Source organism: Sorex fumeus, unplaced genomic scaffold (genome assembly GCF_029834395.1).
Source record: "Sorex fumeus unplaced genomic scaffold, SorFum_2.1 ptg000122l, whole genome shotgun sequence".
In the NCBI taxonomy this organism is placed as follows: Eukaryota; Metazoa; Chordata; class Mammalia; order Eulipotyphla; family Soricidae; genus Sorex; species Sorex fumeus.
Genome location: NW_026606179.1, coordinates 21,629,208 through 21,690,155, shown reverse-complemented (window position 1 = coordinate 21,690,155; position 60,948 = coordinate 21,629,208). Strand labels below are relative to the sequence as shown.

General features: G+C 50.9%; 3 protein-coding genes across 5 annotated transcripts; all 3 read left to right on the top strand.

The window, feature by feature from the left end:
* Positions 1 to 443: 443 nt before the first annotated feature.
* On the top strand, positions 444 to 21,568 carry MAG (myelin associated glycoprotein). Of its 3 annotated transcripts, XM_056136483.1 has the most exons (12): positions 444 to 515; positions 9,460 to 9,519; positions 10,503 to 10,571; positions 10,746 to 11,114; positions 13,005 to 13,301; positions 13,439 to 13,696; positions 14,662 to 14,922; positions 18,842 to 19,129; positions 19,421 to 19,517; positions 20,222 to 20,321; positions 20,549 to 20,587; positions 21,245 to 21,370. In XM_056136483.1, the coding sequence occupies exons 3-11, from the start codon at positions 10,526 to 10,528 to the stop codon at positions 20,573 to 20,575; spliced, it is 1,743 nt and encodes a 580-aa protein (XP_055992458.1). In that variant the 5' UTR covers positions 444 to 515; positions 9,460 to 9,519; positions 10,503 to 10,525; the 3' UTR covers positions 20,576 to 20,587; positions 21,245 to 21,370. The 3 variants fall into 3 exon arrangements, with proteins under 3 accessions (XP_055992458.1, XP_055992457.1, XP_055992459.1); XM_056136482.1 differs by lacking the exon at positions 20,549 to 20,587 and having other exon boundaries at positions 21,245 to 21,568; XM_056136484.1 differs by lacking the exons at positions 20,222 to 20,321; positions 20,549 to 20,587 and having other exon boundaries at positions 21,245 to 21,446.
* A 20,958-nt stretch (positions 21,569 to 42,526) lies between these two features.
* Positions 42,527 to 52,044, top strand: CD22 (CD22 molecule). Its single transcript, XM_056136465.1, has 12 exons — positions 42,527 to 42,566; positions 42,769 to 43,164; positions 44,689 to 44,982; positions 46,024 to 46,308; positions 47,646 to 47,897; positions 48,083 to 48,343; positions 48,427 to 48,690; positions 50,549 to 50,645; positions 50,751 to 50,826; positions 51,265 to 51,386; positions 51,636 to 51,744; positions 51,913 to 52,044. The coding sequence occupies exons 1-12, from the start codon at positions 42,527 to 42,529 to the stop codon at positions 52,042 to 52,044; spliced, it is 2,328 nt and encodes a 775-aa protein (XP_055992440.1).
* A 7,850-nt stretch (positions 52,045 to 59,894) lies between these two features.
* Positions 59,895 to 60,797, top strand: FFAR1 (free fatty acid receptor 1). The gene has a single exon (XM_056136537.1). The coding sequence runs from the start codon at positions 59,895 to 59,897 to the stop codon at positions 60,795 to 60,797; it is 903 nt and encodes a 300-aa protein (XP_055992512.1).
* Positions 60,798 to 60,948: the final 151 nt, after the last annotated feature.

Here is a 60,948-nt window from a genome sequence, read left to right as displayed (position 1 = left end):
GGGCAGGATGCGGGCACCAAGCATGGTGGGGCGTCTGGAGAGGCTGGAGGTGACACCGGAGGCAGGAGTGGGCAGGTGTGTCCCTCCCCCGTGGCCTCTCCTGGCCTCTGGGGGCTGAGGTTATATAGCGCATCATCGCTTCCAAGCGAACCGCCCGAGTAGCCAGGACAATGCCTCTGTTCTGGGCGTGAGAACATGCAGAGGCGTTAGGACCCCCTCAGCCGGAACCCAGAACCAGGGTGCGGGATGAGGAAGAAGGGGGTGCTCGTGTGGCAGCACCCCAGCCCCTCCAGGAAGGAGCTAGTAGAACCCGGGCGTCAGGCTGCCTAGTAGCTCCGTGATGACAAGGGCCCCTTTGTGCCCCCTCCCCCGGGGGCAGGGAGGAGCTGGGCCCTGGAGGCAGGCGGCCCCTGGCACCCAGGGGCAGGGGAGGGGCCGGCCAGTGGGGGCCTAGACCCTGGGCATCCAGGGGACTGTGCCGGGTGGAGCAGAGGGCACAGGACAGGAGCTCCCGAGTGAGTACCACAGCGCGAGGACCGGGGCAGAGGCGGGGGAGCAGGGGTGAGGGCTGGAGAGGACCAGGCAGGCCCCCACCCAGGCAGGTGTGAGGCAGGCGGGCTGGGTGATGGAGGGTCACTCAGGGTGAGCCGGCCCCCACTGGGACGTGGAGCAGAGCTGCTGAGGGGTGCCTTGGAAGCGGGCAGGACTATGAGGCAGGGAAGCAGGCTCCGCTGGGAGCAGGGACAGAAGGAAGGGCCCTTCTCAGCACCACTTTCTCTGCAGTTCCACAGGGACAGCTGCCCTGGGCTCCCTAGTTGTGCAGAGTGAGTGGAAGTGGTCTGGGGTTGAGGCACAAGCTCACCCATCCCAAGTAACCAGACACCCACATCTGGCCATCTGGGAGGGGACTCGACAGTGCTACGGGTGAGCAAAGCCCAGCATCTGGGCCACACACACACATGTGTGTGTGTGTGCATGCATGTGCCCGTGTGTGTGTGTGTGTGTGTGTGTGTATGCATATGAGCAAGTATGTGCATGAACCCATGGGCAAATGTGTGTGAGCACTTATGTGCCTGTGCCCACGTGCAAGTGTGTGCATGTGTGTGTGTGAGTGTGTACGTGTGTGTGCGTGTGCCTGTGAGTGACTGTGTGTGTCCTGTCTCCCCTGGGGGAGTCTTAACCCCAATCGTCATTTCTCACTCTTCTTTCATTACACTTCACCAGAAAAGTTTCTAGATATGTTTTATCCTAATCCCACCCTGACCCATGACATTCTCCTACCATGGCTCCCGGATGCCTCTATGAGCTGCTTGAGGCCTCTCAGAGTCCCAGGGACCCAGGGGCTGTCTCTGCCTTGGTGCCTCATGTCTGTCCTGGTCCTCCCTGTGTCTGTCCATCCTGTCCAGGGCGCAGGATTCTATCTGTGTTTGTGAGTGTGTGTGCACATGTGTGTGTGCATCATTTCTGTGAATGCATTCGTGAATGTGTGTGTGTGTGTGTGTGTGTGTGTGTGTATGTACAAGTATACTTACCTGTGTGTGTGCCATATGTTCCCGAAGGCCATGCCCAGGTCTGTCCAGGCATGGAGCAGACAGGGGGGGGGCTCAGGTGTGACTCTGTGGCAGCATGTCGGTGGTGCAGGGATTTGGACTCCGCCCAGGCCTGGAGGTGCGTGAGTCTCTGTTGCCACCCTGCTCACATTTCAGACCCGCACTGTGAGCGTCTGTGCCGTGCATGCGTCCCTGTGTGTTTGTAGTGGTCTGAGTGGTGCGGGCCGGGAAAGCAGCAGCTTGGGTGACTCGGCTCTGGCCTTGAGCTGACCCCGGAGCCACCGGTGCCCGGGGACTCACTCTCCCCATCCTTCTCCTCCCGGCCCCACTCAGCATCCAGCCAAAGGGCTGGACGCTCTGGTCACCCCACTTGGCCCGGAAGCCCCCCAGGAAGAGGCACCCTCTCGCTGCGGGAACAGGGCTCTTTTGTACCGACTCTGGCCTCTGTGCAGGGTGGGGACAGCGGGGCTGCCTGTGGGGTGGGAGAGGGCGGCAGGAATTCACACGGCATGTCGGGAATGCCGATGCTGTGAAGCTCGGTCATTGATGGGGCTGGGTCCCTGCCTGCCACCCCCAGGCCACTGTAGGGGGACATCTGCTCCACACCCCACTCACCCCTCCCCCCACCCCGTCTCCTCCACCCAGTGCTCTTCCACTCCCTGTTTCTCCCTCCGTCTCAGCTTGGGGGTGGGGAGGTGTAGTCACAGAGTCGCCTCCGGACTGTGTGGGACAGCCCCAAACATCCAAGAGACCACATGGGCAGCCTTACGCCAGGCCACAGCCCACGTGGCTGCCAAATCCAAAGTCCAGTTCTCGCCACATCAAACCGACCCAGGAGAGGCAAGAGTTGGTGTATGAAAAACAGGTTTTATTCAGGGACCTGCAACTCGAGAGTTGGGGGGGGTGGTCCTCAAGGCCTTGGGGACAAGGGTCAGGTTAGGACTTGGGGTTCATCAAGGGCTGGTGAGAGCAGGAGGCAAAAGCAAAAAAGGGCAGAGGCAGGGGGCATGGGAGTAGGGTGCATGAGGGCAGAGGTTTGAGATGTCTTTTGACATAACGGACCTGTCCTCTGTAAAACTGAAGACAGTTCTGCTGTGTGACGTCAGCCTTGGAGACGTGTGTGGGTCGTTGGGGCTGGAGCAGCTGTTGTTTGTTCTTTCCTCGCATCAGTGACTGACAGGTTATGGGAACAGCTCTTGGCATTAGGGAAAAGGCAGAGGGGAGGAGTGAGTGAGTGGCCTGTCTGTGGGGTCTCTAGGGCCTGCTCACTGTGGCCCCTCACTGTCTGTATCTCCTTCCCTTCCTGTGGAAGTTGGTCCACTCAAACAACCCACTTTCCTTATTCCTGGCTACTTCCTATTGAAAATAGGCAACATGAGAACTTGAAGTGGAAGTGGTGATAGAAATTACTCTGGGTTAGAAATAACATTTCGTCCCCTGGTGTAGGAAATCCAGCACAAGAGTGAGTTCTTTAGCTTGGGGTTTCCCAATTTTTCCAATTGTCTTTTTTCTGCACACAAATTGCAGACTAGAATTGTTCGGAACCCTTGATAAACCGGGGAGACTGTTTTGGGAGCCACATGTGGCACTACTCAAGGCTTACTCCTGGCCCTGTGCTCAGGGATCTCTCCTGGCAGGGCTTAGGAGTTCATATGTGGTGCTTGGGACTCTAACTTCAGTCGGCTGTGTACAAGGCAAGTACCCTACCTGCTGTATTATCTCTCTGGCCAGAGGGGAAAAACTATTAGGAACACAATTAGGAACACAACACCCAACTTGAATATTCCTTCCAATATGGCTGGTATCCAGGACAGTAGGTTTGTAAGCTAGTCCCAGACACTTGCAAACACTGCCAAGTTTGCTGCAGTTCGAAGCTGTGTTTATTTGACAGTCCATGCCAAAGGCGTTAATTTCATCTCGAAATGCCTTTTATGTAAGTTGGAATCCCTACAGCCAATGGTCTTGTGGACTTTTGTCCAGGCATGTTGTTATGAAGATCATTCTGAAGTTGACCTCAAGTTCTCCATTACCCAGTGTTGTATGGTTTTAGAAAGAGGTCAGTTTCGGTTCCTCAGTCCCATAAATCCAGAAAACAAACAACTGAGCATTAGTTCAGAAAGTCATTGCCAGATGTTGGAAAAATTTAGAATTTATCCTAACTCACAGGTAAAAGTAAAAGGCTTCAAAAATGTTTAGGGAGACTCGAATCTAATGTCCACCAAAAGATAATTTACTAAAACATTTTTCTCTCTCCGCTTCCCCCCAGTTCCACCAGATAATGCCCATCCAATTAATCTGTTTGAAAATTAAGTTTATGAACATAACTTCAACCCCTGTTCCACCAGATAATGCCAGTCCGATGAATCTGGCCAGCTGTTTTGCGTTAGCACATCAAGTGCAGGGATAACCATATTGATTCTTTTAAAACCTGTATAGCTGGAACTTTCAAAGGGAACAGCAAAAAAGAGACTCAGATCAAGCTCTTAAACGGCCTCTCAGGGTCACTCTCCTTTTTGAAGAGTCATCTGTAATATCTGTATTTAGAGTTAATTGCCCTTTTCTTGGTTCCCAAAATGTCCTGGGATTTCTGGACTTTCAAAGGAGCAACTTTTCTTTGCCTTGATTTTTGGTTTGTTTTTGTTCCACATCTGGAAGTGCTCAGGGCTTATTCCAGGCTCTGTGCTCAGGGGTCACTTCTGGTGGACTTGGGGTATTACAAGGGGTGGGAGGATTGAACCTTAGATGCCCTAGTGCAAGGCAAATATCTGCCTGATGTACTACTGTTTCAGCCTCATTCTTTGCCCTTTTGAGAGACTTCTGTTACAGGCTTGACGGAATACTCTGAGCAAGGTATTTGGTGTTTTCCTCTTCTTTGGCTTCGTGATTGGTCTTAATTCCTGTAGTAGTGTACATTCCAATCAGTGTTTGTAACACCCCCTATTTTCCAAGTTATTTATTACATGCGCAAACACACACACACACACACACACACACACACAAAGACAGAGAGAATAGATATTCCAGAATTTACGTAAACACATTGCTGGGAAAATAAGAATACGTGCTAAAAGGTTTTACATTCTGATGGTGTCATAAAAAGATGTGCTCTACCAAGTTGCTGGAAGTCATAGCTGTCTCAGAAAAGGAAAGTAGTTCTTGGGTCTGAAAAAACCAAAACATTGTTTCGAACGAAAAGTCTTTTAAAAAATTATATTCACCCTCAATTAATTCTCCTGTAAGAAATCTAAATCTACTGTTAGTAATTTTTATTTTGGTGGCAGTGGTGTTAAGCATCATTCAGAGGAAAAGGGGGATGCCCGCAGGAATTTGATGATCAGACGCCCACGAACCAGGAATCCATCTGGGGTCAGCTGCGTGCAAGGCATGACCTTCCATCCGTATACTATTTCTCTGGTTCCCTCTGAAGTTAGCAATTTTTCTTTACCATTTTAATTGAATTACAGTGGTTTGTTGTTGTTGTTGTTGGTTTTGGTTTTGTTTTGTTTGGGAGCTACACCTGGCATGCTAAGGGGTTACTCCTGGCTCTGCACTCAGTAATTACTCCAGGTGGGCTCAGGGAACCAGAGGGGTTGCTGGGAATTGAACTCAGGTCACCTGTGTGCAAGGTGAGTGCTTTGTGTGCTGTTTTCTCTCTCCAGCCTCAAATAACAGTGTTTATAGTATTGTTAATCATACTTTTCATGCATACATCGTTTCAACCACGCACCCACCAGCAGAGAGTCTGCTTTTTGCCACCATGTCCCAAGGACTCCTACCAGCCACTATCCCCACCCCTGAAGTGATCTCAGTTATGTTGACAAAAATCTCTAGTTCTGATGCCTTTGGCTGTGTTGTTCTCTTATGACAGTTCTTTATGTCCCACATATGAGAAAGATCTCTTTTCTGTTGTGGCTGTTTATTTGGTGTGGTGACACCTATGCACATATAAATATATAAAGCTAAACTCCAGAAATCCCTCAAAATTGTAAATCAGTGGTGACTTGCATAAAAATTTTTCAAAATCTAGGTATCAATTTTTACAGGTAGATAAATTAAAAAATTTAATAGTATAACAAACTTAATGTATGTTATAGGTAAATATAATGTATTTTAAGATTTACATGAAATAGATAACCCCTACAGATATACAATTTAATAAGAGTGAGGACTGGAGAGGTTAAAATATTAAAGGAATATCTAAGTCTATAAAAGTATAAACTATATTTTATTTTACAAAGTTAATGTTGGTTTTAATGTTAGAACATATAGCATAGATGATGCTTAGTATCTGGATTAATAAGTAAAAGAAGAAATCTTTATAGATGTAAGAATCACCTGAGTAGACTTAGAAAGGACATTAAAAAGAAATAAAACTTTAAGTCATTATTTTAAAAGTATGGAAATCTTAGCTAGCTAGGAATAAATGGACTTTTCTCAATCTAGTTGAGCTCAACCTTATGTACCATGAGTAAATGCCATATTCGTTGGAAAAGTACTAAGAAATTTTTCTTGTCCTTTAAAGAAGTTCCTTTGATTCTTCAACTGATTTCAAATTTATGGATTCCCAAAGGGATAGCATGCCCTGAAAACTTAAATTGAATGATAATTTAGCTGGAAAGAGTATTCTTGAGTAAGGGTTTATTTCACTGACTCCTCGCCCCCCCCCCCCCCCCCCCGACGTACTGTCTTCCCGTTGTTCATCGATTTGCTGGAGTGGGCATCAGTAATGTCTCCATTGTGAGACTTGTTGTTATTACTGTTTTTTGGCATATCGAATATGTCATGGATAGCTTGCCAGGCTTTGCCGTGAGGGCGGGATACTCTTGGTAGCTTGCCTCTGAGAGGGATGGAGGAATCGAACCTGGGTCGGCTGCGTGCAAGGCAAATGCTCTACCCACTGTGCTATCGCTCCAGCCCCTTATATAACCATCTATTCTCTTCTGGTTCATAGAGCCTCATTTGATAGATCTTCTGTGAATCTTACGAGTTTCCCTTTGTATTAGTTTCTTCTTTCATCTTGCTGTTTTAATATTCTACCTCTGACTTTGTTTTTTGTCATTTCAATTATAATATTTCTTTCTGTTTGTGCCTGATTCACTGGGACCCCTAAGGCCTCTTAGATTTGAGTGCCTGCACACTTCTCAGAACTCAGAAAAAAAATTTATTTTTCTTTCTGTTTTTGGAACACAATTGGCAGTGCTTAGTGATTACTCCTGCTTCTGCATTCAGGAATATACTTCTATGAGTGCTTAGGGTGCTAGGAATTGAACCTGGTTTGCTGCATGCAAGATAAGAGTCCTACCCACTATACTATCTCTCTGGCCCCAAGATCTAGGAAATTCTTATGTATGATTTTTTTTTTGGCTAGTGATTCTTCATCAAATATGTAAACTTCTTCGAAAGTCCTGATGATTCTCAACAAAATTTTCTGAGTAAGGATACTTAGTGTCTAAAAGTAGACCCTAGAATTAGACAGGCTTCATTAAACACCGTTAGCAGTGCAACACAGAGCATACTTACCTCACTTAACTCGCTTATCTTGCCTATAGAATGGGAATAATCTTACAAAATGGTTTTCTGAGTATGAGATGGGTGAGTTAAACAACACAAGCGAGGTACTAGCGTACAAGTTCTCTGAAAATACTAGATTTTGCCATTATCTTTTTTTATATGCTTCTGTATCCTTTAATCCCATTACATTGCCCCACTTTCGATTATTTGTTGTTAAGTTTAGCGAGTGTTTTACATACCTTGGTTAGCCCTTTGTCCAATGCATGATGTGTGAATAATTTCTTCCAATTGATAGTGTGTCTAGCCTCATTTCCTTAACAAAGCAAACACTTTTTCAGTTTAATGCAGTCCCACTTATTTATTTCTTAAATTTTTCTTTGGAATAAAAAATAGAAATAAATAGAATAATATAAAAAAAAAGTTCTGATGATTCTTAGATCGTTCCTCTTGAACTCATCCCTTAGTTCTCTGGTGTGCTGTTCATTTATTTTCAGATTTTTCCCCATATTCTCTTGTTTTCCAGAGATTTCCTCCATATCATATTGCAATTTACTGATCTTTTCCTCAACTGATGTTATCTTGCTGCTCAGGGCTTCTATTGAGGGTTTTTTTAAAATTTTATTTTATTTTTCTTTACTATACTCTTAATTTTTGTCAAGTAAGGATTTATTAAGAGTCTAGCTTTCCACTGGTTGGAAATTGTGTAATTCTTAATTTCATTTAGTTTCATGACACATCTATATTCTAGACTATCTAACTCCTTTCTTATGAATCTCTGTGAGCACAAAGTACTAGAGCTAATAATATTTGAAAACAGTAAAAAATTATAAAATGATCATAATCAAAGTTCCTGCTGACAAGTTTTTCTTTGGAACTCCAGAAAAAATGCCCTCAATTGATCAGAACATAGAGGACCTTACGGAATTTTACATATTTTTAGAAAAACTCATGTTAATATTAATGTATGTACTAAGGTTACATTTCCAGGGCCAGAGAGATAGTACAGAAGATAGGACATTTGCCTTGTAAGCAACTGCCCTGGGTTCGATCTTCAGCATTCCATATGGTCCCAGAACACTGCCAAGAGTGATTACTGAGTGTAGAGCCAGAAGTAAACCCTGAGTATCACCAAGTGTAGCTCCAAACATAAAATAAGTTTACATTTCCCAACTGATAATATTTCTCACAAAGTTTCATTATATTAAACTGGTCTAAAATATATGTTTTTCTGTCTCCATAAGCGGTAATAACAAAATTATTATTTGGGTAAGGTAAGGTAAGGTAAAGGCCCTCCTGTTGATCGTCGATTTGCTCGAGCGGGCCCAGTAACGTCTCCATTGGAGACTTTGTTGTTACTGTGTCTGGCATATCGAATACTCTCGGTAGCTTGCCGGGCTCTCCGAGAGGGGCGGAGGAATCGAACTCGGGTCAGCCATGTTGGCTGCGTGCAAGGCAAACGCCCTACCCGCTGTGCTATTGCTCCATAACAATTATTTGGTAATAACAAAAACGAACTCTTCTAAGACTGCAATATCTTATCTTAAAAGGTGTAAAGCCTTACCTGTATGTATGGTATAATACTTAATTACCCATTTAACCAGTGTCAAAATCAAGAGAAATATTAAAACTTCCATGGACGCAAATAAAACTTAACTTTTTAAAAATTATAATTAGGTTTCTTAATCTTAGTTATCAAAAAGTTTATCATGATAACACATAATGTCTTTTTTCCTAGACAAGCAACATAAACAATTTACAATGTTATTAAAAACTGACTATAGTTTTAACAATATCTTCCTTCCTTCCTTCCTTCCTTCCTTCCTTCCTTCCTTCCTTCCTCTTCCCCTTTCTTTCTTTTTTCTTTTTTTGTAAATGAGATAATCCAAAGTTAGTTTCACCTACATCTATTACAGATGTCAAAATTTATCTTAAAATGTTTGTTTATGGGGTCAGAGTGATAATAACAGCAGAAGGGCATTTGCCTTACAAGCAACTAGGTATGATTCCTGACATCCCTTATGGTTCCCCGAGCCTGCCAGGAATGATTCCTGAGTGCAGATCCAGGAGTAACTCACGAACACTGCCAAGTGTGGCTCCCAACACCAAAAAGTAAAATAAAATAAAGTTTTGCTTTTTTTGTTGAGGAACTATGTCTAGCAATGCTCAGGGGACCATGCGCGCAGGCCTCTTGAATGCAAAGCATGTGCTCCAACCCACTGAATGATGTCTCCAGCCCTAAGAACAACATTCATAACAATTCAGTAGACCCCAGCCAGCTTTCAATGGAGAACAAGATGGTGTCTGTAGTGTTCACCCACAGTAGTAGATACAGAAAGCGGGGAGCAGGGGTGCTCATGTCCCCACCTCCTTGTACCTAGCTATGTGACTTTTGTTCCAGGTTGACTGACTAACAGCTTTAGGTGGGACCACAAGATATTCCCAACTCAGGGATACTCAGGTAAGGGGCACTGTACCTACTTCTCCTTCCCCCTGGCTTCTCCTGCTTTCTGTTTCCAGTCTAGCCTTGGCACTGTCCTTTCTTTCTAGAGATCTATAGGTCCACTTTGGTGATGGGAACAATCAGCTTACAAGCTATGTGGTCTTGGGCAAATCACTTAATGTCTCTGGGTCGCAGTTATAGAACATTTTTCTTTTTCTTTTCTTTTTTAAATTTTTGTTTCTTTAGGATCACATCCAGTAGTGCTCAGGGCTCTGAGCTCAGTGCTCAGGAATAACTCCTGGTAGTGCTTAGGAGGACACTGGGGTGCCAGCCATAAGCAAAGCAAACACCCTCTCTTCAGCCCTAGACATTATTCACTTTAATGTTTTTTGGTTGATGGGCCACACCTGATGGTACTCAGGGGTTACTCCTGGCTCTGCACTCAGGAATCACTTCTGCTTGGGGGACCATATGGGGTGCCAGGGATTTAAGTCAGGTCAACTGCGTGCAAGGCAAGTGCCCTACCCACTGTACTATCTCTCCGACCCTTTAATGTATTTTCATAGGCCATATCTAGCAATGTTCTAGGGCTCGAGCTCACTCCTGGGGGTGCTCGGTGGGCAGGGGTGCTCAGTAGGCAGTGTAGACTGATGATTTGATGCTTGGGCATGGCAAGGTCCTGACATCATCAGGATCACCCTCAGTGGAGCATGCCATGCTGGAGGTGGAACTTGGGACCTCACTCAGGCTAAGCCTGAGTTCTCCTGCTTGAGTCACATCTCTAGACCTGGACCTCAGCTCTAAAAGGAGGAGAATTGTACTTTTTTTTTTTTCAGAAAGCACAAAGGAATTGATCAAGCAAAGGATGCAGAGTGAGCACATAGTCCCTTGATAGGCGTGTTTGTAGTGATCAAACTTAGCAGCAGAAACTAACACCTGATCTAACCCCTTTCTGGAGCCTTAATACAAACACCCCCTTTTCTCTGCCCCTCTCCTCTCAGCTGTCACTCACTCACTGTCCACAATGATATTCCTCACGACACTGCCTCTGTTTTGGATCATGATTTCAGGTAATGGATGAGGGTGTCAGGAACCCTGAGGTCTTGGCCCCTGAGCAGGTTCAGGCTGTTTCTACGGGTTCCTGGGACCACCCCCAAACCCAGATCAATGGGAAGTGATGGGAGTGCAGGGTGGTTTGGGGGAGGCGATGTCCCCTCAGCCTCTGTGGTCCTGCTCGCCCACAGCCTCTCGAGGGGGACACTGGGGTGCCTGGATGCCCTCGTCCATCTCAGCCTTCGAGGGGACGTGTGTGTCAATCCCCTGCCGCTTTGATTTCCCGGATGAGCTGCGGCCGGCCGTGGTGCACGGCGTCTGGTACTTCAACAGCCCCTACCCCAAGAACTACCCCCCGGTGGTCTTCAAGTCACGCACCCAAGTTGTCCACGAGAGTTTCCAGGGTCGCAGCCGCCTCCTGGGGGACCTGGGCCTGCGGAACTGCACCCTCCTGCTCAGCAACCTCAGCCCCGAGCTGGGCGGCAAGTACTACTTCCGCGGGGACCTGGGGGGTTACAACCAGTACACCTTCTCGGAGCACAGCGTCCTGGACATCATCAGTGAGTCTCTCCGAGCTGAGCGCGGGCCGGGCGGGGCAGGCAGGGCTGTAGGGAGCTCCCCCAGCTCCCTTCCAGGGACTGGTGGTGTCGTGGGCATGGGTGACAGTGCAGGGTGAACCCCAGTGCCCCCACAGATCAAGCAGATAGCTGACACGAGCAAAGCTGGGCCCCAAAGAGTCTTGCTGCTACCTTCAGAGGCAACCGTTACTCTTACTCTTCTAGAAATGTCGACAGAAAGGCAGTGGTGTCAGGGGGGAAGAGTAAGGTCCTCTGCATGCCTATTGACTGGTGACTCTGGGAAAAAGATTTAACTTCTCTGAGCATTGGTTCCTGCTCTGGAAAACAGGGATGAGCCCAGCGCTTCTGGTTCAGGGAGAGAATAGTTGGCAAGGGCTGAGTGGAGCCTGGCACCAGGCACCACCTCGGCTGGAGAGGAAGCAGGGTCTTTGTCTTGCAATATTCTGAACTCTTAAGAGAAATCAGGGTTCTGTATGTTGTTGTTGTATAATCACCTAGATCTTAAACATTGGTCATTTATTTCTTTATCGATTCTAAATTTAGGCCATATACAATACAGCTCTAGATTTGGCAATTAGGAAAGGTTGCTGCCTACTTCCAGGAACTCTCAGGCCTGGGACTCAGATCCCTCAGTGGCACTGAGTCTTTGTGAGGGGCTTGAGCAGGCCTTGATGCAGAAAGAGACCCATAAGTACAGTCAGACATGTACGCCCCACACGCACTCACGTCACACTCAGATCACCTGCACTCACACACATACATACACAGTCACATCACATACACACTTACATGCATGTACTTACACACACTCTAATATACATATTTAAGTCACATATACATTCACATGCATTTAGATCACATATATGCATTCACATACAAGCATACACTCAAATCATATACACCCATGTACTCACACATACACAGATACATACATGTACTCATATTTACATATGCAAATCATATACTCACACATATACAGTCAAATCACATGCACTCGCATACACACTTGTATTCACACAATCACATGTATTGAATCCATGTATTCATGCATACACAACCAATCGCATACACACTCATACACATATTCACACAAATCACATACACTCAGATCACATACATTCAAACTTCACATACTCACATATACCTATGTACTCACATACATACCTCTGTACTCACACACTTACATATACACATGTGCTCACATATACACATTCAAGTCATATATACACATATACGCATACATATGCACTCTCATTGCATGCATACGCTCACATGCACACATATATTCATGCATATAGTCTCAAACCACGTGCATGTATGTACTCACAAACATACACTCAAATTACATGTGTGCACTTACATAAATGTATGGACTCCACATACTTAAACCCATATATACACATGTAGTCACACACAGTAAATTTACACATTCACATACACACACATACATCAAATCACAAGCACACAGACTCTTATACACACACTCACACAGGTTGAGGGAAAACCATAGCAAAACCGGGTAGGAGAGAGATTACTTATGGAATCTTAATGTAATATCCAGAGCAAGGTGATGAGGTCAGAGGACCAGGGGTCGAATCTCATTTTTAGCCTGCGTTAACTGTGATTTCATGAGCAAAATGATATTGTCACCTAGCAGTGTGGTGGGAAGGACCAGCCTAGTTCCACACTGTGCTCATGGCTATTCTGACTATGGAGGGCTCTGGAAGAGATAAAAAAAAAAAAGGAGGAGAGAAGGGAACTTTAGAGTCAGGGGTGGGGAGAAATCTGGGTACCAGGAGTGGAATTAGACTAAGTGGGGTGCCCCAAAGTCCAGTGTCGCTTCCTCAGCCTCCTTCTCGCTGTTGCACATAGACACCCCCAACATCGTGGTGCCGGTCGAGGTGGTGGCAGGCACGGAAGTGGAGGTCAGCTGCATGGTCCCTGACAACTGCCCTGAGCTGCGGCCGGAACTGAGCTGGCTGGGCCACGACGGGCTGGGGGAGCCCACGGTGCTGGGAAGGCTGCGCGAGGACGAGGGCACCTGGGTGCAGGTGTCCCTTCTTCACTTCGTGCCCACCAGAGAGGCCAATGGCCACCGGCTGGGCTGCCAGGCCTCCTTCCTCAATGCCACCCTGCAATTCGAGGGCTACGCCAGCCTGGATGTCAAGTGTGAGCCTGGGGGATGGGCTAGGGGCGGAGTCAGGATGGGGCGTGGCCCGATGGGGGCGGGGCTCTGGGCGGGGCCCGAGGAGGGGCGGAGCCTGCAGCTCGTGGGTCTAACTTGGCCTTGATGCTCCCATCATCAGATCCCCCCATCATCGTGGAGATGAACTCCTCTGTGGAGGCCATCGAGGGCTCCCAGGTCAGCCTGCTGTGTGGGGCCGACAGCAACCCGCTGGCCCTGCTGACCTGGATGCGGGACGGCACCGTACTCCGGGAGGCCGTGACCGACAGCCTGATCCTGGTGCTGGACGAGGTGACCCCTGGGGAGGACGGTGTGTACGCCTGCCTGGCAGAGAACGCCTATGGCCAGGACAACCGCACCGTGGACCTAAACGTCATGTGTGAGTCCCGCCCTGGCAGGGGGTCTGAAGCCCGGAGATTGGGGTGGTGTGTGTGGGGGGCGGTCTATGTGTGTGTGGGGGGGGTCGGTTTCACTTGGGGGCGGAGCTTTGGTCCTGGTTGAGACCCGGAAGGGAGGGAGGGAGGGGGGGACTCCAGGGCCAGGCGCCCCTCTCACAGTGTCTGCTGAAAAGAAAACCACACACTCCCTCCTCCTCCTTCCCCCACCTGGTGACAGCACCCGACAACAAAGGGCCCTATTATAATTTTAGTGGGAGGGCGGAAGGCAGCCTGTGCCTCCCTCAGTCCCTGTCCACACTTTGTACATTGTCGCCAGGAAGCAGTGGCTGATGAGAACAGATTCTTAGCTAGAACCATGACGATGTCATTTATTCAGTCCTTCATTCAGAATCCCCATTCCTCACCCACTTAATTTTCCCCGAAAACACTTATCTCCAACTTGCCATTTAAAAAAAAAAAGTATATTTTAAAACCAACGGTGGTATCTACCATGTAGGCAAGAGTTCATCTACCTTATTGGAACTAGAATATTGTCCACCCCCACCCCCCTTAGTAGGTCCTCATGGATGATGACATTGGATTATTATTAAACCCATTTTCCAGATAAGAACGCGGAGGCCCAGCACAGTGGGTAGGGTGCTTGCCTTGCACACGGCCAACCCAGGTTCGATTCCCGGCACCCCATATGGTTCTAAGCACTTCCAGGAGTGATTCCTGAGTGCAAAGTCAGCAGTAACCCCTGAGCATCGCTGGGTGTGGCCCCAAAACAAACAGAAGAACATGGAGGCCCAGAGAGATTAAGACACAGCCTGGAATGGGCAGGGTTGGGATGCAAGCCCCAGGACTGCAGAACCCTTGTTCCGCAAACACACTGGGGGCCTGGGGTCTTCTGGCTGGCAGAAGAGACACCTCCTAGTCTGACCACGGCCCCTGTGCTGCTCCCCAGATGCCCCCTGGAAGCCCACAGTGAACGGGACAGTGGTGGCCGTGGAGGGGGAGACGGTCTCCATTCTGTGCTCCACGCAGAGCAACCCGGACCCTATTCTCACCATCTTCAAGGAGAAGCAGATCCTGGCCACGATCATCTACGAGAGCGAGCTGCAGCTGGAGCTGCCTGCCGTCACACCCGAGGATGATGGGGAGTACTGGTGTGTGGCCGAGAACCAGTACGGCCAGAGAGCCACCGCCTTCAACCTGTCAGTGGAGTGTGAGTACTCGTCCTTCCCACCCCCGTCCTCGCTAATGGCCAGCAGGACCTGACCCTCTGGCACCCCTACCCAGTGGAGGCATCAGTGGGTGATGGGCGAAAGCACTCTGTACCCCAGCCTAGGGTCAGCTTTGTATCAGCAGAGATAGGGAAGGAGGAGAGCTAAGTTCATAGCTTGGAAAGTCCTATTTGAGAACACTGGGTCCTTGTATCCTGGCATGTACTTTCACCCAAGGGGATTTCTGGATCTGGTGGCCACAGGCCCTTTGCATGAACTGAAGCAGTGACTATGCTATCTCTCCTCATGATGTCCTGCTAGGGACCTGGATATGTTGGAAGATCTGTATGGGTACCCACTCATATCACCCTGTAGGGGGACATCCCTGTGGGGGAAGTTCTGCTACACTTCTGGTTGCTAGACAGGGAGAACAGAGACCCAGAAAGGAGATGCCACACAGCTCGATGAGACGAATCCTGGTGGCTCGTTCCACATCTACGCTGCCTGGAGTGGGCCGTCTGCGAATTTCCTTCAGAATACACCATCAAGCAGATGAGGGGGACACAAAGGACACAGGATTCCTTTGGGAGTAGCTGTGGGCACACAGAGATCTGCCCCACAATAGAACTCATCAATCCCAGCCAGCTTCCAGCACACCACCCCCCACCCCTGCTCCCAATCTCCCCGCCCCCCCAACTGCCACTCAGAACTCAGTTCATTTGGAATCTTTGGAAACCCATTTAGAGAGTGACCTGCCTATCACCCCACTACCACCACTAGCTGCTGTGTTCCTCAGCTTCACCAAGTCACAGCTCTTGGTTTTGGGGGGTACAGCTTCGAACCTCTGGGCAGAACCCCTCAGGCACCCTTCCCTCCAAGTCTGTCCCCTTGGAGAAGGCTTTCCAGTCTTAACTGCCAGGCCTGGGGGTTCAGCGGAAGTACTCGCAGCACGTGTGTGTGTGCATGCGTGTGTGTGTGTGTGTGTGTGTGTGTGTGTGTGTGTGTGTAGGGCATGGGGGGAGAGCATAGCTTGCACTCTTTGCACGTGGAAACTTTGCTGATTGTGGGGTGCTCTTCACCCCAGCTTAAGAGGAGGAAAATGAATATTCAGTTCCTGCTGTCCAGCCTCAGGCTGAGTCAGTCTCGGGCACATCCGCCTTGCTGCTGTGCCTTAACTCCCATCTCGGAAAGATGGGCATGCTAACAGCACTGACCGCTAAAGACAGCTGAGAAGACAGGGAGGGTGTCTGGGGCTCCCATAGCTAATGGTTCTCCTAAGTCTGGCCCTCACCTTGACCTCCCTGCAGGCGGAGTCAGCTGTGTTCCTGCAGCTGACGCTTTGCTCGGGTGCGCCCTCTGCTGGAATAGTAATCCAGTTCTAACCTCTGCAGGAATGGTAGTTGACAGTTTTAACCATAAACCCAAGGGTGGGAGGGTCCATATCTGCACAATGAAGGCACCAGCCAGTCTCTGGAGCTTCTGACCAGTTAGGAGCCATCAATCCAGATGCATATTTCAAGTTCCAAGGTCCAGAGAAGGTGATTGGGGTCACCCATCAGGAAATGGCAAAGCTAGGATTCAAGCCAAAGTGATCCCACCCTAAATTCCCCATGCTGGTGGGACTTGGGTTTGTCTGATGTGAGTCAGGGTTCGGCCCTCCCACCTCCAGAGGATGTGAAGATGCAGAGCACAGGTGGACAGGATGTCCTTGCTCTCCTGAATGTAGGAGCAACCCTGTCATCATGGCCCCAGTGGGTGGTCTTGAACGAAAGGCCTTTATAAAGTTCAGGTTTGTCATGAGATATTGATAGCAGGTGCGTTTATGCACTGCAGCAGGTATGGCACAAGTCTGCAATGGGATGTCTAATATTTTTAAAAATTTTTATTTATTTTTAAATTTTTATTAGTGAAACACCATGAGGTACAGTTGTAGACTTACAAATTTTTGTGCTTGGGTTTCAGTTATACAACGATCAAGTACCCATCCCTCCATCAGTGCCCCATTTTCCACCACCACAGGTGCCAGTATCCCTCCCAACCCCCACCCCCCCACCCCACCCTGCCTCTGTGGCAGGGCATTCCCTTTTGTTCTCTCTCTCTTTTTGGGTGTTGTGGTTTGCAAAAGAGGCATTGAGTGGCAATCATGTTCTGTCTATATTCTACTTTCAGCATGCTTTTCCCATCCTGGAAGGATCCTCCCAACACCCTTTATTTGGTGCTCCCTTCTCTATCTGAGCTCCCTTTTCCCCTAGCATGGGTGGCTGGCCTCCAAGCCATGGAGCAAAATTCCTGATACTAATCTCAACCACTCTTGGGTGTTAGTCTCCCATTTTGTTGCTTTATGTTCCCCAGATGAATGCAATCTTTCTGTGTCTATCCCGCTCATTCTGACTCATTTCGCTTAACATGATACTTTCCATGTAGTACACTTGTATGTAAATTTCATGACTACATCTTTTCTAACAGCTACATAGTGGTTGTCTAATATTAAGATTTTTTTGGGGGGGTCGCACCCGGTCATACTCAGTGGCTGTTCCTGGTTCTGTGCTCAGGGGTCATTCCTGGTGGTCCTTGGTGCTTTACTCTCCATGCTATCTCTCCCATGGCTGTCCACTTTTCAACGTTACATACATGTCCATGTGAGGGGCCATTGGGAAGACTCTATCATAAGTTCTTCTGGCTATGGGGCTCTCTGGCCCATCCTGTCACCTGCACTTCTTTCTTGCAGGAAATTGAAAATGGGGATGGGGGTGGAGTGATAAGGTAGGGACAAAGAAAAAAAAAGATCTTTGCCCATGTTTAGGTGACTGGGTCAGAACTAAGGGAATGATAGTTCCATTTAAGTGAACAGAGGGGAGTGTAGGAATCTTTTAGAGAGAAAGACAATAGTTTAAACAAGCAATGTTCAGTGTTCTAGTTCATATTTTGGAAAATGAAGGGGAAAACCCCAACCTGCGGGGTTGGTAAAGCCTTCCCCATGCTGCTCAGGGTGCTCTGGGGCCACTTGCAGTTCTTGGACCAATTGGTTGGTGGGAAGGTCGGAGGGTGCAGCACTGCTCAGATCCTGTGGTGACCAGGGACCACCCCAGTGATGCTGGAGGGAGCATCAGGGCTACCCTTGACAGTGCTGGGGGTTAGCGCAGGTGATTTGAACCTGTGTGGAGCCCATGCAAAGCATTTTCCCCAACCCCAGGACTATGCCCACACATCAGGCTAATTTACAGAAGAAAGCAAAGCTCAACCAAGGCGCTCTGGGGTGGGGCTTGACCCCAGGGACTATAAGGAGGAGGGCAGGGATGGATGCAAAGGCGAGGAAGCAGGAGTATCTGCAGGATGGAGGGAAGGTGAACCTGGAGCAGCCCAGGGAGGAGCCGGGGGCACAGGGCAGATAGAGAAGTGGTCAGAGAACCCTGGTCTGAGTGAGCCCGTAGGTGGCTGCTGGGGGTGTTGGTGACCAGGCTGAGTGATGTCCCGCTGGGAGAAGAAGCAACCTGAACTGGGGGAACAGTGGAGGCCTGTGGGCTGAAGGGGGATTACCACGGAGAAAGGAGGCAGGAGGACAGAGTGTTAAGGCCCTGCAGGGCCTTGAAGACCCAGGCAAAGAATTCAGTTTTATTCCCAGTCACTCAGGGTGCAATTGGAAGGACATGAGGTCCCTGCTGGATGCTCCGTGGTGTGACTTTATGTGTGAAAGGATTCGTGGAATCCCAAAGGCCAGTGCCAAGGGCAAAACGCTCTTCTCTAAGATAGCTACTGTCACTCCCGGGGCCCCCATGGGACCCCAGAGAGCCAAGCCCTGCCCTCCCAGTCCAGGTCAATCCCCGCCCCCACACAAGCGCCTCCCCTTACAAGCCCCGCCCTACAGCCAGCCCTGTCCGTGGGCTCCCGCCCACCCACCGGGTCCTGCTCTCCTCCCCGCAGTTGCCCCCGTGATCCTCCTGGAGTCTCACTGCGCTTCGGCCCGGGACACAGTGCAGTGCCTGTGCGTGGTGAAAGCCAACCCCGAGCCGTCGGTGGCCTTCGAGCTGCCCTCGCGCAACGTGACGGTGAACGAGACGGAGCGCGAGTTCGTGTACTCGGAGCGCAGCGGCCTCCTGCTCACCAGTGTCCTCACGCTGCGGGGACAGGCGCAGGCCCCGCCCCGGGTCATCTGCACCTCCCGCAACCTCTACGGCAGCAAGAGCCTGGAGCTGCCCTTCCAGGGAGCCCGTGAGTGGGGAGGGGGCCGCTTCGGGGACCCCCCCCCAGATCCCTGCTGACCGCTGCCCAGCAGCCACTGAACGGGCCACTCAGCTGGCGAGTGAGGAGATGCCTCCCGTGGTCCCCAGTTCCCCCGTACAGAGGCGGGGGGTGGGGAGTGAGGGTGGGGGGGGTGAGGGGGAGAGGCTGCCCCAGCACCCCCCACCCCTCCCCTCCTTACCAGCCCTTCCTCTGGGTGACTCCAAGCAGCCCAGCCACTGTCCTCAGCCCTGAGGGGGCCTGGATCTTCTCTGTCCTCAGACCGCCTGATGTGGGCCAAGATCGGACCAGTGGGAGCTGTGGTCGCTTTTGCCATCATCATTGCCATTGTCTGCTACATCACCCAGACGCGCCGAAAGTGAGTGAGCCGTGGGTCCCCTGGCCAAGTGCGCCTCCATGGATGGGGATCAGTCAGTGGGGGTTGGGGGCGTGCTGAGGGCTGGGCAGGGGAGTGGGGAGGATAGATTCTGTTCTGGACCGGTCTCGGGGCGGGGAGAGGGGTTCCAAGCCACAGGAGCCCATGCCAGGACCTGGCACTGGGCACTTGCCGCCAGCCATGGCCTCTTGCCCACCCCTGTGGCTTTGGTGGCCTCCTGACGCCCAGGAACTCTCCTGCACACATGCCGGGAGATGGGGGAGCCCAGCCCTCCCTCAGATGCAGCTAAAGCATCAGTCTCAGTGGGTTCCAGAAGCTCCGCCATCAGCACAGACCTGCTCCCAGGCCAGGCCCGAAGCTGTGCCTCCCTTGTCCGTCTCTGGCACACACATCCATCTGCATCCTGCGAAGGACTCCACCAACTCCCCCGTGGCTGGCTGCAGGAGGGGCAAACGGACCCCAAGAAGCCAGGCTGGGGGTCTCCAGAGCTCTAAGCTGGCTCCCGCTTGGCCACGTGGCAGGGAGGGCCGGGGTGGGATGGGGGCTCCTGAGCAGCCTGGGCCCCACATAGGCCACCGTAGAGAGCCATGGAGAAGTGTCGGGGGTCCCCGAGGACTGGGGGTGCAGGAAGGAAGGGCGGAGGGGGCCTGGGAGTCCTGCAGGGGCTGACCTGTCCTGCCCTGCAGAAAGAACGTGACAGAGAGCCCCAGCTTCTCGGCGGGGGACAACCCCCCCGTCCTGTTCAGCACTGACTACCGCATCTCTGGGGCGCCGGAGAAGTATGAGGTGAGGGCCCGAGGCCTGTGGCTCCAGGCTGGCAGGAGAGTCCCCATGCGGGGCACAGAGGGCCTGGGAGGGGCCCGCGGGCCGGGTTGTCACAGAGGGGAGGGAGGAGGTGTGGAGGGCTGGGAGGGGTGCTGAGGCTGAGGCCGTGAAGGAGCATGGGGGTCCGGGGTCCCAGGAAGGCCCCGTCTCCCTGCCCGCGTCTGTGAGCGCATTTCCTTCTCTAATAGTCCAAAGCGGTCTCTACCCTGGATTGAGCGCCCCAGGAGGTAGGTTCTGGGGCCTCAGTGTACCTGCCCCCGGGCCCTCCCAGGGCCGGGGGGTGGGCATGCATGTGTGTGTCCTGTCACATGTCCAGCTGGGCCTGCAGAGTCTGAGCTGCCTTGTCTGCACCGTCCCCTGCTGTTCCCTGGCATCTGTCTGTGGCCTCTGTCCTGTGTGCATGTCCAAAGGCCCTTGTGGAGGGGGGGGCATGGAGTGAAAGCCTGGCCAGGCAGCCAAGCCACACTGCAGGACCTCCCCGCTTGAAGAGGGGGACCCCCAGACCACGCCCAGGGGAAGGATTTCCTGAGGACTGAGAAGCTGTGGAAAGGCGGGGTTCTGAGCAGGTGGCTGTAGTCTGGGAAGGAGTTAATGGGTGAACCGGGTACGTTCCCCCTGACCCCCACCCCAATCCTGTGTGGAGGAGGCCTCCCTGGAGACACTGAATTGGTAGGTGATGCTCAGGCTTAGCAACCAAGAGCTGTTGTGTCATGGGGGCAGGGGTGGGCCGGGTGAAGACCCCCAGAGAGGGAACAGTGGCCATGAGAAAGGAGGTTCCCACAGAAGGGGGACTCCCCTGGGAGTGGTGGGCGTGTCTGCCACTCCAGCCTTCCCCTCTGCCCAGGGGGACCCGGGCCTGTCTAAAGGGTTGGTTCCCTTCCTAGAGCGAGAGGCGCCTTGGATCTGAAAGGAGGCTGCTGGGCATTCGGGGGGAGCCCCCAGAGCTCGACCTGAGCTTCTCTCACTCGGACCTGGGGAAACGGCCCACCAAGGACAGCTGCACCCTGACGGAGGAGCTGGCGGAGTACGCGGAGATCCGCGTCAAGTGAGGGCACTGGGGCCGCCCGCACGGCCGCCCCCCTCAGGACCCTCACTGGCCCCCTCTGGCTGCAGGCTTCCCGCTTCCCAACAGTCGCAGGGCCGCCAAAGGACTGGGGTTGGGGTCTGGGGGCCTGGCCCCGCTCCCTCCAGGTGCCCCGCCCTGCACCCCACCCCACCCCACCCCACCCCACCCAGTGGCTCTCCTCTAAAGTCCTTTAACCTCATCCGTCGGGAGAGGAGCGCCGTTGTCTGTCCGTGTTATTTATTGCTATCCCCTGCCTGGTCTCCTGCCCCCATCCTTGGCCCCCGACCCTGGACAGAAGGGATGTGAAATAAATGCCCCCAAGCCAGAAACCCGTCTGGATCCTTATGATTTCTGCCGCCTCCTGTGGCGCCGACCTTCTCCTCCTCCCCACCCCTCCACTGGGCTCTGTGTGTTGGAATCTCGCCTGAGCCCAGGCCTCCCTGCATCGAGGGGCTGCCTGTCTGTGCAGTCAGCAGGGGGAGGCTGTGACGGAGTGCTAACCCTCCTCCTCACTTCAGCCACGTTCAGGATCATCCAGGGCATGGGGCTGGTGCTGCTCTGGTTATGACACCCCCAAGAGATGGCAGCTGTCCCCTCTAAGGCGCGAGGGCAACCTCTTTACTGCAGGCCCCACACTCCCTGTTGTCCCTCCACCTGGCTGGCTTCACTCACTGACATTTCCCTAGTCCCTGCTGTGGGGGTGGGGGCTCCTGGGGGTGGGAGTCAGTGTTCTGTGAGCCTTTGAGAGTTGGACTGCCTCCCCTGTCATTCATGCTGTACCATGCAGCTTCTGCCTCTCAAACTGCACTGCATTTGCTTCAGAAGACGTCAGTTAGGCATCGCTGGCATACTCAGTTGCTTCCTGCGAAGTGACCTCCAGGGCTGGCCTGTGAAGATGATGACACTGATGCCAGAAAAACATTCTAATTTTCCCAGGGTCCCAGAACTAGGAAACGGTGCATTCAGGCTCAGGGCTCAGTTCTCACTCTACATCTGTCTGAATTTAAAGAGGGCACGACATGGGCCGTGTGCATGGGCCGATGGTGAGATGCAGGTGTTTCCATCTGCTTGTCTCTGCTATCTCCCATAACAACATGGCAGGGGTCTCCAAGAGTGCGTATCCTCAAGCTGTCCCCGCACTATGGGGACACGAGACTCTGGGGTGAGGCCCAGGGTTCTGAGTTCCATCCATTCTCCAGGTGCTTGCAAGGTTTTTGCATTTGGAAGGCAGAAAGGCCAAGGCAAGGTAGCAACTCGTTTCCCATAGGGCTCCCAGTTATAGCTGTGGGGTCTGATCTGAGTTCCATGCGCGCCAACCCCTATGCCCCTCTCCAAGCCACTGTGTTGAGCCCCCGGGGCACACAGAGGCACTGAGGGGGCAGAAGAATGAAACTGCAGGCGATGGGGGATTCCCCAAGGGAGGGTGCCTTCCCCAGCGGCCCCAAGTCAAGGTCTCAAGGCCAGAATTTGCAAGTGGGGCCATCAGCGCTGAAACGGGAAGTCCACACGCAGGAAGAAACACGGGTGTTCTGTGTGCATGCATGTGCATATGTGCATGCATGTGTGTGAGTGTGTCCTGAGTCCTACCCTGACTGCCTACCTGGCCTCTCCCAGCTCACAGTCTGGCGGGAGAAGAAGGGCTTGGCAGAAACCGTTTTACGTGTTTCATGCTCCGGTCAGGCTGCGCCTCCTGCTTCCTGCTTCTCCAAAGAATCCCTGGGGACTGCTGTTTGAGCAGGGCGGGGAATGTGTGACTTAGGGTCTCTCGGGATGGAAGGGAAGCACATGGGGACATCCAAGGTCAAGGCCCCGAGAGGGAAGGTGCTGAAGCAAGGCTGAGTCGGGGAGTGGCCACCCAGGCAGTCAACAGCAGTGGCCTCTTGGCAGTGGCCTTAGAGGCTTCAGTCCCCTGTGCTGCTCCTGCACCCAGGGCCCCGCCCTGACACACCTGTTCCCTGACTACAGATGCTGGCTCCAGCTCGTCTGGCCGCTGGGAATGCTCCTAAGGACTTTGCCCTGATGAGCTGAACAATGTCAATAAGAAGGGGCTCGGCGTAACCCTGTGGTGCCCAGGAGCCACATTGATGGGGGTGGGGAGGGGGTCCTGGGAGGCCTAGGAGGCACCTCTGTGTCCACAGTTGGGAGGAGGCTGCTGGGGCCAAAGAGACAGTACAGAAGGGAGAACACTTGCCCTGCATGCAGCTGGGTTCGATTCCTGGCACCATATATGGTTCCCTAAGCCCACCAGAAGTAAGTCCCTGAGTACAGCAGGTGTAGCCTAGAAAACAAAACACAACAAAACAAAAACCCAGGAGGAATGCTGGATTATAGTTCCAAGCATCTTAGGCTTGACTTTGGGCTGTCCTTTCTCCTCCCGCACGCAGGGAGCTGTTTAAAAAGAAAACAACCCAAAAATCAAGTGAACTGCTCTTAATGTACAAAATGAGGGGCTAGAGAGATAGTACAGTGGTTAGGGCACTTGCCTCGAACACAGCCAACCTGGGTTCAATCCCTGATCCCCAGCATTCCAGGAGTAAGTCCTGAGCACAATCGGTTGTGACCCCAAAACAAAACAAAATAAAAAAAATAGGAGCTGAACAATGTCAATAAGAAGGGGCTCGGCGTAACCCTGTGGTGCCCAGGAGCCACATTGATGGGGTGGGGAGGGGGTACTAGGAGGCCGAGGAGGCACTATTTTTGGTGGTGACAGAGGAAAAAATTCCCAAAGGCCACAGGCAAATCTCTGGGAAGCAAAGATGGAGGAGGGGGTGTCTCTCTCCCCTTTTCAAAAAACTTTCAAGTTGAATCACTGTGCATTGCAAGTTATTCATGATTGAGTTTTAGACTACAACGTGCCAGCTCCCATCCCTTTTCCACGGTCTACATCCAACCACCAGTGTCCAGTTTCCCTCCTGCCCCCAAGTTCGCCCCTATGGCAAGCATTTTTTCTTTTCTTTTCCTTTTTCTTCCACCCCCTGCCTCCTGCCTCTTTTTAGGCACTATGGTTTACAATAGGGCATCATCATAGTGTCACTGACAGTGTTCCATGCAAGTCACCTAGTCCTCATCCAGAGTGACCACCTCCCACTATCATTGTCATAGCAGTCCCTTCCCTGTGCCGCTCCTTCCCCACTGTGTCAAGCTTTCTACTAAAGCTGGTTCTCCTGCCTTTTATCTCTATTGCCTTTGGACCTTAGGGATTCCCCACTATGGTTCCTTATACAGCACACATGCGTGTGATCATTCCATGTCTGTCCTCCTCTCTCTGACTCATTTCACTCAGCATCATCCTCTCCATATCCACCCACTCGAGATGGTCTCTTAGGAGGGACACCACTCAGGGCCTCAGGGGTCATATGGGAATCGGGTGCATGCTCTTCCCAGTGCCTGGCCTGCAACTGAATTCATCCTCTGCCTCAGCACAGGACTCTCCTGGGGTCAGTGGACCGCACAGGGATCGAGCAGGGTGTTGCCCTGGGTGATGGGTCAGACACACGGGTTGATCAGCCAGGGAGGGCACTGGGACGGAAATGGTAGCATAAGCTTGCGAGACCATGACTTCAGAAAGAGACATTTGAGTAATAACTAGAAGGGAGGCAGGAAGGAGGTGCTGTGGGGTTCTGGACGTGCATGTCCAAGGACAGCCAAGATCACATGCAGAGACCTCAGCGATGGTACGGGAGGTAAGACACTTGCCTTGCATGAGGCTGATCTGGGTTCAGATCCCCAGCACCTCATAGTCCTGCCTTAGCACAGAGTCAAGATAGCCCCTGAGTGCCTCTGGGTGTGGATTACCCCCCCCACCCCCCGCATCCTCCATATAACCCCAGAAAAATGTCTGTTCATGAAATGAAGTGGAAGTGGCCTGTAGGGGGCCGGGAGAAACACGGCAGTGGGACAGGGTCCCTGAATGAGGCGGGGCTGCCGCCCGGCATGGCAGATCATGGCTAGGGCTAGGCCTGGTCTTCCCCTCTGAGAGAATCATGGGGTTCAGTGATTCTCTGGAGGGGCTTGAGGGCTCAAAGGTGCCACGGGCAGCTGTATAGACAGAGCAATGGAGATGGGGAGGAGGACCCAGTGACCCAAATTCCCAGGTGGGGACCAGGACGAGGGAACAAGCTGGGTGCAAAACTCAGGCCGGCCCCCGTCTGTGGGAGCCCCAGATGGAGAGAGGCCCTAGACGGGGTCTGTCCATCAGGCTCTGAGGCAGGAGGGCCGGGAGACTGTGCAGGCGCCACCCCACCCAGACCTCCTATGGGCCTCCCCTCGAGCTTGCCACCCTGCTCCGGTTGGCCCATCTGCTGCTGCTTCTTTCCTGTGTGTGTTTTGGGGTAATCCCTGGCAGTGCTCAGTGCTTATTCCTGACTGTGCTCAGGGGTTACTCTCAGTGTGGTGCAGGTTCACTCCCACGAGGTTCGGGCACCAATCCGGAGTCAGCAAGACTTGTGCCTGACCTGCTGTGCTAACTCTCTGACCTACCCAGACTGATTCTTTTTCATCCTTTTTTGCTTTTAATTCTCACCTGTTCCCCAGAACCCGGGACAGTTCGGGACCAGGGGCTGAGCAGAAAACCCCTCCCACTCCCAGTGTTTGGTGTCCTGGCTGTGTACCCTGGGAAGCAGAGCTGGGATCGGGGTGAAGGGCATCAAAGGCCTCTCGGGCTAAGTCTCAGGAACAATGGCTCCAGGAGGTCCAGCAGCTGGAAGCAAAGACTGTAATAAGGCCAGTTCTCTGCTATAGGACGCTCATCCCAACAGCACCCTGCAGAGCCTGTTGTGTGTTTGAGGGTTCTTGGGAGAGCTGTTATAGCCTTAGGAAACTAGCCAGGTGTGGAAGCATCACAGGGGACCAATGGTCTAGGTTTTGAACCCAGGCCTGTGCTGCACGTGGGGTGACCTCACTCACCCGGAAGGGAAAACTTAGTATGGTTTACAATAGGGCATCATCGTAGTGTCACTGACAGTGTTCCATGCAAGTCACCTAGTCCTCATCCAGAGTGACCACCTCCCACTATCATTGTCATAGCAGTCCCTTCAGGGGCCTGACCTCCTCAGGCTACAGAACAGTGAGCCCTGACTGGAGCTGGCCACAGGTGCCGCAGACACTGGCTAGGTGGTGTAAATTCCTGAGAGTTCCCTTCCTGAGATCTTTGGGAATCTGTCCAACTTTCCTGGAACTCCCACAGAGACTACTGGGTTTACATTAAAAAAAATTTTTTTAAATAAGTATAGTTTCACAGGTGGACGTGGATATCAAAGAGATATGAGTCGTAGTCATAGATAATCTTCTTCATTGCCCTTCTGGAAGATGTTATAGATCCATCAGGAGGGCAGTCATCTTGGTCTTGTAGTTGGCGAAGAACAGGAGAGCGTTGCAAACGTTTTTCCCGGCTTCTGTCGAATTGGTCAGCACTGCTGCTCTTCTCTCTTTGAGGTCTTCCTTTATCGCTTCTCTACACTGCTTTGTGAGCTCGAACATTCGCTTGCAGTTTCCTGAGGCACGCGCCAAGGCACGTTGGCAAATGAGCTTAAGAGTTTTTGAAGACAGGCGTATTTTTGTGGCTTTCTCTCCCTCGGCGTTCCTCTCACAATCATGGAGGTGCTGAACTAGTTCATTGTATTCTTCGTCAATGTAGTCAATGAGAGCATTTTCCCAAGTTGCTGCAATAGTGCCAAAGAGTTGGTGATTGATCTGGGAGTTCTCTTCTTAAACTTTGCAGCCCTTTCTCCCCGCTCTGTGAAGTAGAATTTTGCACGAAGGAAATGGTGGTCCGGTCCCATTTGGAATTTTTGGGACAACAGCGACATCGGTCAGGCAAAACCATTGATTGAATATGATGTGGTCAATTTCGTTGTGGAACTGTCCACCAGGAAACTCCCATGTCCAACGTTTAGATTTGGCCTTCTGGAACTGTGAGTTATCATGGATGGTCTTGGTTGACATGATGAACTCAGACAGTCTCTCACCCTATTCGTTCCATTCTAGGCCATGGGTCCCGATGTGGAGTTCTTTGGCTTGCCCACATACCAAATTCCACAGGATGAATATGTCGTCCCCAATGTTCTCCCTTTCAAAATTTGACACGCCATTTCATAGATAAAGAAGCGAACAGCACCTGGCCCAGACAAGGTCAGACCCGAACACCTAAAGAATCTGCCATCAGTACTCATCAATACACTGGCTCGGCTCTTCACACACTACCTGTCTGAATGCAAGGTTCTGTCCCAATGGAAAACCAGCAGGACTGTTCCACTGTACTAGCAGGGAAACATCCATGACATTGGCAACTATCGCCCCATCTGCCTGTTGTCCATCATCTACAAGCTGTTCACTTGAATCATCCTGAATAGGATTGGCGGAATACTAGATGAAGGACAACCATGCGAGCAAGCTGGGTTCTGAAAAGGATTCAGCATGATCGATCATATCCACATGGTAACCAAGTTTATTGAGGTTTCTCGGGAGTTCAAGATGCCACTCTGTCTAAACATTCATTGATTTAAAGAAGGCCTTTGATTCTGTTGAGACTGAAGTGGTCATCGAAGCTCTAGGCAAACAGGGCGTTAAAACTCAATACATCAGGATCATCTGTGAGGTGTATTATGGATTCACTACCAGGATCTCACCACTCTACAAGGAAGTGATCATCCATGTCAAGAGAGGGGCTCAGCAGGGTGATACCATTTCAGCGAAACTCTTCAGTACACCCTCAAGAACGTCATGACGACTGGAATGGGAAGGAATAGGAGTGAAGATAGACGGTTGGCAACTACACCACCTCTGCTTCACTGATGACATCCTTCTAATAACACCAAACATTACTCAAGCGTCACAAATGCTGGCCGAGTTCGACCAGGAGTGTGGAAAGGTCGGACTACAGCTGAATCTCACGAAGACAATGTTCATGAGAATGCTATTCGGGTCTCCCAAAGAGGAATTGAAAGCGCTATGCTTGGAGTTTCACGCTTCACTCAAGTGAGAGAAGGAATCCGGAGTTCCAACCTTCGTTGATGATTGAGAATCAGGGACGCTTCTCAGTCTCGTTTGCCAAGGCGTCAAAAATCAGATGGGCTGGACACATAATGTGATTTGGAGACTGGCTGGACTAGAGCCATTACCGACTGGATTCTACGGGACATCAAAAGATCGCATGGCCACCCACCTACAAGATGGTCAGACTTCTTCGTCAAGATCCTGAACAAACAGTTTGAGGCTCTTTGTGTTTCTGGAGCGAGCAGATGCCATTGGGCTACACTAGCACGTGACAATGATGAATGGAGACATTACTGGCACCTGCTCGAGCAAATCAATGAATAACGGGATGTCAAGTGATCAAGTGATCAAGTGATGGTTTCACAGGAAGTTACAAAAAAACAGAACAGAGAGGTCTGGTGTATTCTCCACCAATTTTTGCCTTGGTGGTCAGCTCTTGTATAATTAGGTACAACACCGGAAGTGGGGTACTGGAATTGGTTCCACATGTACCCAAATCTAGCCTTTTGACCTCAGGTCTAGATGTGTGTACCCACTCACAGTGATTAAGACTCACAGGGTTCTGAGGCTACTCAAATCTTCTTAGTGGTTGTGGCCACTTCCTGTCCCTCATCCTCTGGACGCCCTAATACAAATCCTTTTTTCTCCATCAGTGTCATTTCTCAGAGTGTTACATAAAAGAAAACATAAACCAAGTGATCATTTTGAGAGTTTGGCTTTGCAAAAACTCAGTTCTGAACACTGCTTGGGGGCAACACAGACCCCTTACACACCACGTCCTTGAGTCCTACCATTGATCTGATGGCCTAGTTGCTTGAATATTTCCAGATCCAGGAAATCCCTAGGACCCTTGACCACTGTTTGGGAGGCAAAACGCAAAACAACCCTGACTCAGTAGAATGTTCTTCAGAGTCATCCAAGCTGCTACTCGTATCAACACTTGGTTCCTGTAGTTGGGACTGAGAATGCCAAGTATGGACGCTGCACAATTTGCTTAGGAATGCCCCTCTTGAGGAATATGTTGGTTCCAGCTTGGTGCAAAAATAAATAAAACTGCAGTGTTCAGAGGTGTGCAGGTCAGGTAGGTACCCGATTTTATTTCTTGAAGATGGATTCCTAGGAGTAGAGTTGCTGAGTCACAATTAGCAGCTTGTTAGAATCTCAAGAAACTCAAAGGGTTTTTTTTTTTTGAGAGTGCCCATAATATTTTATATTCCCCAAAATAACAAAGGAGGGCTCCAAGTCACCCTGAGTCCTCCCAGCATGTGGGGGTGGCGTTATTATAATTTTTATTCCAACTGCCATAATAGATCTGTTGTCATATCTTATCATGCTCTCGATTTGCATTTCACGAATGACTAGTGGTGCTGAACATCCTTTCATGTGTTTATTTGCCATCTGTATATCCTCTTTGGTGCACTCTCCTATGTCTTTGGTCCATTTTCTAATTGCCCATTCAATCTACCCCTTTTACACGCCAATGGGTTTTAGTACATTCACTGAGTTATGTAACCACCACAATCAATTTTAGATCATTCACCACTCCCCAAATAAACTCTGTTATCTGTCACTTTGCTCCTTATCTGTCACTTCCTATTTCCTCTCAACACCTCCCCCCTTTCTTCAGTCCTTGGCCACCATTAAATCTACTTCCTGTTTCAACAGATTTTCCTATGTGATTGTTTATGACCATTTTTTTCACATAAATGTTTCAAGGTTATTCTGAGATACTGCCTGTCAACACCTCATTCTTTTTTGTTACCCTCAAAAGCTTTATTTTTGGTTCTACTATACACTATGCTGATAAGAACATATATGAAATATAAAACAAAATGGAGAGACTCATGATAACGCCTGATAGATATTCACTGCACCTGGGGTGGATGTTCAGTCGAAAAGCTAGCACTATGGTCGAGAATGATAGTGCAGTGGGTAGGGCATTTGCTTTGCATGCAACCAACCCAGGTTTGATCCCTGGCATTCCATAGGGTCCCCTGAACATCACCAGGCATAATTCCTGAGTGCAGAGTCAAGAGTAATTTCTGAGCATCGATGAGTGTGACCCCAAAAGCCAAAAATCAAAAAAAAAAAAGGAAAAGAAAAAAAGAAAAAGGGGGGGGGGGAAAGAAAGCTAGTACAAGGCACGGATACCAGCCAACCGAGTAAGACCTTGGCACCTTTGCTAAGGAGTCTGGGATGACAAGTAACAGTTCTGGTCCCCTGCTACAAGTCGAGTCCACCAAAACTGTGTATAAAAGCAGAAGGATTCAGACCACAAACAGAGATGATCTCTCCAACATGACCGACCTTAGAAGCAATGTGATTATAAGTGCACGTCCTCATCTTCTCTCCCATCCAACCAACAGAAGTCCCAGGAGCCAACCGGGCTGATGTGTGTCTAACTGCAAGAAGCGTCCCAGGCCTCTGCTTCCAGTTTGGACTCTGAGACTAAGTATTGTGGCCGATCTCGACTTAAATATTTGGGAAGCAATTTGAATCAGAACCAGAAGGGTAAACTTTGTTGAGTTCGATCTTGTGTGGATTGATGCATGGTCTAGTGTGTGAAGTCGACAAATAATATTAAAATATATATGTAGCATTAGGGACCAAACCTAATGGATACCTCACTCAGGAAGATATAAAAGATATAAAAGAAGCATACAAAGCCTGTACATTACTGCTGAGTTAGGTCCCTGGTCCTGGGCATCTGCATTGTTAATTTTTGCCTTCTTGATGAATGTTACATCCAAATGCCCTGGTGGACATGCTTTTTTTTAAAAATTTTTATTTATTTTTATTGTTCTTGGATATCTACCTACTAGTCTAATTGGAGAGCTATGTGGTAATTCTCTTTTGAGGAACTGTTTTAAAACTGTCTTCCAGAGTCGACAATTTACTTTTCTACGTAGCAGTATATTCACTGACATCTTACTCAGCCACTGTTCTTTATTTTAGCTGACTATAGGGAGTGGTAGAGATAACTCATCACTTCCTTAATCTGTCTCTCTCTAAAGGCTTGTTATGTTGAACATTTTAAATTTTTATATGATTTTTTAAAAATCTTCCTGAGTGAGAGGATTTTAGCTTTAGCTTTTGGGTAGGGGGCCATACCAACAGTGCTCAGGTCTTACTCCTGGCTCTGAGCTCAGGAATCTCTCCTGACATGGCTTGGGGAACCTTATCTGTTACCAGGGATCGAACTTAGGTTGGGTGTGTTCAAGGCAAGCTCCTTATCTGCTGTACTATTGCTCCCACCCCTGACGTGTTTCTTCCTGCCTCCTAATTGGATTGTTTTTTTCTGTTGCGCTCTGAGCATTCTTCGTGTTTTCATTCTCAATATGGACCTTTTATCAGCTATGTACTTGATAAATCAAGTTCCCTAGATTGTGGTTTCTCTTCTTGTTTTTGTAAGAGGGCCTTTCACAGAGCAAGAAGGTTTTAAATTTTGATGAAGTACATGTATCGATTATTTTAAGCATCATGCGTTTGGCCTTGTGCCTAAAAGGTCTTCATCATGTCTTGTGCCCCAGAGATGTTATTCTGTAACTTTGTAAGAGGTTGATAATTTATGGCCAGGGAGAGTTCAACACGCTTGGGACATGCTTTGCATCCTGAGGCTAGTGTTCAGTTCCCAGCACTGCATGGTCCCCACAATCAGGTCAGCACTGCTGGGAATCCCCCAAACACTGTGGTGGTGGTGGTGGTGGTGGTGGTGGTAGACGCTGGGCACGAGGTGTGACCAGAAACCAAAACTAAAACCAAGTATTGTGCTTTAATGTTTCACCTATGAGTCTATGAACATTCTGAGCTGATTTTATTTTATTTATTACTTTTGTTTATTTGTTTTTGGTCCACACCTAGTGATGGTCTGGGATTACTCATGTTCTGCACTCAAGAGTTATTCCTGGCAGTGCTCAGGGGACCATCGAGGATGCTAGGGATTGAACCCAGGTTAGCCGTGTGTGTGCAAGGCAAACTTCCCACCTGTTGTACTGTCTCTTCGGTCTCTCTGAACTGATTTTAAATAAAATAAAGGTTTAGGTTCATATTTTATCTGTGAACATCCAATTGCTACCAACATTTGTTAAATAGACTATTTCCTCCACTGAATTGCTCTTGTTCCTTTTCCAAAAGTCAGATAAATGTGGAGTCTGGGGAAGGACTCCGTGGCTCCCAATGCGTGCCTGGCAAGCCTAAAGCCACAAATGTAGCCCCTGATACCTCTGCCTGCACTCAACTTGTGCCAGAGGCTCTATTGTTAATGCCTGGCAGCTCTGCCATCTGTGATCCCCAGCTCTGCAAAATCTTTTCCTGGCAGTGGTGCCAGGAAAAACAATGCCTAAGCAGAGAGATGGGAAATGTGACCTTGCTGAGCACATGCGTGTGAGCATGTTGGTGACCCCTTGGCACACACTATCAGAAGGTATGCAACTGTCACTGTGGCTAAGGAGTATGACTGCTGGTAAACACAGAGTGTGAGCACCGACACCTGGCTTGTGATCCCAGGTGAGCGCCATAACTAAGTGTGTGCGCATCACAGCCAGGCTGTGTGCATAACCTGTGTCATGACAACAACAATGAAAGGAAGGAAAAGAAGAGCAGATGAAAAGAAAGTCAGCTCATCATGCTTGTGGGGGGCTATAGAAATAGCTTTTCTAATTTGTTCAAACAATCTTTGTGTTTTCTCCCACCGAAACCTTGAAGCTCTGGGAACTTATGTTATTTTCTATCAAGCCCTGAAATGAAAGATTGATTTCTCCCCCTTTATTCTTCTTTTTCAGAAACATCTATGGTAATTTTTTGTCTTCCTGTATAAACTTTACAAAAATCTATACCTGTACTTTTTTTGTAAAAAAGTCTTTATTGTGGAGTGGGCCACACCTGGCAATCTTTGGGGGTTACTCCTGACTTTGCACTCTGGAATCACTCTCGGTGGTGCTTGGGGGACCATATGGGATATCGGAATGGAACCTGGGTTGGTTGCATGCAAAGCAATGCCTTACCTGCTGAACTGTCTCTCTAGCCCCTACACCTACACAAAATTTTGTTGAGATGTTAATAGTAATTGTATTAAGACTATATATATATATACATACATACACACACATATATGGGGAGGAATGATATCTTTGTGAGGTTTAGTCTTCTGATGTATTTGCTGTTTATTTAGGTATTTGATTTGCTTTTCAGCAGTGATTTGCAATTTTCAGTTTACAAATCTTACATTTTCTTTGTTAGACTCATGACACTTAAGTATTTCTTTTCTAAGCATTTAAGTGGAACTCTGTGTTTCAATTTCCACTTTCCGTTTCCAGATGCTTACTGTTAGTATAAAAATGGGTGGCTAATTTTTTTTAACTGATCTTATATTTGTGTTGTCCTTGTGTACTGCAACCTTATTAAATTCATTTATTTTACAAATTTGGGTATGTGTGTGCATAGGTTCTTGGGGAACTTTGGACACAGATTGTAGTGCCATCTGCAAATAGAGGTAGGTTCCCCCACACCTTACTTTCAGTTCTGTATGCTTTTTATTGCCTCTACTCCCTTTATTGTACTGTCTAGAACTTCCATTAAGACATTAGAATTTAGAGAATGGATATCATTGTTTCTTCCTGATCTTAGATTTGTTCTTTCAGTGTTTAGAATGATAGCTATTATGTAGGTAGCTATTAGGTAGCTATTAGATGTAGACCACCAAGTTGAGGAATTTAGTCCTTATTTCTAATTTTCAGAGTTTTTTTTCCCCACCAAGAATGGTGTTGAATTTTTATCAAATAATTTTCCTGCAATGCTTTATGTCTCTGTGTGATTTTTCTTCTTTTTCTCTGCTACTATGCGATTATAGCGATTTTCAAAATATTAAATGACTCTTGCATCCCTTGGTCATAGTATATAATTATTTTTGTATGCTGCTGAATTATATTTACTGGGGTTTTGTGTGAAGCAAAATGGCTTTATTGAATGAAATTTTCTTGGAAAGATGTGAAGAAAGAGAAAAAGAGATGTGTTCAAGAAAAAGAGATGTGTTCAAGAGATCAATATGTGTTCAACAGATAATTTCTAGGGTGGAAATAAGTAAGCAAAGATAGAGATAAGCAAGCAAGAAGTGTATTAAAGGGAGAACATGGGCTTGAAGAACAAGCCCACATTTACTAATATTTTATTGAGAATTTTTATGTTTGCAAGGCATATTACCTATTGTTTTCTGTTTTGGGAGTACTATCCTTGTTTTTATTTCAGAGTAATACAGGCTTCATCGGGAAGCACTGGGTAGGCTTCTTCAAGTAAAACTTGGGCCTGGAGATTTTTTTTGGTGAGGGTTTCAATTGCCTTATTAGATAAAGGGCATTGGATGACATGTGGTCAGTTGTACTTTTTAAGGAATGAATCAAAATTTCAAAATTTATGTGTGCAGAGTTTTCCATAGATATGATCTCTTGGGTGTCTTCAGGTCTGTAGTGATACCTCTGTTTCATTATTTTTTTAGTGTTGTTGCTTTTGTTGTTGTATTTTTTAAATTTTTTTGGTTTTTGGGGGGCCCACACCCAGTGGTCCTCAGAGCTTGCTTCTGTTTCTGTATACTCAGAAAACACTCCTGGCAGGGCTCGGGGCACTATATGTGGTGCCGGTGATCAAACCCAGATTGGCTGTGTGCAAGGCAAGCACATTCCCGGTTGTACTATCAGTCTGGCCTCTTTCCATTCTTTATAAAGCAACTTTTCTTCTTGTTCTTTATCAATCTTGTTAGAGATCTGTCAATTTTATCAATCTTTTCAATGAATCCATTATATTATTTTTTCTATTATCTGTTTTAGTTTCATTGTGTCTTTTTGTTTGTTATTTCTGTTTTAAGTTTCTTTTGTTCTCATTTATCCAGATTATGGAGAGAGAATTTTACGTCATTAACATGAGTCATCTTCTTTGAATGTAAGCATTTAGTGCTATCAATTTCCCTTTCATAGGACCAGGGAGAGAGTTCTGGTTCAATTCCAGCACTATATCCTCCTCCTCCAAATACTGCCAGGCAGAAGACTGAAAGCTCCTAAACTTGGTGGTCCCTGGCATGGCAGAGCCCCAGCACACCTCTCCATATCCTAGCACTCTCACTTAACTTGGGTTCTGCTAGCAAGCAGAGGCCCACATGTCCTGGGCATCACTTGAAAGTGCCCTCTCTCCCCAATTTTCCTCTGTGTTTTCGCTGTGTCCTACAACATTTGATAATGTTAATTTAATTTTTTTTAAATACTAATGCATTTTAAAATTTCTCTTGAGATTTACTTTCACACTTACAGATTATTTAGAAGTGTGTTGTTCAGTTTTTGGTTTTATTTAGAGATTACTGTTACTGGTACTGGTTTCTGGTTTGATTCCATTGCATATTCTGTATGGTTTCTATTTTCAAATGTTTCGAGTCTCAATTCATGGTTCTAAACTTGGTTTACCTCGGTATATATTCCAGGGATGTTTGAAAGGAATGTGTCAGGCTGTTGTTGGGGAGACTGTTCCAGAAATGGCACTGTTGGCTTATGGTGCAGAATTCTTGCATACGTCGGTTGATTTTCCATCTAAACAGAAAATTTTCTTATCAATTATTGGGGGATAATTTTTAAGTTTCCAACTATAACTCTAATTCTATATCTCCTTTTATTTCTGTTGGTTTCTACTTCTCATGTTTGGCATTTAGTGCCTACACATATAGAGTTGCTATGTATTTTTGGTAAATAGACCCTTTCCTTATTATATAATGTAAAGGCCCTCCCGTTGATCGTCGATTTGCTCGAGCGGGCCCAGTAACGTCCCCACTGGAGACTTTGTTGTTACTGTGTCTGGCATATCGAATACTCTCGGTAGCTTGCCGGGCTCTCCGAGAGGGGCGGAGGAATCGAACAGCGTCTGGAGCGATAGCACAGCGGGTAGGGCGTCTGCCTTACAAGCGGCCAACATGGCCGACCCGAGTTCGATTCCTCCGCCCCTCTCGGAGAGCCCGGCAAGCTACCGAGAGTATTCACCAGCTACCTTAAGTTCACCAGTTTATTTCATTTGTTCTCCATATTATATAGTTTGTTAACTTATACTGCTTTTGACATTTTACCAGTTCGAGTAATGTGTAGAAGAAACCTTACCTCACTTCACATCCCTTTACCCTCTCCTATTTATAATTGTCTTTACATCTGAGAAACAGCAGCTTTACATGCTGTCATAATTTTTGTTTGACTGTCATTCTAATTTAGAAACACAGTAATGTCAAGTGTCACCATCTCGTGATGACAGGGTACTTGGGAGCGAGGGGCTGATCTGAACCTGATTTAAAGCAGATAACTCATAGACACAAACATGAGCTACTGACTGGGAACCAAGAGACACAGGTCATTGACTTGTGATCAACTGACAAGTTTATTAATAACAAGCAGTGATTATTTAAAGGCAAAAGTAGGCATGCAGTAAGGGGGGGGAGAGAGAGGATAGATCAAAGTTTTCGTGGCAACATACAGTTTCAGGGGAGACACACAGAATCCCAAGCCCTCTAAAGAGAAACAAAGCTTATTCTCCTTAAAGGTTCCTAAACCTTAAGGGTTTCCAAGGCAACCTGCATCCCCAAGCTCAGCCAAAGGTGAATTTTTAATCTATACTGTTCTCTGGGGTAACTTAGCCCCCCTGGCATAAGGTTCATTGCCATTGTCTGAACTTAGCACCCTAAGCCTTTGCCTCAAGGAACGTGGGGGCAATCTCACAGGTTCCTCCGTCCCTGTGGCCCAGAAGCTGCACCAGCGGGAACTCCAACAGTCAAGCACAATTTAGAAAACCTCAGAGAGGACAGGTTTAATTTATTTACCCATATATGCTCCTCCTGTATGCTTTTTCTTTCCTGTTCTGCCAAGATTTTCTTTAAAAGTCATCTTTCTTTTTAGGAAACTCCCTTTGACCATTCTTTTTGGGTAGTTCTCTGTTGCTTAAACACTGAGTTTTCTTTCCTCTGAGAATCTCTTGATTTCCCTCCCCCCTTTATTTTTGAGGATATTTTCACTAAATACAGATTTCCGGGTTGATAGCTCCCTTCTTTCAGTACCCGAAAAATGTTGTTTCACTTCCTAACAAGCTCCATGATGCTTGATGTGAAGTCAACTCTCATTTGAATGGGTTTTCTCTCTAAAGTTCATTTCTCAGTGGTGAGTTTCAAGACTTTTCCTTGTCTTTAGTTTTCAGAAATTGGACTATTATATAGGCTGGAGCGATAGCACAGCAGGTAGAGCACTCGCCTTCCATGTGGCCACCTGGGTTTGATTCCTCTGTCCCTCTTGGAGAGCCCAGCAAGCTACCAAGAGTATCCCGCCCGCACAGCAGAGCCTGGCAAGCTCCTCATGGCATACTCGATATGCCAAAAACAGTAACAACAAGTCTCACAATAGAGATGTTAGTGGTGCCTGCTCCAGCAAATCGATGAACAACAGGAGGACAGTGCTACTATAATGCAGGACTATTATATGTCTTGGCATAGATTTCTTAGGGTTTCTCCCTGTTTTACCCAATTACTTGGATCTGTAGATGCATTTTGTTTTGTCATATTAGGGACGTTTCTAGCCATCATTTTTGGGAATACTTTCTCAGTCCTACCAGCTTCAGAGAACCAATAACATAAATGTTCATTCTATTGTTAAACTATATCCCTGAGGCTCTACTATCCCTTTTCTCAGCCCTTTCCCCCCCTCTCTGTTGTTCCAAGTGTGTAATTCCTATTATTCTTTGTGTCATTTGGGGGCTTCTTTCTTCTTCAACTCTCCTCTCTTAAGGCCATTCATTAAAGCTTTCATTTCAGTTGTTACATTTTGTAAGACTATGTGAAATCTCCTTTTGGTTCTTCTTTGTATTTGCTTATATTTCCTTGCTGAAATGTCCTCTTTGTTTTTCTTTTTTATTTGTCTCCGACATGTTTATAATTGCTCATTTTTCTGATGCCAGCTTTAAAATCTTTATTAGATCATTCCAACCTCCTTACCACCTTGGTGTGGGTCTGTCATTGATTCTGTTTTCTCCTTCCGTGTGAGAACTCATTGGTTCTCAATATGATGAATGATCTTTAACTAGAATTCTGGGAAGCATGGAAATGTGGTCCTATTGTAAAAGACTACATCTTACATACATCTGTGTTTTAACAAATGCCCCCCTGACACTGCACCAGTGAAATGAGGCCCTACTAACTCAGTGTCGCCAACTTCACCTTGGGGTGAATTTCCTTCACAGGACTGCGAGTTCCAACTCCTTAGGTGTTCGTCCAGCCCACCCTCAATGGGAGCAGGGGGGTAACCTCATTAATACTCTCCTGGGCTTCCACTGTAGAGGGAGACCTTGTTACTACTTGGGAGGGGGGAAGTGTTTGTGTCCACTAACATTTCCAGTTGAGCTTCTCCAGAATCCAGTCTGGGATGAATGAGGCAAAGAGAAAACATGGAAGTTCATCACCCCATTATTTCTCTGATGGGCAGGTCCTGAGGTCCCTAATCCTTGAGCCTTCTCTCCTCTTTCAGTCTTCTTATTGTACAATGACGTTTTGAGGTCCAGGGCTTTGAATTTACTCAGCAAAAAAAAAAATTAGAGAACTGTACCTTGACTCGACCCATCTTCCTTGACCTCCTTTGAGGAAATTCGTCCTGCTCGATTTCTTTCCCTGTGCCAGGCAGTCAGCAGGGAGTGATGCTGAGGGTGGTATGGGGGTCTCATGGATAAAGTCTCTTCTTCTCCTTCTCCTTCTCCTTCTCCTTCTCCTTCTCCTTCTCCTCCTCCTCCTCCTCCTCCTCCTCCTCCCTCTCCCCCTCTCCTCCTCCTCCTCCTCCTCCTCCCTCTCCCCCTCTCCTCCTCCTCCTCCTCCTCCTCCTCTTCCCTCTCCCCCTCCCCCTCTCCTCCTCCTCCTCCTCCTCCTCCTCTTCCTTCTCCCCCTCCCCCTCTCCTCCTCCTCCTCCTCCTCCTCCTCTTTTTCCTCCTCATCCTCCTCTTCATTTTGGGGTCACACCCAGAGACGCTCAAGGCTTATTCCTGGTTCTGCTCTCAGGGCTCATTCCCGGTGGGTCTCTGAGGACCATATAGGCTACCAGGAATAGAACCCAAGTCAGCCACGTGTAAAGCACTGTATTATCGCTCTAGCAATCTGCGTGGGTTTGCCTGAGAGCTGGTCTTTCGATACTTACAGCAGAAGCCTGATACAGTGGGATGGCTTTAGTCTCTAGACTTGCCTATCCAAGAATACTGCTCAGCTGTTATCGACTCCTTCCTGCTGCCTCTGCTCTTTCTGCAACCCCGGGGGGAAAACTGCTGAGGCCTCTAGGCTCATGCTCTGCTCTGATCTCGTCTCTTCCTGCCCATGACCACAGTGGTCACTAACCAATAGATACTTGATACTTTCAGGCTCACCCATGCCTTTTCTTAGCAGGCTGGCAGTCTTGGATCTGCTTGTCTTGAGTCATTAGTATTTCCTGGTGTGCTGTTGTGTGTGTGTATGTGTGTGTATGTGTGTGTGTGTGTGTGTGTGTGTGTGTGTGTTGGTGTGGTGGTGGACACAGTTTCCCTGACACGGAATCTAACCACTGACCATGGATCTTTGAGGGTTATCTGACTCCTAATACACAATTCCCTCCCCCACCATGGCCTCTTTACTTCTTTTCAGCAGGTGCCTCTTAGCCCCCCATAGAGGACTGAGAGGTGGGGGTGTGGCCAGGGAGGGTGAAATCTGTCACCGGGGACCTTCTCTTGCTTCCCCTTTTGGTCTCAGATTTCAGCAGTGAACCTGAAGAGAGAAGACACACAGAGAGAGGTAAAAACAATTTTGTTTTTCTTCCCATTCAGTTTGAGCAGCTGCTGTGTAGAGGGGCCCACTCGGAGGGGCTGAGAGCTCAGTGGGGAGGCCACTTTCTCTTATGCCTGTGGGAACCCCTCTCTCCGAGCATGCCCCCTCCAGCCTTGGGGAGGCTCCTAAGAGTAGGGTGGGGACCTCAAAGCCTAGGAGGGGATAATAGACCCAAAGGTCAATTCTGAGGTCCCAAGCGGCCCCTGAGAGCTGTGAGGAGACCAGAGATCTGCAATGAAGGTCTTGTCCGGGGCCTTGGTGCATGCCCAAACTCTCCGTTTCATGCCGCCTCAGCATCACTCTCCGGGTCTAGGCCCAGGGCCCCACTTCTTGTGCTTGTTGCTCCTTGGGGTGGGCACGCAGCCCTCTCCGGAGAAGTGTTTTCTCCCACTTGCCCTGGCCTCACCGAGTCGCCAGTGAGGGTGTGCTCAGTGGCAGCGGGGTCAAGAGGCTGGACCCCAGAGGGGCCTAAAGAATGTCCTTCATGACTCAGGAATGATTGGGGAATGATGCTCAGGAATGACTCCTGACAAGATTGATACTGTAGTAGGGAGGGCATTTGCCTTGAACACAGCTGACCCGGTTCCATCCCTGGCATCTCATATGGTCCCTGAACACTGTCAGGAGTAATTCCTGAGTTCAGAGCCAGGAGAAACCCCTGGGCATCTCTGGTATTCACCCTCACTGCCTCCACTTCCTGCTCAACAAATTTAAAAAAGAATGCCCTTCAGAAGCCTTCCTGTACACAGCTCTGCCTACCCGTCACTGGGGTGCACACCCAGCAGCTTTTGGTGAGAGCCACACAGCGTGAGGAATAAATAGCCAGAGTGGACGGAAAAGAACGCTTGAGAAGTATGGGGTACTAGCGGGAGCGGTGCAGGGCTGTGCTGAGGCAGGAGACACACTCTGTGGATGCATCCTGCTTGCTCCCCAGGGACCAGCACTGAGGGGGCAGGCATGCAAATTGGGTGCTTAAATCTAACTCCTTTAGTGGGGTGTAAAAGTCTAAATAGTTGGCGAGATCTTTGGGGGAGGGATGAGAGAGCAAGAGAGCGAGAAAGTGAGAAAGAGAGGCAAACATGCAGGGGGAGTGGGGTGCAAATGAGTGTTCTTTGGACTATTTTTTAGCCCTCAAACACATCCTGTTTTACCAGTACTGTGAATTTTTTGAGGGACCTCTCACAGGGTGCTCAGGGGCTCGGGGTCCCTCTGAGTGATTCTTGGCCAGCTGGACCTGTGGTTCAGAGTGAGGGTCCATGGATGCAGTGTTACTCAGGCCTACTCAGCACCCTCAGGGACTGGGCATCGCCTGAGCCACCCTAGCAGTGCTCGGGGATGCTTGGGAGATTGTGTTCCAGGAATCAAACCAGGTCAGCCACCATAAGGCAAGCACCTTAACCCTGCCACTATCACTCTGGCCTTGTGTTTATTTTTTTAAGTAGGACTTTTCTCTGATTTCTCTCTCCTTTTTTGGTGTGTGTGTGTGGGGGGGGCACACCAGCAATGCTCAGGGGTTACTCCTGGCTCTGTACTCAGGAATGGTCGGGGATTGAACCCAGGTTGATCATGTGCAAGGCAAATGCCCTACTTGCTATACTGTTGCTCCAGCCTCTCTCTGATTTCTCATTTTTCCAAAACCAGTGGAACATTAGGCAACGCTAAGGCCACATTTCCAACTGAAGATAATCTGCTAGAACTGAGTTGGGCTTCATCTTTATACAAGGTAGGACCTTACCCAACCCCTGGGGTATCTGAGTGGCCCCTTGGACCACATGCTCCTAAGCCCTCCCAGACCCTTTTAATGCTCTCCTGGCATCACAATTTACCACTGATTTTGGAGCTCCTCTCCTGCCCTCCACCCCTGCCCCTGGGCTTGAAAATCAAGATTTGACTGTGTCTTCTCCTATGTAAACCCTTCCCAGTTGCCCCACACTGAGCTCCAAGTTACTCAGGGCCTAGGAGTTGAGTTGCTTTAGTGTTTGGTGCCTCTCTTTGATGCCACTCAACAATGGAGAGCTGGTGGGAAGAGCCTGTGCAAAATAACGGGTGGCTGTGTGGGGGGAGAGAGGCCCGCCTGACAGGGCTGGTAGGAGAGACACAGCACACCAGAGGAGCATCTGGAATGTCACATTTCCACCTTACAATCCTCCCGGAACCAAGGCAAAGAGGCCAGGCTCAGTGGTGAATAGGGAAAGCAGTCTGGGAGAAGGAAGTGACCAAGTGGCTCACCGACAAACTCTTCCCAGCTCAGACTTGGCCCCGGACGGCATGCACCTGCTTGGCCCCTCGCTCCTGCTCCTCGGTAAGGGTCACGCCTTGGCTGGGGTCGGGCTCTGGGATAACCACAAGAACTGGAACAGTGAAGAGTCAATGTGGGGTTGATTGGGGCCAGGCCAGGTTACACTGAGTCTAGATATTCCCTTTCTGCCTCTTTAGAGGTGCTTTACTCTCCTGAAAGCTCTATGTCCCCCCCACCAATCATGCTTTCTGATCACTTTGGTGGCTTCCAGAATACGTGGCTTTCTCTGATTCAACCCAATGGACAGTCACTCACCCACCAGTGCTCTACGCCTGGGAGGGGGCCTGCGTCTGGATCCCCTGCACCTACAAGATCCCAGGAAATGGAATAAAGCTGGAAAATCTGACTGTGTACCACAACTACGTGTATAATACGAGCATAAAGGACTTCACGGGGACCGTCCTCTATAATACCATGGAGATCTCTAAGAAATTACAGACCCAGGAGTTTCCTGCTAGCGACAAGCGAGTCCAGTTCCTGGGTGACAACAGATCCAACTGCACCCTACGCATCCACCCTGTGAGTGTCCATGACAGTGGCCTGCTGGGGCTGAGGATGATGGCAAAAGTGGACAAATGGATGGAGAATGTCACTCTCAACATCTCCAGTAAGGTTCTGGGCTGGGGGTCCTTGGAACTCCTCTCCTCCCCTCCACCCTCAGGCAGGGCCAGGAGGGAGGGAGCACCTGACTCCTGGGATGGGTGGGGTGTAGATCCCTACAGAGACCAGGTGAGGGTCCTTTGAGTGGCAAAATGGTACCTGAATCCTGGGCACTCTCTCCTGAGGCTCTCAGAAGTCCCTCAGTCACTGTTCACTCATGAGTCTCCAAGGTGGCATGGGTCTCCAAGAAAGATGGAAGGCTGGGCAATCCAGGGGCATCTCCCCATGTGCTCACGATGGGGCTTATTCTCATTTGCCCTTCATGGCTAAATTACACCTGTGTTTGTGGGGATCAGGGTCTGGGACCTTGTGGGGATCAGGGTCTGAGCCCAGGGGGTATTCCCACTCACTGCCCAGTCTCTGTCTTTTTGCCCAGTGTTCTCAGCAGCCCGGGTTTGGTGAGTAAAACTTGCAACCTGGTGACAGGAGGAACTGGGCACAGCCTCCTCCCGTTGGAGGTGTGCCCAAACAATGCTGGCTTGATGGCTGCCTGGTTGAGACACTAAACAACACAGGTGGTTATCGCCCTGTCATTGTCATCCTAGCTGAAAAATGTCAACCGCAAGGTCACAGAGGGGTGCTGAGAAAACAAATGCCAGGAAGTGAAAAAGAAATGGACAGAACATAGGAAAGTCAGCTTCTATAGAGGCTCACCCTTCACGAAACTCTTCTCCTTTGAGCCTAAGTGATGCAAAGCAGTGAAAGGAGGGGTTGGCCAGGATTCACGAAGGTTTGGGGCTGGGGTACTCAATCTAAGGTCTGGGTGCTGGTTGCTCGAAGCCAATACTCCAGAGACAGGAGTTAGTGCAAGAAAGATAGGCTTATTCAGGCCAGAACCCGAGAAGATGGGGGAGGGCCTGTCTCCCTCAACCCTCTGGTTTTTAGGCTAGGTTTTTCAAGGGCTTGTGGAAGAAGGATGCAAAAAGTAGGAAGCAAGGGCACAGCCCTGCAGCTCTTGGAGCCACGTCTCCGGACATGCCAGCCTGCCCTTTGCCAAATTCCCCAGACCACCCTGACCCAGCCCATGCTGAGTCACGACAGCCTCCTGTGGCCTATGTGACGTCATCAGTGGGAGCAACTGCTGGCTGCTCTTTCCCTCCGTCTGTGATTGGCTCCTCTACTCTTTCCTGCCATCTGTGATTGGCTCCTCTGTTCTTCCATCTGTGATTGGTTCCTCTGCTCTTTCCCTCCCTCTGTGATTGGCTCTTCTGCTCTTTTCCTCCCTCTGTGATTGGCTCCTCTGCTCTTTCCCTCCAACTGTGATTGGCTCCGAGTTTAACACTTAGCAGCTGATAGAAGCAGCTCTGGACATTAGGGGAAAGGCCGAAGACAGGGGTGAGTGAAAGTTCAACAAGTTCCCAGGAGAGCGGGACTGGGGGTTACTAGTGCTTCTCATGGACGAAGGTGTCGCCCCCTTTCCTGGCCTCCCGGGCCTCCAGCATGCTTGCCCCATGCCATCCACTCTTTGCAGAAATGGCTCCTCCGCCTTCCATTGATCTCCCTTTGGAAATCCGTGAGTCCCAGACGGCCATCCTGACCTGCTCGCTGAACACAGCCTGCTTTGGCTACCAGATAGGACTGCAGTGGTCCCTGGAGGGGTCAGTCATCAACTCCACAATTCTGAACCCCACTAGCGTTGTCACCCAGAGCCAGCTGACATTCCAGCCAGAGTGGACGCATCACGGCAGGACGGTTACCTGCCAGCTCTGGGATCACGAGGAGGGCCGGCTGCTGTCGGAGGCATCTGCAGAGCTGAATGTGAAGTGTGAGTCTCCCGCACTGGCTGCTGGGCAGGCCCTAGCTGCCCTGACCAAACCCAATCCTCCCCCTCCCCCCCCCCCCACCCCTTAGTGCTATGGCCTGATAGAGGAAAAGAATTCAACCCTTGCTCAGACTGAAGGCACCAACTGGTTAGGGGGTTGTGCTGCCCTGGGTGGTTTCCTATCATTAGTTTTGCCTCATTCATTTAATGAATATTGACCCCAAACCCACTAGATGCCAGGACCTAGTGGGGCCGCCAGGGATGGAGAGCAAAGTTCTTATGAGAAAGTCCCATGGGGGTAACAAACAACACAGGCTGTGACATCTGTCCTGAGAAAAGATGACGGGGACAGAGATAGCACAGTGGTTAGGGAAGTGCTAGCATGCACTTGACCCAGGTTCAATTCCTGGTACCACAAGGTCCACTGGGCATTGCCGGGTATAGCCCTGAGGGCCCCGGGGAGTCCCCAGCTCTGGTGCAGTACCATAATCCCAGGCCATTGGCCTTGACCTGCTTGCCTGACTGACTGAGAATTGCCCGTGGGGCCCCAGATCTCGTGAGCACTGCTCACCCCCCTCCCAATTAAAATAAAGGTGAAGCTGGGTTGGGGAGGGGGAAACAGGGAGTGGGGAGTCTAGTGGGGCGGGCAGATATCTGGGAGAGAGGGAAGAGCTAGGACAGTCCTGGAGTAGGGAAGTGGGGAGCTTGGCGTGTGCAGGGTTGGGGAGGAATGTGGGAGGAAGAGTCAGGGGTGGGAGGGGAGCTACACCAGGGGTCTTTGGAATACATGGCTCATAGGACGAGAGGTGAAATGTGCAGTGTTAGGAGCTGCTGGGGGTGGGTTAGACTGGGGTGGGGGTGGGGGTGAGGCATGGTAACCCTCAGGGGCTGTGACAGTCATGGAGCACCCTGCTGGACAAAGGTGACCATTGTGCTAGCAGGCCCCTGCTCTATACAGATAAAAACGTGAAGTTTCTCACCCGAGGCTTTTCACCTCTGAGAATTCCCTGTCATGCCCCTAACACACACTCTCGACCCCTCCAGACAAACCTAAGTTGCACATCAAGGTCGATCCCCAAAACGCCGTGGTCACAGAGGGGATGCATGTGACCATGACATGCCAGATCAATAGCAGCAACCCCAACTACGAAACGTTCGTCTGGCTCAAGAATGGGGAGCCGCTGGATAAGCAAGATGGGCTGAAGAAAGAGGAGAGGCTCACCCTCACTCTGTCCATGGTGACCAAGGACATGATCGGGGAGTACCAATGCCAAGCCCAAAATGCCTTGGGCATCGGAATGTCGGAAAAAGTGAACCTCCAAGTATACTGTGAGCTCCTGCATGCTGGGCGGGTGTGGCTGGGCACTCATGGGCACGAGACCAAGGCCCATGAGACACGAGCCATGGCAGTTCTCCTCACCCCTCATCCCCTTGCCTCTGCTCCTTTTCCTAGATCCTCCAGAACCTTCCAAGGTTGAAATCTCCCCTTCACTCGTTAAGGAGGGAAGCCCAGTCCTACTGAAATGTCAGTCATCAGCCAACCCTCCTCCGACCAAGTACAGCTGGTTTCACAACGGTCGAGCTCTGTCAGAAGGGAGCCAGAAGCTCCAGATCAAAAACGCCCTCCTCAGCCACTCTGGCTCTTACTCTTGTGAGGCAGAAAATATTCTTGGTCATGGGTTGATGGGCCAGGAAGCTCAGCTGGATGTGCAGTGTGAGTGCTCCCCGCTGGCTTCTGGAGGGAGCAGGGAAGCAGATCGGGGCAGGGCAGGGGCTTGCTGGGGGCCTGAATGGACAGTGGGCAGGGCAGGGCTGGCTGTGCTCATGGGGCACATAAGCGTCGCTCTTGTTCCTGACGGTTTTCTCAGCCCTGGGACAGGGCCTGGCTCGTGGTAGAGGCTTGGTGGATGTTTGTTGAATGAATGAAACTTCAGGGGTCTAAGAAAGACCGGGAGACTTGGCCTCCCTGGCCATGGCTAAGTCTCAGAAGGGGTTCTGATATTTTGTTTTCTAGGAGCACTGACATGGAAGGTCCGTTTCTGCTCCATGTTTGGCCCCATTTAACACAAGCACCTTTTTTTTTTCTTTTTGGATTACACCCAGCAATGCACAGGGATTACTCCTGGCTCTGCACCCAGGAATTACTCGGGGAACATATGGGATGCTGGGAATCGAACCCAGGTTGGCCACATGCAAGGCAAATGCCCTACCCGCTGTGCTATCGCTCCAGCCCCTACACAAGCACTCCTGTCACTGGGTTGAGCCCAGGACAAACAGAGGCCACTGGTTTCTTTCTGGGATCTGAAGTGTCACAGTCTGGGTCAGTCACAATGATTACACGAGGTTAGGGACTCTTGGCCCCATTTGAAATGGGTAAACTAAGGTTTGGGGTTCGGGTCACAGGGCTCCAGGCGGCAGGCTCTGAGAACAAACAGCACCCTCTGCTCAGTGCTGTGCTTGAAACCACTGTCTTGCTTGTAGCCACAGCCCAATAGCGGGGGCCAGGCTGTCCCCACACAGATGGCAGGGGAGGCGCCAGTTGCCTTTGCTTCCTGGAGGGCCCATGTGAGCGCAGGGGGCAGTTACAGGGAAGGAGAAAGCAGGGAGGAAGAGGCGTGCGACCACCGACCGTCATCACTATTTCCACCTCCCCCACTTTCTCCCAGATCCCCCCAAGGAGGTGATGGCAGTGATTCAGACTTCCTCGTGGATTCGAGAAGGAGATGACGTGACTCTGTGGTGCAAGTTCAATTCCAGCAACCCCGAGGTGACCCGCTATGAATGGGAACCCCGAGGCCCCCAGGGGGCTTCCGAGATGCTGACGATCCCGAACATTGCCTGGGACGCCAAGCCGGTGACCTGTGCAGCCTGTAACCAGTGGTGTTCGTGGGCCCCTGTGGTCAACCTGCATGTTCAGTGTGAGCACCCCGGGTGGGGGTGCAGGAGGCAGCCCTCTGGGGGCTCTCAGAATGAGGCTGGGACCCGAATCTTGGCCGAGAATGAGGGATGAGAAGGTGGCTGGAGGGACAAGGTGAGAGGGAGTTGTGGGTGCAGGAAGAAAAGAAGGGACCCTAGAGGTGAGTCCAAGGCCCTCTCTCCGCAGATGCCCCCCGAGATGTCACGGTGCTGCTCAGCTCCAGTTCCATGGTGCATTCCGGGCAGCACCTCCTGCTGAGCTGCAACTACTCCAGCAGCCGCCCGGCAGCCGTGCGCATCCGCTGGAGGAAGGACGGGGTCCTGCTGCAGGAGGGCCAGGCGCTGCACTTCAATGCCATCATGCCGGAAGATGCCGGAACGTACCACTGCGAGGTCAACAACTCCATCGGCCAGACCCAGTCTGAGGCGCAGGTGGTCTCTGTGCTGTGTGAGTGAGGTGCCCGGGGAAACGGCGTGGCTGGTTAGAGGGCTGGGGCACCATCTGTGTTCTGATCCCGGTTCTTCCTGCAGATGCGCCCCGGAGGCTGCGCGTGACCTTCAGCCCACAGGGTGGTGTGGTGGAGGGGACGAAGGCCCTGCTCATTTGTGAGAGCGATGCCAACCCCCCCATCAAGTCCTACTCCTGGTTCGACGGGAACAACCAGGAACTGCACCACTACGGGCAGACACTGAGACTGGATCCAGTGAAGATCCAGCACACAGGAACCTACTGGTGCCGGGGGTCCAACGGGCTGGGCGTGGGCCAGTCACCCCCCACTCTCCTCACGGTCTACTGTAAGCACCCCTAGCCTTGGCTGCTCCTTCCATCCCACGGCTGTTTCTCTTTCTGGACCCTTGGGCCAGCTTTCCTGCCTGCTGCTGCACCCCCCTCCCCCCACTTGAGAGCACGGGGCTCTCTGCCTCCCTCTCAGCTAAGCTGGCTTTGCACCATCTCCTGAGATTCTAGCGATTTGCACAAAAGACAAAACAAGTCAATGGTAAAATAGAAAACACACAGATATGCCATGTAATAAACCATGTCAAGGCAGGGCAGTTCCCTTCAGCTCCCCCTTCCTGGGGCCTGGTGGCGACTGGCCACCCTTTCTGCAGTCTTCAGTGGCTGCCGTTCAAGGGTGGACCTCTCAGGTCCTCTTTGCCAAGCGAATGGTGGGACATCTTGCCCAGAATAGGTTTTTTATTTTTATTTTATTTTTTGGAGGCACTGGGATTTGGGTCACACCTGGCAGTGCTCCTGGATTATTCCTGGCTCTACGTTCAGGGATCACTCCTAGTGGTATTTAGGGGACCATATGGGATGCCGAGGATGGAACCCAGGTCAGCCACGTGCAAGGCAAACACCCTACCCGCTGTGCTATTGTTTTGTAGACCCCTCACCCCTGCCCCCAGCGTTCTTTTTCTCCATGTAAGAATGCTACACAGACACGCCCTCATCTGCAGACAGCTGAGTCCACAAACCTGGGCAAGATTTTCAATGTTTTATGGTTTTTTTTTTTATATTAATGCTTGCAGACATGTCTTTTATTTTCTTTACACTTTATTTTAACTTTCCAAACAATGTTCCGGGGGCTCCGAGTCACCCCCAGCGATACTTGGCCAACAGTGCTCAGCCTGGTGGGCAGTGCTGGGGGCCTGCAGGCCATGCCCAGTGGTCCTGGTGGGGGGGCGGACACTAGTGTCAGCAGTTGAACTCAGGCCCCCGTGAATGCAAAGCACGAGCTCTCGTCCCCTCCCCTGGAGCCAGAGTTTTCAATTTTGAGGATCAATTGTTCGGTTTGCTTTGGGGGCTGGAGTGATAGCACAGTGGTAGGGCGTTTGCCTTGCATGCAGCCGGCCTGGTCGACCCGGTTTCAATTCCTCTGCCCCTCTTGGAGAGCCCGGCTAGCTACCGGAGTATCTCGACAGCACGGCAAAGCCTGGCAAGTTCCCCATGACATATTCGATATGCCAAACACAGTAACAAGTCTCACAATGGAGACATTACTGGGCCCACTGGAGCAAATCAATGAACAATGGGAGGACAGTGCTACAGTGCTTTGGGGGCCATACTTGGAGGTGGTCAGGGCTTGGTTGCTGGCTCTGTGCTCAGGTATCACTCCTGGCAGGACTTGAGTTATCAGGGATTGAATCTGGTCGGCCAAGGGCAAGACAAGTGCCTTCTCTGCTGTACTATCACTCCCGCCCCTGAGGGTCAATTTTGAGCCCCCCCCCCCCATCCCTGCAGAGTTAACACCAAGGGGGCAGCCTGGGAAGGTTCTTTAGAAATGTAAACTGGGGGGTTTTCTTGGCAGCTTCCCCACACCTGCCTTGTCCTCCAGGGCTGATCATGCCCCGTGCCCAGGCCAGTGCCCACAGGAGGCCAGCAGCAGCCCCTTGCTCTGGACTTCCTGTGAGGGTTGTTTAGGGTGGACCCCGACCCACACTTGCTGGGTCCCAAGACGAGGGGCTTCCCTCCTCCTAGGAGGGGGTGGGGTGGGAGGGACGCAACTCCCCATCTCCTGCTCCCTGGTGCAGGGAAAAAGAAATATTGAAGTGTCGCAGGCCCAAGGACAGCAGCCGTGCAGGGACAAGTTCGGTGCTGGCCTGAACCCCCCGGTAGGGGCCAGTAGCTGACAGCTCCCCATTTCCCCACCAGACAGTTCAGAGACCATTATCAGGCGAACGGCCCTGGGGCTAGCAGTGAGCCTGACCATCCTCTTCCTGATCATCTGTGGAGTCAGGCTCCATCTAAGGTGAGCCCCCTATACTCCGCCCACTCCCCCAGCCTCAGCTCCTCACTCCAAGGGGCGCCTGGCCTTGTGCCTCACGCCTCACCCAGTGACTCTTTATTTCTTAAGCCGAAAGAGGATTCAGAGCCAACAGGACCTGCAGGAAAACTCCAGTGGGCGGAGCTTCTTTGTGAGGAATAAAAAGGTGGGAAGGGAGGAAGAGGAACCGCAAGCCAGCTGGGCCTCAGTCAAGGAGCTCAGAGAAGGGGCTGGTGACTGGGCATCCCTGGGGAGTGGGGTGGAGAGACCTCAGCCCCCCACAATCTGTCTACAGTTTCCCAGGTCCCTGCAGGCATCCACTCGGCCCTAGTTCTCCCCCCTCACCCCCGACCGTGCACCAACTTGCCTCCTGGGTTGGCCTGGGGAGTCCTTGACACCACAGGGTCCAAACAACACCACGCCCTTGGCCAGTTGGCTGAGAATCACGAGGCAGAGGGGGCGCACATTTCGGAGCACTGCTTAGGAGACCCCCAGATTAATTTTTAAGGAGGTCCACTGGGGACGCTGGGGTGTCAAAGGTGTTGGAGGAAGACAGTGGTGTGGGGAGGAGGGTGAGGGCAGAAACCCTGTCTCCCTCCACCAGGTCAGAGGGCGTCCCCTAGTTGAGGGCCCCCCTTTCCAGGGCTGTTACAATCCGGTGATGGAGGATGCCACCAGCTATGCCATCTTGAGTTTTCCTGACACCCCAAGGTGGGTATGGAAGGGGTACTGAGGGCAGTGGGATCTATTCCCCTATAATTTCTTGGTGCCATCCCTCCCAGGGGCCTGGGGAAGTTAGGGTGCTGGGGACTGGCTGCTTGGAGGGCTCATACCCTGCTTCTGGCCCCTGTTGTCTCACTGGCTCCTGAGCTCCTGTGGGGAGCAGAGCGGGTGCTCTTGGGCCGAGGGGGGGCTAGAGGAGACTCCATGTGTCGCTCCCCCCACCCCCGCGGGCCCTCTCTTACCCTGTCTCAGAAACCAAGCGACCTCTGGGGCACAGCGGCCTTCCCCGCACTGGGATGACACGGTCACCTATTCGGTGGTGCAGAAGCAGAAGCAGAAGCGTCCAATGGTGAGAAGCAGGGTGGGCTGCGGGGTGGGGGGGCGTGGCGGAGGGGCAGCTGGGCAGGGGTGGGGATGGTAGGGGGGGTGGCCGGGAGTCAGGTGTAGTCCCGGGCGCCCGGTTGGGAGCAGCTCTGCTGGGAGGGTTGGGGCCACGGACGCCTGAGCTGGCCACCACGTGCTTTTCTAGGGCGACTATGAGAACCTGGCTCCAGAAACTCCGGAAGACGAGGGGATCCACTACTCAGAGCTGGTTCAGTTTGGGCGCGGGGTGCGCTCTCCAGCCCCTGACCCTGTGGAATACGTGACACTCAAGAACTGATGCGATAGGGTGGCTGAGCTGGGAGCCAGCCCAGATGTTGCCACTGGACTGCTGGGTCACAGGATGCCTCCTCCCCTCCCCTCCTCCACCCGGGTCCCACACCCAGTTATACCTTCTGGGTAGAGAGAGCTGAGACCCACCCAGTGGCTGTGTTCCTTCTCGATACTGGCCACCCAAAGGCCTGCCCCTTGTCCTCCCTGCCCAGGATGTACTAAGGACCCAGCGTGTACAAGAGCCCTACATGACACCCCCCTCCCCGCTACCCTCAACCCCCCCCAATCGACTGTCCCCCCCCACTTCTCACTAATCATAGGTCCCCAAGATGCCCCCAGGGCAAAACCCAGGTGTAAGAGGGACCCAAGCAGGGGAAGGAAGTGGGAGTCTGCACTCATTTCTGGGCACTCCAGACACACAGTCCCGGGAGGGGCCCCCCAGCCCCCAGTGCTCTCGTGGTCTAACACAACAGTGCACCCCCAGTACGGGCCAACACACAGCAGTGCTGCACAATAAAGGTGCCTGGTACCCCGCAAGACCAGCCAAGTCATTCTGTAGCGTCAGACCAGGTGCGAGGATTGGAGTGGGCAGTGCAGGGCTGGGGTGGGGGAGGGTCCCCCCACAATCCCCCCAGTAGGGTGGATGTTCAGGCTCTGAGGTACCTAAGGCTGGGCCATGACTCCTGTCCCCCACCTGCCCAGTGGCCTTGGGCCAAGTCCACTGTCTTCTCTGAGTCTCAGTTTCTATAGCTGTGATATGGGGAAACTGTCACCTTTCCCAAGGGAATTTCAGGTTGGGAGTGAGTTGCCTTCACAACTTCCACAAGGGCCTCCAGGTGAGAAGTGAGGTACCCTCACACCTTCCAGAGGGATCTTCAGGTAGGAAGTGAGATGCGCTCCCATTATAAGTCCCAGAAGACCTTAACAGGGCTAGTCCCGACAGGCTGAACGCTGCCTGATTTACATTCGCTGCAACAGCCCTGGAGAAAAGCCCCTGATGCTTCTGCCTTCTCCCTCATCCCTCCAGTGTCCCTCATTGGGCCTCCTCTCTGGGGGTCCTCCCAACCACTGCCCCCCTCTCCTGTCCACAGACTGGAGACCATTCCTGGGGAATGGGCTGTCCCTGGATCTGTGGCAGAGTCAGGGTCCAACCCCCACTTCTGCTGTGAGGACACTGTTAGTCCTTCTGCAGGTAGGGGAGAGCTTAAGAAATCTGCACGTGACTAACGGAGGGTAGCAGGGGTGTAGGGGGTCTGTGTCCCCAGCACAGGACCAGCTGTTGGGGTGCAACAGAGCTATAGCACTGTAGCACTGTCCTCCCGTTGTTCATCTGTTTGCTCAAGCGGACTCAGTAACGTCTCCATTATGAGACTTCTTGTTACTGTGTTTGGCATATCGAATATGTCACGGGTAGCTTGCCAAGCTTTGCTGTGCGGGCGAGATACTCTCAGTAGCTTGCTGGGCTCTGCAAGAAGGGCAGAGGAATTGAACCCAGCTCAGACAAGCCAGCCTCAAGCAAGGCAAACGCCCTACTGCTGTGCTATCGCTCCAGACCAACAGAGCTAAGGCAGATCGAATTTGGGAGACCATGAGTCCAAGACTCTAGGGCATGACTTGCTGGAGGGAGCCCAGAGGCTGAAGTTTGGCACAGTTCTCATCGGCCAATGGGCCCTTCCCCTCCTGTCCGTGAGCCTGACTGTGGCCCTCAGTCTGTTGTCCTGGTGGCCGTCACAGGCCCCCGAAGATGGATGCTAGGGCCCAGGCTGCCCTACCAAGCCCCCACCCCACCGTCCTCCCAGGCTGCAAACAGTTGCCCCTGAACTGTGGGTGCCGATGACCCGCTTCTTTGCTCTCGCTGGCCCTCACCCAGCAGATGATGCCAGCAGGTGGATGCTAGGTGGGCAGAGCCAAAGCTGGACAACGGCAGCCCCTCCACCCCCGGTGCTGGGTCCAGGAGACAGAGCCCCCAGCTCCCTTCCCTGCTTCTGTGGGAACAGCAGGGGGCAGTTCGCCTCCCCCTCCCCCCCCGGAGGAGCAGGACCAGGATTGAGAATCCATTTCGTGACGGCAGGAGGGAAAGTGAGCCAGGCTGTTTGGTAGAGGCCTGTCGCTCTGTGGTCCCCACTTGCTGTCCGGGAGATGCATGTCCAGGGAATCGGCTCACAGAAGCCTTTTCTGGGTGACTGGGGGAAGGGGAGGAACATCATATATCATGGGGGGTGGCTGGAACCCCCTTGACATGGAGCTGTCACCCGATATTGCAGGTAGCTGGGTGGGTGATGAGAAGGACTGAATATCACACACAACAGACAGATGGACACACACACACACACACACACACAAACACACTTCACGGTAACAAAGCCGACGGGTTTATTCCCACACAGGACACCCCAGAGAGTGGGACCCGGGTAGCCTCATGAACTGGGACTGAGCAGATCTGCACACATATCTATCCGGTGACTTCAGGACGTGTTTCTTTTTACTTTTTTTTTAATTAGTGAAAAACCATGAAGTACAGTTGTAGACTTACAAATTTTTGTGCTTGGGTTTCAGTTATACAATTATCGAATACCCATCCCTCTACCAGTGCCCATTCTCCACTACCACTGATCCCAGTATCCCTCCCACCCCCAACCCCCATCTCACCCTGCCTCTGTGGCAGAGCATTCCCTTTTGTTCTCTCTCTCCTTTTGGGTGCTGTGGTTTGCAAAAGAGGCATTGAGTGGCAATCATGTTCGGTCTATAGTCTACTCTCAGCCAGCACACATCTCCAATCCTGGGAGGATCCTCCCAACACCCTTTATTTGGTGCTCCCTTCTCTATCTGAGCTGCCTTTCCCCCTAGTGTGTGCGACTGGCCTCCAAGCCATGAAGTAAACCTCCTGGTACTTATCTCAGCTATTCTTGAGTGTTAGTCTCCTATTCTGTTACGTTATGTTCCCCAGATCAATGCAATCTTTCTATGTCTGTCCCTCTCTTGCTGACTCATTTCACTTAGCATGATACTTTCCATGTAGAACCACTTGTATGTAAATTTCATGACTTCACCTTTTCTAACAGCTACATAGTATTTCATTGTGTAAATGTACCAAAGTTTCTTTGACCAGTCGGGTTTTATCCAGATTCTGGCTATTGTAAAGAGTGCTGCAATGAACAAACAAGTGCAGATGTCACTTCGACTATACTTTTTTGCCTCTCCAGGATATATTCCCAGGAGTGGTATTGCTGGGTCAAATGGGAGCTCAATTTCTAATTTTTTGAGAATTGTCCATATTGTTTTCCAAAAGGGCTGAACCAGTCGGCATTCCCACCAGCAATGCAGGGGGTCCCTTTCTCACCACATCCATGCCAACACCAGTTGCTTTTGTTCTTTTGGATGTGGGCCAGTCTCTGTGGTGTGAAATGATATCTCATTGTTGTTTTGATCTGCATCTCCCTGTTGATTAATGATGTAGAGCATTTTCTCATGTGCCTTTTAGCCATTTGGATTTCTTCTTTGAGAAAGTTTCTGTTCATTTCGTCGCCCCATTTTTTGATGGGGTTGGATGTTTTCTTCTTGTGGAGTTCAACCAGTACTTTGTATATCCTTGATATCAACCCCTTGTCGGATGCGTATTGGGCAAATATCCTTTCCCATTCTGTAGACAGTTTTTGTATTTTGGTCACTGTTTCTTTTGAGGTGCAGAAGCTTCTTAGTTTAAGATAGTTCACAATTGTGCCCCAGAAAATCAACTACCTAGGAATTAGCTTAACTAAGGAAGTAAAGGACCTGAACAAAGAAAACTACAAAACGCTACTTCAGGAAATAAAAGAGGACACGAGGAAATAGAAAGATATCCCCTGGTCATGGATTGAGAGAATTAACATTGTCAAAATGGCAATACTTCCCAAAGCACTGTACAAATTCAATGTGATGCCTATAAGGATACCCATGACGTTCTTCTAAGAAATGGAGCAAACACTCCTGAAATTCATATGGAAGAATAAACCCCCATGAATAGCTAAAGCAATTATTGGGAAAAAGAAAATGGGAGGAATCAACCTCCCTAAATTCAAACTCTATTACAAAGCAGTAATAATTAAAACAGCATGGTACTGGAACAAAGGCAGAGCCGCAGACCAATGGAACAGGGTTGAATATACTGACATCTCCCCCCAAGCATATGATCATCTAATCTTTGATAAGGGAGCAAGAAATGTGAAGTGGAGCAAGGAAAACCTCCTTAACAAATTGTGCTGGCGGCCATCTTTACAGCATTCAGCCGAAGAGAAGGACTACATAGAGGGCGGGATCCACAGATCCCGAAGGAAAAAAAAAAACACGTTCCAAAAAGAGCCGAGATCATCGGGAAGTCCCAGATGGGGTAGGTACCGCATCCCGCCTCCCCCAGATGGAACCCCGGTGACCAGAAGCCTCTACAAGCACAGCTCGAGTATGCGGGAACTAGGACTTTTCCTCAAAACCGCGCGACCGCATAAGCGGCCGCGCGAGATCTCTCTATATACAAAGTGAACCATGGGAAGTAAACCACCCAACGTTTCTCTCTGAAAATCATAGTTAAGTTTGGAGCACGGCCACAGACCCAGAAACACAAGGACTTAATGCATAACCCAGCAGCTTGGAGCAGAAAAGTGAACGGGCTATGCGTTAATCCAGGCCATCATGTCTGTCCGGAGGGGAAAGGGTGTTGCCCCATTTGCCCTCTCTTCTCTGGAAAGAAGGATGGCGGTCGCATGGGGGCCTTGTGGACAGCAGGTATGAGCCGGGGGTGTGGGGGCGACTAAAACATGGGAAGGGGGGCGTTCCGGTCCGTCCTTCACGCCCTACCGAGGCCACCAGTTGCCCCTCACGACCGGCTCTCCAGCACGGCCACAGCCCCAGAAACACAAGGATTTAATGCAGAACCCAGCAGCTTGGAGCAGAAAAGTGAACGGACTATGCGTTAATCCAGGCCATCAAGTCTGCTGGAGGGGAAAGGGTGTTGCCCCATTCGCCCTCTCCTCTCTGGAAAGAAATATGGCGGCCACATGGGAGCCTTGTGGACAGCAGGCATGAGCCGGGGGTGTGGGGGCGACTAAAACCTCATGGGAAGGGGGGCGTTCCGGTCCGTCCTTCACGCCCTACCGAGGTCACCAGTTGCCCCCCGCAAACGGCTCTCCAGCACGGCCACGGCCCCAGAAGCACAAGGACTTAATGCAGAACCCGGCAGCTTGGAGCAGAAAAGTGAACGGACTATGTGTTAATCCAGGCCATCATGTCTGTCCGGAGGGGAAAGGGTGTTGGTCCCTTCCGCCCTCCTCCCTCTGGAAAGAAAGATGGCGGCCGCATGGGAGCCTTGTGGACAGCAGGTATGAGCCGGGGGAGTGGGGGCGACTAAAACCTCATGGGAAGGGGGGCGTTCCGGTCCGCCCTTCACGCCCTACCGAGGCCACCAGTTGCCCCCCACTAGCGGCTCTCCAGCACGGCCACGACTCCAGAGCACAGAAACCAATTTCTTAACTATCTGACTTTCAGTAGAAATACTTTCAGGGTCAATAAGTAAAATAGCAGAAATCCAAAACCAACATTTAATTCTTGAACCCAGCTGTAGAAAGCAAATCACTTCACAATGCTTTTTCAGCATGTCTGATTTGGTGGGGGGGGGGGTAAACTCTAAATAATAGTGGTGAATCTTTTATTGAAACAATGAATCTAATCAAAGCAGATAGAGTGTTAACTAGAATTCATCTGCCCCACAGGGACTGGGAGGGGTGGGGGGTGGGGTTTTATTGGGGTTCTTCATGGTAAAAAATAAGTATTGGTAAAGGGAAATGTGTTTGATATTTGCATGACTGAGACCTAAACCTGAAAGCTTTGTAACCTTTCCCACGGTGACTCAATAAATAAATAAATAAAAAAGAAAAGAAAAAAATTGTGCTGGCAAAACTGGACAGCTACATGCAAAGAACTGGGCTCAGATCTCTGCCTAACATCATGTACGAAAGTAAGATGAAAATGGATTAAAGACCTCAACATCAGACCAGAACCCGTAAGGTACATTGAAGACAAAGTTGGCAAAATCCTCTATGACATTGAAGCTAGAGGTATCTTCAAAGATGTCACATCACTGGCCAAGCAAGTGAATACTTCTTTTTGAATTGAATCACCTTGAAATACACAGTTACAAAGTTGTTCACTATTGAGTTTCAGTTATAAAGTTCAAAACATGTTTCTATCCTGAGACTTCAGGACACATTTCTGTCCTTTGACTTCAGGGCACATTTCTGTCCTGTGACTTCAGGACACTTTATGTGGTTGTCACATGGGGGAGGCTTTTAAGTGGGATTTAGGTAGATGACTAACAGGCATGCATTACATCACTAAAGTGTTTATCTTTCATTGACTCATGGCTCAGACAGAAAAGTCCCTGAGGGTGGCAAACCCCACAGAAACCATATTCCGATGAGATGCAAAAGAGGTCGGTGCCCCGAGGATAGGAGCTGAGCCCATCTGCTCCTGCTCTGTCCCTGTTGCTTGTCTCATTCTTTTCAGGCAAATGCAGTTCCAATGCAGTTTCCAAGGGTTCTGGATGCACCTCTGCTCTGCCACCTGCCTCTCCGTCCAGTTCCCAGCTCACTGGCACCCCAGCTGACCCCTCACTAACTACTGTCCTGCCCCCATGTGACAAGAGGAATGCTGTATTGTCAGGCTGAGGCAGAGAGACATGGAGAGACAGAGATGGAGACAGGCCCACCAGAGACAGCTGGGGTTTTTCCCATCTCTGAAAGAGCCTTCTGGAAAGCAACAGGGACTGGAGGTGCGGAGGGCACAGAGGACATCTGTGCCGGAGTGTGTCTAGCCTAGTGCCCATACAAGTGTCTAGGGAGGTGTCCCCATGTCCCTGCAGCCAGAGAGAGGCTGCTCTGGTCTCTCCACACGAGACTGTGTCCCTCATCGCCTTCTATGGCGAAGAGCAGGGGTGCAGGCTATGAGCATACAGGGAAGAGCAGGGATGCAAGTTGTGGCTTCTCGAAGAACAGTGATGCAGGCTGTATGCCTGTGGGGAAGAGCAGGGGTGCCGGCTGCATGTCTGCGGGAGGAGGGTGGGGGAGATGCTGTTTGCTGGGGTGCCTGCTCAGTCTGCCAAGCAAATAGCTGAGCTTCTGCTTCTCCCTTCCTGTGCTGGCCTGTCTCCATGGACTCTCTCCTTCAGTGTGGCCCCAGCTCCCACCAGGGATGCCCCATTAGCTGCTCAGCCAGGCTTCCAGTGCCTCGGCTAATGGCCCTGCACCCCGCCCTTCCCTGTCTTCCGGCTCACTGCCCCCTGCCCCTTCGCTCAGCATCCCTGGGCGGCCGCAGCCCTCAGAGACATCTGGCAGCACCAAGGGTGAGTCACCTCCACCCACCACCGCGCCCCACCCCAACTCCTTGCTTCAGGGCCCCCTGAAACCCCCTACGGCCACTTCTGGTGCCATGATGGCATTGCCCACTCCAGGCTCTCCCCGGGTGCCATCCGCTGGTTCTTGGCCCTCAGCCAGACGGCACAAACCCACCAAGCCTTGCACCGCGGCTGACAGGTTCTGTGGGTGGTGGGGTGAGAGGCGCTAACGCAGGAGCGTGCTTGTGTTGGGAAGAGCACCGCTGGGAACACTGGCCCCTTCTCTCCCCAGGGTCTCAGGACCAAGAGTCCGTTTTTCTGGAGGGAGCCCCCGCTTCCTGCCTGTCTCCAGCTCCTGTTTGCAGAGGTGATGGAGGTGCCCCACGCCGAAGGATTCTGACCCGGGCTCCCAGGGTTGCGTGAGCACCCCCACGGAGGGATCAGGAACTCCACCCAGCGCCCCCCATCAGCCCGCGGGGAGCCCCGCCGCCGGCCCCATGGACCTGCCCCTGCAGCTCTCCTTCGCCCTCTACGTGGCGGCCTTCGTACTGGGCTTCCCGCTCAACGTGCTGGCCATCCGGGGGGCCGTAGCGCAGGCCCGGCTCCGCCTCACGCCCAGCCTCGTCTATGCCCTCCACCTGGGCTGCTCCGACCTGCTGCTGACCCTCTCTCTGCCCCTGAAGGCGGTGGAGGTGCTGGCGGGGGGCACCTGGCCGCTGCCGGTGGCGCTCTGCCCGGCCTTTGCCCTAGTCCACTTTGCACCGCTCTACGCGGGCGGGGGCTTCCTGGCCTCGCTGAGCGCTGGCCGCTACCTGGGCGCCGCCTTCCCCTTGGGCTACCAGGCCATCCGGAGACCCTGCTATTCCTGGGGAGTGTGTGTGGCTGTATGGGGCCTGGTACTCTGCCACCTGGGGCTGGTCTTTGGGTTGGAGGCTCCGGGAGGCTGGATGGACAACACCAACACCTCTCTGGGCATCAACAGGCCGGTCAACGGCTCTCCCGTGTGTTTGGAGGCCTGGGACCCCGCCTCGGCCGGGCCAGCTCGCCTCAGCCTCTCTCTCCTGCTCTTCTTCCTGCCCCTGTGCATCACAGCCTTCTGCTACGTGGGCTGCCTCCGGGCACTGGCCGGCTCAGGCCTGAGCCACCGCCGCAAGCTGAGGGCGGCCTGGGTGGCCGGAGGGGCACTGCTCACGCTCTTGCTCTGCTTGGGGCCCTACAACGCCTCCAATGTGGCTGGTTTCCTGTACCCCGACCTGGGGGCCAGCTGGCGCAAGCTGGGGCTAATCACCGGGGCTTGGAGTGTGGTGCTCAACCCGCTGGTGACTGGCTACCTGGGAGGGGGGCCCAGCCGGGGGACAGCGTGTGTGGCCAAAACCAAAGCGGGGACATCCCAGAAGTAGCTGCCATGGCTGGGGTCAGAGGAGCATGGAGCAGGGGAGCTCAGCTGCGTTCCCCAGGCCCCCGGAGTGGCTTCTGCAAAGGATCCTTGGCAGGATGGTCAGAACTGAGCCCCTGGGAAGAACCATGTTGGCAGAAGGAAGGAGACCTGGG

What these genes read in the sequence shown, in the direction of transcription:
- MAG (XM_056136482.1), top strand. Translation starts at nt 10,526, where the DNA reads ATGATATTCCTCACGACACTGCCTCTGTTTTGGATCATGATTTCAG. An exon ending in CAGCGTCCTGGACATCATCA is followed by an intron (nt 11,115 to 13,004) that starts GTGAGTCTCTCC and finishes TGTTGCACATAG; the next exon opens with ACACCCCCAACATCGTGGTG. An exon ending in CGCCAGCCTGGATGTCAAGT is followed by an intron (nt 13,302 to 13,438) that starts GTGAGCCTGGGG and finishes TCCCATCATCAG; the next exon opens with ATCCCCCCATCATCGTGGAG.
- CD22 (XM_056136465.1), top strand. Translation starts at nt 42,527, where the DNA reads ATGCACCTGCTTGGCCCCTCGCTCCTGCTCCTCGGTAAGG. An exon ending in TGTCACTCTCAACATCTCCA is followed by an intron (nt 43,165 to 44,688) that starts GTAAGGTTCTGG and finishes CACTCTTTGCAG; the next exon opens with AAATGGCTCCTCCGCCTTCC. An exon ending in CACTCTCCTCACGGTCTACT is followed by an intron (nt 48,691 to 50,548) that starts GTAAGCACCCCT and finishes TTTCCCCACCAG; the next exon opens with ACAGTTCAGAGACCATTATC.
- FFAR1 (XM_056136537.1), top strand. Translation starts at nt 59,895, where the DNA reads ATGGACCTGCCCCTGCAGCTCTCCTTCGCCCTCTACGTGGCGGCCTTC.